General features: G+C 38.6%; 2 protein-coding genes, 1 long non-coding RNA gene and 3 pseudogenes across 3 annotated transcripts; 1 reads left to right on the top strand and 5 right to left on the bottom strand.

The window, feature by feature from the left end:
* Positions 1-12,947: 12,947 nt before the first annotated feature.
* Positions 12,948-13,877, bottom strand: LOC149097912 (pinopsin-like; annotated as a pseudogene).
* Positions 13,878-25,904: 12,027 nt separating this feature from the next.
* Positions 25,905-27,491, top strand: LOC149097911 (uncharacterized). Its single transcript, XM_089277433.1, has one exon. The coding sequence runs from the start codon at positions 25,986-25,988 to the stop codon at positions 27,129-27,131; it is 1,146 nt and encodes a 381-aa protein (XP_089133559.1). The 5' UTR covers positions 25,905-25,985; the 3' UTR covers positions 27,132-27,491.
* A 2,871-nt stretch (positions 27,492-30,362) lies between these two features.
* On the bottom strand, positions 30,363-31,118 carry LOC149097910 (uncharacterized; annotated as a pseudogene).
* Positions 31,119-36,781: 5,663 nt separating this feature from the next.
* Positions 36,782-38,413, bottom strand: LOC149097909 (uncharacterized; annotated as a pseudogene).
* A 2,377-nt stretch (positions 38,414-40,790) lies between these two features.
* On the bottom strand, positions 40,791-44,340 carry LOC149097908 (uncharacterized). Its single transcript, XR_016203628.1, has 3 exons — positions 44,207-44,340; positions 42,746-42,805; positions 40,791-40,849 (listed from the first exon to the last, which is right to left on the bottom strand). It is a non-coding gene; the product is annotated as an uncharacterized LOC149097908 (long non-coding RNA).
* A 6,586-nt stretch (positions 44,341-50,926) lies between these two features.
* LOC149097907 (uncharacterized) lies at positions 50,927-51,925 on the bottom strand. Its single transcript, XM_089277991.1, has one exon. It carries the CDS (start codon positions 51,923-51,925, stop codon positions 50,927-50,929), a length of 999 nt encoding a protein of 332 aa, XP_089134117.1.
* Positions 51,926-72,089: the final 20,164 nt, after the last annotated feature.

The raw sequence follows: 72,089 nt of genomic DNA, 5'->3' as shown, positions 1-72,089 counted from the left end.
TCGATTCAATCTGTGAACTATTTCACATCATATTCTCATCGCGTTTTTAACACAAAGCAGAATTTCTGCATCATCAGGTTGGGATGCAAAATTTCTGAATCATTAGATTGGGATGCAGAATTTCTGCATCATCAGGTTGGGATGCAGAATTTTTGCATGTTCTTTACTGCAGTGCAAAATTTATCTATCCTTCTTATTAATACAGTGAACTATTTTACATCGGATTTTCACCGAGTCTTAGGACATTGCAGAATTTCTGCATTATGAGAAGCCAGTTGAAATGCAGAATTTCTGCATCATTCTCTTGCTGTACGTACAGCAGTGGATAAAGCGGAACGAACTTGCAGAATTTCTGCATCCGACAAATTTGTAGAACTTCACTTTAAAATTTACGTAGGGATCAGGATGCAGAATTTGTGCATCTCAAACTGGTTGTTGTATGTCTTAGGTACTAAATTTTATTTGAGGCTAAGTTGCAGAAATTCTGCATTATCTGGTTCTTGGTAACTGAGATGCAGACTTTTCGCGTAGTAGCCGCCATGTTCTATTATGTTGGAAATTCAACACCAAAGTTGTTCTGCATCTTTCAGGCCTTTGCATAATAATAGCCTTCCTTAACTGCAGATTTTCAGGCCAACCTTCGCCTCCGTGTGTTACTCGTAATCTTAACAAAAGATTTTTGGTGTGGAATTCTGTTAAGTTGAAGTTGTGTTTTCATTGTGTTAACCGGGAATGACTCTGTAAATCGTGCGCCTGCAGTCGAGAATCCTCATGTTGTAACGAAAATTGCGTTTTATCTTGAACAAAATTGACCTTTTTGACGGAATTTCGCATTTCGGAAAACCCCAGTTTAGTTTGGAACGCGTTTGACATGAGAAAGATAGAACATACGAAGTTGTTGCTGAAGTTATTTTACTATTAGTTTGATTTTCCATTCACTATAGATTACTTTTTGTCGAAGAGTCCCCAGAAAAAATACGGGCACCTTCGGACTTAAGGGGGTGGGGGGGAAGGGGGGTGACCCTCTTGCCCGAAAAAATTAAGCAATGCCCGAAAGCGTGAATGTTGAAATCGCAATGCTAGCGCACTCAAATTGCGTGAAAAACGAAAACGTTCACAAAGATAATTATATTGAAAGCTGGCATACTCAATGACTTCTATCAACAGTCTCAATCTAGTAAAATCTAAAACTTATTAAAAGAAAAAGCTCCTCTTTTCGTGGCGTTGCGTTTGTTCAGCGATCGGCTGATCAGCAACAGAGACATTTGTGTTTCAAGATGCACCGTTTGGACGACCCTTGCAATCCTATATTCGAGACGAGCGTCTCGTCATACTCAAGACCTTCAAAGAACAACATGAGGCATTGGTAGACGTTTGTCGAGATAGTCTTGTTTTGGCCACAGCAGACTTGCAGCGTACACTGCAACCCTTCCATCAATTCAGAAGTCACGTAAATTAGATGGTAAACAACATGAACGTGCTAGAGAAACACCTCCAAAGAAAAATTCAAGAAAGAAATTAAAACACCCCATTGTTAAGACATTCCAAACGGCTCTTTTCAGAGCTTCCACAAAACAAAAATCTCGATATTCGTTCGCTTTGATTCGTGTCGTTGTTTTGTTGCTGAAAAACTGGGAAAGGAAATAACATCCTTATCGTGGATTTCCACGATATACATTAAAGCGACTTGCAGCTAACGGAAAAGAAACCAAGCTTTCGGAAATGAGAGTATTAGGGTAAGACCACCTTTTACACCTACTATTGGTAGTTGTACTGAATATATTAGTTGGCTATTCAGAATGTCAGCGAAGTGCGTGCGTAACCTCGGGCGGACAATCGGCCGTGTATCTGCAAAGCGCCAAATATTGCAACAGTTTTTCACTCCGTAAAGGCTGCGAGGCTTGGTGTGATTCTGCCTCTTCTGATTCGGACTCTTGTGATTCCGTCTCTCGGAGACCCTCGTTTCGCTTTCCTTTAAGTTTCAAACGGCTGGCACTGAAAGCGGGAACCGCTTCGTCTTGTTCTTTGTCGAGACCGTCCAGTTCTAGCAATTTATCTTGCTCAAAGTATGAGCCTTTATCACTAGTGGCGAGCGCTTAGGTCCATTCCTTATGAAATACTTTTGAGGTTTTCCGTTTCGGTGCCTTAGTTGCACTTGAAAAAGGACACGATCTTTTGCGTTTCATACAATCGTTTTTTCTTTATGAATTTGTCTAGGAGAAACCTTTTTTCGCAGAACTTTTTGCAATTAAAAGAACTCAATGAGATGTACTTGGGAATATCAATAGCTAAACTCTGACAAAATTGTCGATTTTGGGGTACACTGATACCTTAAACCGTAGATTTCTAATTTCTTGAGAGGAAGATCGTGATTAATAATGTCGAAGGCCTTGCTTACGTCCAGCATTAGAAGGCCATTTATATCGCCCCTGTCCATATTAGTAAGTAGCGTGTCAGTTATGTCAATAAGAGCAGTGACGCAGGAATGATTCTTCATGTACGCAGATTGGGTTTCTATAAGGAGTCTAAATTTTTGGAGCCACGAGACAAAGGTAACATGGACGTGTCGTTCAAAAATCTCTGAAATAAAAGGCAAGACCGAGATCGGTCGGTACTTTAGTTTCGCTGATTTATCACCTGATTTGAAGATCGGAGTTACGCGAGCAATCTTCTAGATGTCCGGAAACGTGTCAGTTTCAAAACTCAGATTGATAATGCTGGTCAGAGTATCGGTGACTTTGTCGAGACCCGTGGATTTAGTCGTAGACATCGAAATTTCCTTGCGCTTTGCGTTTTAAAGGTGGACATCCCTTACAAATGACTTTTTTTTTTTCAAACGAGAGCAAAACTGAAAATATCCAAGAAATGGGACCGTGGAGATATGTAAATTTCAGTGCGCGAAATCAGGCGAGACTACCTGCGTTTACGTGTGCCCAGAATTTATCATGTGCGCCTTTATTTCCGAATGTGAGACCACACAATCGATGAACGAGGAACGAGAAAAGGGCAACGAGTATTACTCTTCCCATTAGACTGCGACACCCACGAATTTTTTGCCGCCTTCAGAGTAATGTACGGGTTCGCAAATAATCCCAGGACCGCAAATGATCCCGGACCGCAAATGATCCCCAAATTGGACCGCAAATGATCCCGGACAGGAAATGATCCCCATTTTGGACCGCAAATGATCCCGATCAAAAAATAAGGAATGGCATGGATGGTGGGATGGCGTGGATAGGGAATTGGCGTACGTGAATACCGATGTTTTTATTTAAGCCATCTTATAATTATAATGGCTTACAACTTGATTTTTTTTTTTATACTTTCGACTAAACTTTGTTGTTAACTACGATGTTATGAATATCACCACTCAATCATCAAAACACGACTTGGCTTACATTTCTTTGCAATTCTCAGTAAAATTATGATCAGCGCAACATACGCTACATATCCTCCTTTGTTACACATTGATATTTCGGTGTTATAGTTAAATCACATTTTATCAGCCATTAACGCCACTCGTCTAAAGTTTTAAACTAAAATCTAACCATGAAGCAACTATTACAGAAGACGCTGTCACCTGAGTAGACCCACAAGCCTACAACACCTCATCACTCTGTAAAACACCTAGTGTGTAGCACTGGAAATTTGAACAAATTTATTTGGCTTTAATTCCTCGGAAATGACTACTTGAGTATTCTAAGAAGGCAAAATTCCAAACTATAGTTATGAAGCTTAGCTTCATGACCACGCAAGGCCAAGGCTTGCACTTCGTTTTGACAATTAGCTGTTTGATAGATGTTTGATACTATCGCCACCGGGATTTCGAGAATGTTTACAAGTATGTGTTTTTCTAAGACTTCTAATTCAATAGATCGTCTTCACGTGACGTGTTTTTATGCTCATCAGGCATAACAGGCGGTATATGTATATTTGTTTACAATTAGCGTGCTTCGTTTGGAAACCAGAGCATTTTGAATTTCAGAGTTATGGAGCTGGCGTGACACAAGGTTACGATCGAGTTTTTTGAAAAATATATACTTATCTCATGATTTTGAACCTTTTTAGAAGTTAGAGCATTAGGAAAAGTGCTTATGTAAATGCTTGTTTGTTTAGTATTGATAGTCAGTCGCCTAGAAAGCCAAAGTAAGTTCCAGATGTTTACACTATATTCCGGCCGCCATACTGGTGTACCACGGATGTACACCAACATGGCGTTTTCTCACTGGACTCTGTAAATTTCTGGGAAACATTTACGACGTACATCTGACGTTTGGGGAAACGCACAGGCCTAAAACTTGGAGAAGTGTCTTATTTAGTCATCTTCTATAGCGTACATCACAACTTCTTAGCTTTTTCCATTGGTTGGTTTTCGATTTATTATTTCTGTTATTGCGTGACAGTGAAAACGATCTGTACCCTTCGAAGAACAAAACAGCAACTGTGGAAAGTTTTTTTGCGAAATGATAAAATATGTTTTTTAGTTCATTATTTTTGTACGTGTTCTCACCTTCCTCTGGTATAAATCCATACCATTCCTTATTTTTTGATCGGGATCATTTCCGGTCCGGGATCATTTGCGGTTCAATTTGGGGATCATTTGCTGTCCGGGATCATTTACGGTCCTGGGATCATTTGCAGACCCGTACAGTCGGTGACGTTTTTGATGCCGCGAGTTTGTTTCAAACCAATCACGTGGTACATCGATATGCACTACGTGAGGACATATTTTCTGTGTGGCGTCATGACTTTTTCGTATTACGTGATGTTCATTCACAACGTGTTTATCTTCAAGAGGAAAGCTTATCGTTAATGCATCTAAAAACCGCTCCGAATTTGTCCTAATCATATTTTAGCTTCAGCTGATAAACAGCGGCCATGTTGACAGTTCTATGGCATACAGAACGTGCGGTAAGCATAAACACGTTGTGAATGAACATCACGTAATACGAAAAACATTTCAACCTTGTTCCTAGTTTCCCAGGGTATGAGATTGCTCAACGTTTAATTTTCTTTGAGATGCTTTTATTCGGTTATTCGGTTTTTCGGTTTCGTTTTTTTTATGTTGGCTTTCTCCACCATTACCATTGTAAAACAACCCCATTACAAGAGGATATCATTACACTTACATCCGGTGTTACATCCCATTACATTTTGTTACATCTGGTCAGCAGTCGTGCTTCTCGGACTTCCGGCCTACGCTTTTAGTTTATTCACCATTGTTGGCTTATCGACTATCGCAATATCTGAATCGATTTTAGCTAAAGACGTTACTTCGGATTGTTCAAAGGCATGCATTTGTTTTGTACATTGATCTCGACACATTTACATTACTTCCTGGTTGGATAATATTGATGAATTTAGATGCTCGACGGCAGAAATCGCAAGTATTACTGTTGTGTATTAGGATCCAGATCCGCTCTCGGTGTAATGTGTTAGAACCCAGATCCTCTCGGTTGTAGTGTCGTGCACGAGCTGTCATGGCGGAATAAAGTTATCGTTGTTGTTTGGCTCAATCCGGTTGAATCCTTTCTTAGCACCGACTAGTTCGGGACACAACACTAGCGACAAGGATGGGATGACGATGAAAGAAACCATATCAAAACGTTCGACTGCCACGGCGACCAAAACACACTTGGTTTACGATGGAAACGCTGGTTTACTGCGTTCGAACTGTTTCCAGACGGCAAAGGCCTGATCTTGAATGAAGACAATACAAACAACAGGCAGAGAAGACGCGCATTGTTGCTCCATCTGGCCGTAACTGACGTTCAAGACATCTTTTACACACTTCCGAACACAGGAGATGCGAAAGATTATAGGAAAGCTGTGGATGCATTGAAGGCATACTTCGTTCCAAAGGTCGACACAACGTACGCTAGGCACTGCTTCAGACAACTAGCACAAGCACCTGGTGAAACAATTCGACAGTTTGCAACCAGACTAAGGCGGGCAGCAAAAGATTGTGACTACGGAGCAGACACGGACAATCAAATCCGCGATGAAATCCTTTGCAAGTGCACAAGTACGTACATAAAGAGAAAACTTCTGGAAGAAGGCCAAGGTCTCACCTTAGAGAAAGCACTCGAAATAGCTGAAAACTGTGAAAAAGTGGACACACAACTTGCTGCAATGGCTACAGAAGGACCAGAAGTGAAAAAAAAAAAGAAGAGGACTCATCAAGTGTAAACCGCATAGAGGAAAAAAAGAGGGGTCCTGGGAAGAATTCACAACTCAACTGCTACCGATGTGGTAGAGCCGGGCATCTTAGTAAAGACCCTAACTGCCCAGCAAGAGGTCAGTTTTGTCGCAAATGTGGGTTGGAAGAACACTTCCAAGAGTATTGCAAGACGAAACACAAACGTCATGGAGGAAAAAGGAACACCAAGCGCCACGGGAACCCCAAGGGAGGCTCTGCAAATATGGTAGATACTCGAGATGATGAAGGTGACCCAGAATATGCCTTTGCAGTAGGCAATAAAAAGCAAGAGAAAATTGAAGTCACCATTGGAGGATGTAAGCTAAGTGTGGTAATAAATTCTGGAGCAAGCACCAACATCATTGACAAACAAACATGGGAGTGGCTGAAGAGAAACAAAGTTAAGTGTAAATCAGCTCGTTCAGACAAGAAGCTCTATGTGTATGCATCTCAGACCCCCTTGGATGTAATAGGAACATTCTCCTGTGAAGTCTCTGCAGGAAGCAACACCGTTAGTACCGAGTTCTGCGTGATCAGTGGCAAGGGAGACCAAATATGGAGGGAAACTGCAACAAGCCTTGGTGTGTTGAAGATTGGGATAGACATTGCGGCAGTAAACACAAGCTCGTAAACCATTGGTGAAGTCCTACAAGAGAAATACCCGAAAGTCTTCAGTGGCGTCGGAAAACTGAAAGACCGAGCGGTACAACTTCACATAGACCCAAATGTGAAGCCGGTAGTGCAGCCGATACGGAGGACTCCTTTCAGTCTGAGATCAGAGGTAGAAGAGAAGATCCAAAAACTAATTAACTTGGACATAATAGAGCCAGCGACTGGGCCCACCCCGTGGTTTAACCCCGTAGTCGTCGTTCCTAAGTCAGCAGGAGACATTCGTCTCTGTATCGACATGCGCAGGGCGAACGAGGCAATGCTGAGAGAGCGACACCCTATTCCAACAGTTGACGAAAGCTTGCAGAGTTTGAATGGTAGCAAAATATTTAGCAAGCTTGATTTGAGGTGGGGCTACCACCAATTGGAACTGACACCCAACTCGAGAGAAATCACAACGTTTGTGACACATTGTGGACTGTTCAGATACAAGAGACTGTTGTTCGGAGTTAATTCAGCCTCTGAACAATATCAACATGAGATCCAAACAGCACTCGCCGGGATAGATGGGCAGGAGAACATCTCGGACGACATAATAGTACATGGCAAAGACTAAGCCAAACACGACGGACGCCTGGAGTCAGTGATCAAGAGGCTCGGAGAGCGTTGATTGACCCTCAATGCAGCGAAGTGCCAGTTCAGCATGGATAAGTGAACATTCGTCGGGATGGTTCTGTCGGCGAATGGAATCAGCTGTGCTGCAGACAAGGTCGAGGCCGTCACCAAAACGAGAGAACCTCAAAATGCGTCGGAGACACGCAGCTTCTTGGGGCTGGTAAACTATTGTGGTCGATTCATACCAGACCTAGCAACTATCTCAGACCCCTGAGACGTCTGACAAAGGCGGGACTGCCATTCGTGTTTGGAAAAGAGCAGAAAGAAGCATTCGAGGAATTGAAGAAGCGTCTGTCAAGCGCAGAGACTTTGGGGTATTTCAAAGATGCCCTAACGCAAATAGTCGCTGATGCGAGCCCTGTTGGACTGGGGGCTGTTTTGACACAAGTGCACAAGGATGGACCAAGAATCATTAGCTATGCAAGCCGAAGTCTGACAAGTACCGAAACAAGATATTCACAAACAGAGAAAGAGACGCTCGTACTCATATGGGCTTGCGAAAAGTTCCACCCTTACATCTATGGCATCCCATTCGAGCTCATAACAGACCACAAGCCACTCGAAGTGATTTATGGCCCGAGGTCTAAACCGTGCGCACGCATTGAGAGATGGGTACTCAGGATGCAGCCATACAAGTTCAAGGTCAAGTAACAACCAGGCCGAAAGAACATTGCTGAGTCACTCTCGAGACCAGTGAGCAGCATGGAAAGTGGGGGCAAACGCTCATCACAGGCTGAAGAATATGTACGATTCGTAGTAGTATCAGCAACGTCCAGTGCAATGACGACTCGTGAAGTAGAGGAGGCATCTACAGATGATGAAGAACTCTCAGCGGTCAGGCAGTGTATCAATGGAAAGCCATGGGACCAGCTAGTTTACAAGCTATGCACCATTGGAAAGCTGATAGTCAGAGGAACAAGAATTGCATCCCAAAGAGGCTTAGGCCTAGAGTGTTATCTATTGCCCACGAAGGTCACTTGGGCATCGATGGAACTAAACAAAAGCTTCGTAGCAAAGTGTGGTGGCCTGGCATGGAGAAAAACGCAGAGAAACATTGGAAAACCTGCTATGGGTGTCAGTTGGTGAGTCGTCTCACTTCCCCACAACCTATTAGGACCACACCCTTACCCACTGGACCAAGGAGAGATTTGGTTGTTGATTTACTTGGACCACTCCCCACTGGTGAATCCATTCTAGTTGTCGTGGATTATTACAGCAGGTACTATGAGGTAGACATCCTGAAATCCTCCGTTGCCTCTAAGGTCATCTCAAGCCTAGAAGAGATGTTTGCACGACATGGCCTACCAGAGAGCCTGACGTCCGACAATGGACCGCAGTTCGTATCAGCAGAGTTCGTAGAGTATGTGGCACAGCAAGGCATCAGACACCACAAGGTCACGGCTAAATGGCCTCAGGCGAACGGCGAAGTAGAGCGCCAAAACAACTCACCTCTGAAACGACTCCAGATTGCGCATGCTGAGAAGAAGAACTGGAAAGAGAACTTAACATCTATCTTGCAGCTTACAGAGCCTTACCTCACCCAACAACTGGCGTGAGTCCAGCCGAGCTACTATTTGGCCGAACGATACGCACCAAACTCCCAGAGCTGAGTGATGTACATGTAGAGCAAGGAGTGCGTGACAGGGACAGCGAACAGAAGAGTAAGAGCAAGTCTTATGCTGACTCAAGAAGGGGTGCAAGACACTCTGAAGTATTACCCGCAGACCAGGTACTAGTGCAACAGGAGAAGAAAGACAAACTATCAACTCGGTTCAACGCAAACCCATACACAGTTGTAAGCAAGCATGGGAACAGTTTGATTGTGCAATCCCAAGAAGGGGCCCAATACTCCCGCAACACTGCGCATGTTAAGAAGTTGCTGCAAAACAATGAGACTCCAAGCAAGCAGGAGGAAATAGTGACCGAAGCAAGTCAGAAGCAAGAGGAACCAACCCAACAGCAGAACGGGCTGCAGGAACCAAATGTGGCTGAGACCAAAGTTCCACCTGAAGGACATGCTGCTGCCAAACCCGAAGTTCCACTCAGGAGGTCGCAGAGGCAAAGCTTGACACCAAGTTATCTCAAGGATTATTACACCTGACTCTGAAAGACACTGACAGTAGTGACTGATAATGTCAGGGACACTGTTGAACACTAAGTCTTACTGAATGAGACCGTTTATTTGCTTTAATGTTTTCCTGACACTATGTTTACAATCGTGCTATTTGTTCTTTTTATCTAAAAGGGAAGGGATGTTGTGTATTAGGATCCAGATCCCCTCCCGGTGTAATGTATCTGAACCCAGATCGTCTCGGTTGTAGTGTCGTGCACGAGCTGTCATGGCGGAATAAAGTTATCGTTGTTGTTTGGTTCAATCCGGTTGAATCCTTTCTTAGCACCGACTAGTTCGGGACACAACAATTACGACCATGTTCTGACCTTGTCAACTATTCTTTGTCAAGTGCATGCGCGCTACTTGTATCATCATCTCCGGTCTGAAAGACGGTAAACTAGATATTCGATGGGAGTTACCGTTAGATTAGAGTCTGCGCTAGTTTTGGTCAAGAAAACGGAGCGAGCGAAGGAGAGACACAGGAGAGAACCACGCGACGAAAGCATCCTGTAGAAATTCCTAAAACCTTCAAGGTAGGTTTTGTATCAATTTATATTTCATCAAATTGGTCGGCTAAAACCTTATTAACTAAATGTAGGTGATAGACAAGATGATAAAAGATACTTTTGAAGCTGATTCTCTCTCTCTAAAGCCTGTTTGAGCCGAATGCTAGCGCCCTCAAAATTACCAATTTTGCAATTTTTTGCAATTTGCCCCAGGTGTCGTCAGCACCCATGGACAGAATATATTTTTACCCAAATTGATTTTATGATATTTAGAAACGTCCATATCTGTGTAATCTCTACTGCTAATTTGGTTTATGTAGAAAGAGTACTTTCAGAGAAATTACGAATATGGTTGTGCTTGTTTATCCTGCTTGTCTAAATGCCTGACAGGGAACATAGTAAGACGCGCATTTTTTCCTTGTTTATAAAACCCAAAATATTTTAACGGCAAATGTTGTAAACTGGGAGAATGGCCTTACTATCTTTATGAATTTCATTTGAACTGGTTCACATACACCCGAGAACCAGACTCGTTTACTTTTACTTTTTGAGAGTGGAACTTTTGCTCAAAACATGGTTCTGGGGCCGACGTCATCCAGTGCGGTTACCATGGCAACGATACATCTGCCGATCCAAATATGGTTCTTTTTGTTTATCCCCCAAGGTAACCTACCTCCACACAAAAATTGAAGGGGGGCTAAAATTTTTCATTTCCAACTCTGCTTCACTTTCCTGGAGAATTGCTCTTAATTTTAAACCTTTGTAAATGGCGCAATAAAACAAAAATTTTCCAAGTGAGAAAAGTGGATGAAATCCAGCACTTGGGCTTTTAATGTTCATCATCGACTTTAGGAAGTTCGGAGAGCAGTCAAGAACCTAGAGGTGCTCTCGAATGGGCCTCGATCAATTTCTTACACTTCTACCATGCTCTCAAAACTTCCAGCGTGCATGATAACTTGATGATATCCGCTAAAGCATCAATCGATTCACCAAATAGAAGATGATGTTCCAAGGTCTCCCAGAAAAATTAAAAAAACTGCTGATGGACGCACGAGAGGAACGCGAGTGCCTTCAACAGTTTTTCTAGCCCCCAAAGTGTATTTCTGATTTTCTTGCAAAACATGGGAAGACCATCTCTGTTTGGTTTAATTAGAATATTGCATGAAAAAGCAAAAACTATATATTTACATCTGAGAAGGGGCGATGACTGTGCTCGCAAAACCAAATCTGGAACATTCCTGCTCCATAATTTCCGGCCGTGCATTTGTTAAAAAAAAAAAAAAAAAAAAAAAAAAAATATATGCACACTCAGCTCCAATAGCGGCTATCCAGCAGCGATACTCTTATGTCAAGTATCTCAGTCACTTTGTGTTCAACTTCTCGTTTGCTTGACATGATGATATTTATTTGGTTTTAAAATGATTAAAGGACACTAAAGGGAGTTATCCTTCGATGCATTTTATCCTTACTTTTCACCCTCGTCCAAAAATTGTCAAATGTCTGTAGGGTTAAGATGCACGTCTGAAATGTGACTTTAACTTACAGTAAAAGAACTCTAAAAATATTGTATGCTAATGTTGTTAGAACCAAGCCAAGAAAATTCAATTTCTAACATCACTGATACTTTATTTATCTTTATTATTTTCAGCCAAAAACATAATCAAAGAAGTAATACAGCACTGAACTCGAGTATGCTCTTCAATATCTATTAAGTTTTCACAATAATGTACATTAAATATTAAATATAACATCATTCAACCTAGGGCGCTCTTCCCTCCGAAGGTGGTAAGGACTGACAAAGGCCCTTTTCTACTCCAGGGCGCCTTACCCTCTGAAAACAGGAAGAAAAAAAAAGGCCTGGAGGTCTTCCATTTCATTGGTCCCTTGTTTTGATAATGTACACCGAATAAAGTAATTCATGCAGATTAGACTTCGATGGCGGAGAAAATGTCGGCAAAGCCGGTCAACCTCGAAAAAATTTTCTTCGCGAATTCAAGTTTTTCGGCTGCGTGGTATTTGTTTTGCTTCATTTTGTTTGTTTGTTTGTATTTTACCTTTTTCCATCGTTTTTCCCGCCCTCCCGAAACTTTAAAGGGAAAGGCGCCCTCGGAACGGGTTGGTAGTGTTCTATTTCCGAACGCGAAACTCCGGCCCTACCAATAGCAGATTTGCACGTTGTCGTCATTTCACTACAAACACCAGAATTCATTTCTTTTTTTCTTCATTATTTACAGTTCGAAGTCCCAGTGGGGTTTAACTAACAATTGTCCTAATAATTAAGCATAAGAAACAGAAAAAAAAAAAAAAAAAAAAAAAAAAAAAATGAAGGATTGTAATAGTTGTAATCAAAGTCAATAAAGTCTTAAGATTCTAATATTTTTAAGCTTAATATTGACAATTGTACACGATTTATCGCCTGGTGAATCATGAATGTACCAGCTAATTGAACCAAATTGTTCTCTGCCGAGTCATGTAGAAACTTTCTGCACTACTATTAACTAACTGACATGTTGAGTGCTAGAAAATCGCAATACCATAGTAGCACTCAAGATGGTATTACATGACTATAAATTAAATTGTGAATTAACTTAACATTAATTTTTGCACCTCCTCTTACTTTCAAGATAAAGACAAACACCCGTTATATGCTTTTGTTCTTACAGTACGGTACCTTCCTCATTTGCCTTTAAACTATGTTCATCTGCTGTAGGTCAGATTTTCTCCCGAAGATATTAATTCTTTCGTTTGCTCGTCGTGCTCATTCGGCTAAAATGTGGATTAATGTTATGTTTACAAACAACAAAGCCGGGCAGAGAAACTGGAATAGCTTTTTATAGTATCTGCGTTACATGTCACGAAGACGAAAAACTGCAACTTTGTTGCTGAGGTCGTTTGCGGAAGAGAGCAAGCAAAGCTGACCTGTATTCTGGCATGCGCACAGCATATAATATAGGATTTACAAGAGAGTTTGCAAACAATAAAACCAACAATGCAGAATCTAAATGAAAACGCACTGAAGGGGACAGTGACAGCCGTATTTTAGATTTACTGATAGAAAGGGCAAACCATGATACAGTATATGGCAAGTACAACAGAAGAGATACAACAGTCACAATCAACAATGTCACGGTCAGTTTTCTTTCTCTACTGGCTGCACCATAGTGTTGAGGCTGCGCTCCACAGCGGACTTTGATAGCAATGGACGTGTAAGAAGCACAAATGATCAAAAGACAAGTAGAAGAAAATATAGCAGGTATGTAAGAACCGTCATAATGTGTTTTTTCAAACTGTGGAAGAAGTTCAGAAGCTATTGCCACCATCCCGGATGTAACCCAAACAGCGGCAATTAGTAATCGATATACCCATTTTTTTTAGCAAACGATGTCTGAATGGACGGACCGTCGCGTACATCCGTTCTAAAGCAATGATGGCGATGTTTGTTAATGAACCAAAGAGAAACAAAACTATGATAACAAATATGAAATAAAATGTCCCATCTCCAATTGAAAGTCCCATCCACAAATTACACATTATTCCAGGCAGATAGAAGAGATCATACACAGAAATTCCTCCAACCAACATATCTATAACTGCCAAATTTATCACCAGGTACATGCTACGCTTGCGGAGATTACGGTTTCTTATGAAAACAATTATCGTACAGAGGTTGAATGTTACTATAGCAACAGACTCAGCTAAGCCTACAGTCATCCAGGGTATGCACACAGATAAAGACAACATCTCAAAGCTCTGTCCTTTTCGTATTGTTGTCAAAAGTAATTACTCGTCTACCTGTGGAAAGATCAAAGTGAATTATTATTATTGTCAGGTTCTTTTACTGCCTGTAGTAAAGCATGCGATTAACTGCAGGGATGCAAAGCTTACATCAATATGCAGATTTAATTTTCGAAAGTACGCCCTGACATTTATCGGCTTTCGATGAGTTGAAAACCAGTTTTTAATATGTTGCTTTCAATAATTAGGTCTGTTGTAGTTTTTAATACGTCTGTAAATATGTTTTCAATAATTTGATGTAAGCCCTAAATACCGAAAGTTTATGCTTAAATTTCAGAGTCTTAAAGGAAGGAAATTTGGTTCTTAAAAATCTTCAGTTGCGTGAAAGAAGACAAGAGCCCTTTTGGAAATTGCGCTATCGTTCTGTCCAAATGTTCGCTTTCAAACCTGTGCCTAAATGAGCATGTCTGTTTTCGATAATTCTCCACCTCGCCGAATTTCTTTTTTTGTTTTTTCAACTGACATCTACACTAAGCCTGCCTAGGCTTCTTGATGCTTTGCGTCCTTAAAATATTGTTACCCTTCCTTCTGCAACTCTCACACCTGTTAAGACAACGTTTCTCAATAATGAAGCATACTTTTAATATTTGACCACCAGACCTCACTAATTTATTTTCTCTTTCAAAATATTACATTCAAAGTTAGACTGAACTGCACGAACGGACGTTCAAAACACACCTCAATTGTAAACAACATGCTCTCTCTTTAATTGTGTTCTTACAAATTTGCGTTGTAATTAAAGATAAAGACGAGTTAGGATGTTTTAACGAGAATACATTTTCTCCAAAGTATATTCCTCTAAAAACAGATGACATGAGAAAGATAGAACATACGAAGTTGCTGCTGAAGATCTTGCTAGTATAAGTTTGATTTCCATTTACTATAGATTACTTTTGTAGAAGAGTCTTCAGAAAAAATTGTCACCAGACCTAGATCGGTACACTGTACAATGTAGTTTACACAAATCTTTATTTGCCATTGTAAACCAAATAAAGCGGTTATTACACAGCTTAGAAAAGAAAAGCACGCTATTCTGTCTTTTCTATTCTCCGTAACGTCATTTAATTTCTCGCCTTCGGGGCCATCAAAGTGCTATTTTTTCGTTTAGTTTTTTTTATTAAATAGCCTCTTAAATCGAAGCAGAATCTGAATTAAAAATAACGATGCCGTTGTTTATCTTTTTCAAGCTGAAATACGCTTGAGTTGTCACCCGCGATAAATTTATAACATTGAGAATATAATGCTAGCTGTATAACTTGACCTGAGAATTTAAACAAATTGCACCTCAAAACGTCTAGATACATTTAATCGCCCATAAAGAACAAAGTAACGCTTATCTTGGTACTAGAATGTTCAAATGAACTAATTACTAACAAGAGATTACCTTGATAATCTCTTGTTACACTAAATAGTCTCGAAGAGAGAACATGATAACCTTGGGAAAGATCAACGGCAAAGCAACAATGTTTTTTAGGCTAAGCATATCATGAAAAAGTGACTAGATCCTAGTTGGCTTGATAGCTCAGTTGGTAGAGCACTGCACCGGTATCGCAGAGGTCTTGGGTTCGCATCCCATTTAGCGCTTGTGTTGTGTGTATAACTGCGATGATCAATCATGCCTTCATATCTTTCTCCGCAGTTCAAATATATGATCTTCCATATATTCATTTGCATCAAAAGAACAGTTGAATCAACTCTCAAACTTACCTTACTAGAGGCGCTGCCCTTGAATTTCTCGTTGTAGAATAAATACACACTGTAAAGAAAATAATATAATAAGATAATTGATATAAAAGAGGAAGCAAATACGCAATTAGTGATCTGCATGTTTTCATTGCAAATTTGATTAACCTTCGATGCGCATCAAAAGACCTAAGTTGGCGTAGACTCGATAAAATAATGTGCATAACGTATCCACTAGATATTTAGAACATTTCTAAATATTTCAAACACTGAGTTGTTTTTAACAGCGTCTTTCGTTATTTAAACGGTCTTGCTGTGATCCCAGACAAACTTGGAAAAGTATAGAACATGTTATAACTGTTAAGACCTCAGCATCTTTCAATAATTGAACAATGATGAACAAGAAAATGTGTCGCATCGCGAAACTTGTTCAAAATGTGCACCAACACAACGTCTATTTTCACTTCCCCGCACACAAAGAACTAAGTAACACTTTCCATGGTAATGAAATGTTTGAATTGACATTACATTTATTTTCAAGCTTTCTCAGAGTGATTGTTATAGCATTGTAAAAACAAAGATCATAAAGCTCAGCAGTAAACATTTAAAGTTCTTTCCAAACTTGTACGAAAACAGTTACCAGAACAAATATTGGGAAGATAAGTGAAAAAAAAAAAGTTGAAACGTCTTCAACTTACCAAGTTGTAAACAAGATGCTCTCTCTGGTGAATCTTTTTGTTAAAAGATCTGTTAGTTTTTTTTTTTTTTCTGTAAAGAGATAGACAGCTTTAACAGTTTAAGCACAAATATATCCTAAAAAAGTAATGCACCTCTATAAGAGATAAACTGATATAGATGGAAGTAAATACGCAGTTATTGATGAGCAAGTTTTTTTGTCTAAAGTTTAATTTTCCATTCAATACAAATTGCTTTTGTCGGGATATCTCGCAATCCATTTATGAACAGCACAAGACAGGTAACGAACCTAAATAAAGCGATTTTTTTTTCTCGAAGGAAAACGTTCCTTTCTTCGCTATTCTTGCATGTAAGCGCTTAAATATTTTACAACAATTTTAGTGCAAGGCGGTGGAAAAACGTGCCCTATGGCGTTCAAATGTAACACATCACCATAACGTCTATATATGCAATTAGCTGTGCACAAAAAAATATATTAACTCTCCATGCTATAAAACTGTTTTAACTGACAGTGGACATTATCATCTATTTTGGCATAGACTTCAACCCACCTTGATAGAAAACTGTAGATCCTGATAAGTAGACTCAGTGTAAATGAAAGGCAGTCACACTTCAAAGAGAGATATAATATTTGCCTAATGGAAAAATGACAAATGTAGGTGAAAACAAAATGTTAAATTTATATGATGCTAAATAACTATTGACTTAAATAATGCTGTCGTATTTCCACCTTGGACTGTCTAGAAAACTTGCATTGCACCAAAACGTCACGAGAAAACAATATAATGGCGTCTAGATAAGTTTAATACAATTCTTACTTTGCTTGCTGATCTGAAAACAAAAGAATTTCTATTTTTTTCTGCAGGGTATTATTTGATGTCAACTAGAAACTCCATAAAAAGGTTAGAAGAAAAAACATTGAAACAGCAAATGTAACATTTACGGCGTGAAGACGTTTCCCGCACAGAACGTTTTTCTGTTGGTGTTAAAACAGTACTTAAACTTAACGTTCTCTAAATATCTACTGAGAAACCTCTTGGCAAGGCATTTGCTATTTCTCTTCAAGAATGATATCATTTGTTTCGGCGATGACCGTCTAATGTTCGCATTCATTTGTGTCAAAGAAGGCAACAGCCCTTTCTTAGAAACTGCCCTAAGATTAGGTCTAAATATTCGCTGTTAAGGTAGCACATGTCTCTTCTCTATAATTCTCAACCTCACCGAATTCCCTTTTTTACTGACATCTGAAAATATCACGCCTGAAGTTATGACTTATTAATTAAGCTACACCCACCAACATTCGTCGCTGCTTGATCTTCTTAATGCTTTTCGCCTTCAAAAAACTATGAACCGTTCGTTTCGGAACTCTCAAATCAATTGTGAAAATAATATTAGCCACGAATGAGGCACGATTTTACTCTTTGAGTACTCCTCACTAAGTTAAATTCTTCTTTATTATTAACATTATTTTCTTTATTTATCACTGAACTGTACGAACATTTGCTGATTGAGATCCGTGAAGGTTTGGCCAAATGTAGACCGGTTTACTTTGTTCGTGTAAAACGGATTTCGGTGCGTAACTATCTTGCCGATGGATGATTTTATTAAATAAAAAAACGCAAGTTATTCAAAATTTCTTTTCCTTTAAGACTTCATTTCAGCTGCCTTAGAAATTTAAAGTTATTCAGGGATATCAAAGCCTCTAATTTTACTTAGGCGAATTACTAACTCTCTGTTCAGTATCGACTATTATATTGTGGTGGCCTTGAATAATAGTTGTTTTGACTGTTATCCGGTAACTGTCTACCTTTCGGTAAACCTTGAGTCCACTGCCTCGAAGACTGTCATTTGGACCCAAAATAAAACTAATGGCTAGTTAAAACTAAATTTGCTTTAAAACATAGAAGTGACTGTATTCACCAACAACTGTTTATGATATTCACTTGGCTTACTTTGCACTTAAATATAGTGATTTTGAAGAGCTCTCATCATATTATTAGGCATTTTTATTTTTTCTTGATGTTTTTTATTCACTGAACAGGATGTACCTACAATAACAATTATCAGTAAAAATTCAGTGTGTCTCAGTTTAACCTACCTTGTCAATAGGAAACTTCAGTTCTTGGTGAGTGGGTCTGACAAGCAGCTCAGCAATGGTAAACAGTCACCCTGCAAAGAGATCATTTGGTCGAGCATAGAAATTGACAATTTTGCCTCCACTTATGTGATATTGAATAGTGGGAAGTTAAATAATTGTTGACTAAAAATTGATGCATTTTAATTTTAAGCAGGTGAGGACAATGCAACTCTGCTCTAAAATACTGCTACCCGATGGCACAACCTCAGTATTTTTCTTGTTCTAACCTGAGAATATTGAAATGTAGAAACCTTCCGTTCTTTTAAATAATTCGAATGAATAATTTTGTTTTAGACATTGCGCTATGTACAAAAAACGAAACGTTCAAAACTCTTGCAACAGTTGAAAGATTAAAGGTTAAAGAGAATTCATTTTGTCTTAGGTCTTTGAGCTAAACGCTGGGCTTAATGTTTCATTTTGAATTGATGCGTATTCGCGACTGTACTTTATGGTTCAACATTAGACCTCGACGACGAATCTCGCATAATCCGTATTAAGAAAAAAAAATACAGGCAGGTCTTTTTACGTAACTAACTGTGGATCATTGAATGTAGCTTACTTTATTTCCAATAATACTCGACTCGTTAAATTTTCTCATTTCGCCAGCCTCAGACTATATGACGCTTGATTTTAACATCGAACTTTACCCAGGTTTTTTCTCTGCTTAATCTTTCTGAATGTTTGTCTTCGTTTAAAAGGCCCTTTCAACTGAAAGTTACAGACCTCGATAATTGTCTAAATGCTGCAACCCGGAATTTATACAATAGTGTAAGCCCACCTTTGTCGTCTTGTTTTTTTTGGCCTATAATTGTTCTCATCATTTGCGGGGTAGCTATAACTTTCTTGTTTTCGGCGGTAAGGGAAAATGTTGCGAAAGATGCCTTTATAATATTTAGGGCTATAGCCTAGGCGAATTTGATGCAGACCTGTATTTGAAACTTTAAAGTTTTGAATTTCTTATTACTGGAACGCCTGCAATACCAGGCTCAATTTTGTAGCAGCTTGAAAGAGTTCTATTAATCGAGAGGTTCAGCTGTTTCTCTATTTTTGTAAAGAACTGCATAAAATATTTGCCCTCACCAACAGATCACAGGAGACTTGCCATTCGAATTCTGTTGTGTTTTCAGATATTGGACAGTTAAGCGAAACGTAAACTCAAAGTTTTCTCCAAAACAGTAAAATAACTGTAACGCAGAGGTACGCGTTCCACTAAGTGTGATGTTTTTAATATGGGCCGCTTTTAATTCATCAGGCTCTTTCTTCACTGGTGTAATTGTTCAGTATCAATGAATTCCTCCCAGACCTCTCAGAAGTCAACGCTTCAACTTAGCCTTATCACAAATCGCTTTTTTTCTTTAATTATGTAACCTTGATAACGGCGCAAGATGCACCGAAACGTCGGTTTCTATCACTTATATTTCTTGTTTTATATATTGCCACTGTCTGCTTTAGTAGTATTGAAAGAAAAAAGAAATATTGGAAACGAATTAACTCAAAAGTGAGTGCAAAACTTTCTCTCGGTTTCTACTTTGAATTTAATACGATGTTTTTAACAGCAACCATGCTAAGTGACGGGGCCAAATGGTTTGACTATCACAATGTGATAAAAAGAATCAGCCGAAAAGTTTATAATGTCATGAAGCCTACCTTGTAAAGAAGAAAGTTCGTAGTGATTGGTCTCAGTGCCAATGAAGAACAGTTACTGCAAACTATAAGATAAAACTCATATTGCGTAATTAAGTAGCAGAATTAAATGTAAACAATATGTCAAAATGCTCTGGCATTAAATAGTAATTAGTTGAATATTTTTCCGTTTCGCTTTTCAGCTGTCTGTGACAAAAAGACAAAACATCACGCTTCAAACTGAATTTTCCGCATAAGAACTTTGCACTAAACATGCGAGAGGCGATATCTATGGAAAAAGTATCAGGAAATATGTCATGAAATATGTCTAAAGACTCTCTAAACTGCGTTGCTAATAAAAAAAAAATACAAACAACATTGTCGGGAAGTTGACTCCAAAACGGGAAAACAGTAAAATTGCATTAATTCTGAACTAAATATCTTCGTGTAAACAATATGTCGATATGCTATGCCGTTCAATAACAATTGACGGAACTGTCTGAACTCAAGAAACAAACATCAAACTACTGACGTAACTCAAACATGCTGGCAGAGCACGAAATATAACAACAAAATAATAAAGTTCAGTCCTGTAACATTGGTGTATGTTTTATCAGACCTATTCTACTTAATTTTTTTTCATGATTTTGTGATTATATATATATATTGTATTTAACGTTCTAAAAATTCGTTTTTTTGTTCAGTATCAATGAATTCCTTCCAGACCTCTCAGTAGTCAACGCAGACAGACAACGCATCCAACTTCAAGTTGGAAGACGCCAATTTTGTTTCGACTTCCTTTCAGCTGTTTCTCAAGAAGTTAATACTTTGAAATTCTCATTTCGACTTATGAGCGAAGAACGATGTTAGATTTGTATAAATATTCTTGCTGCATCAAAAATTTGCACAAAAAATTCAGAGTTCTTGTACATTTATATTTTCACGATTTTCCAAGCAATAATGCTGGGTCATAATCTATGACTCGATATACACACAGCTTAAAGCCTGAACCAATTCTTTTATAGCAACGCAACTTGGGAGCTAAATCATGTTTTATTTGTGAAGAGAATAAGATTATTAGTAAGTGAATAACGCTAAGCTCAAACTTTCCTCCAGTTGATATTTAGTTCAGTATTTTGAGCAAAAGTCGGTTTCTACATACCTCATACGTGGTTTGTCAATCAAACAATTCTTTAATGCTTAGCGTGTGTATATAGTGTTATGGATACACCCAGGAAGTTTGAAGAGCACGAAAGAAGCGTAAGAGTTGCATTTACCTGCGCATGGAGCAACTTTAACTTGTTGAGTGTTCTCCAAACCTCCCAAGTACATCCATAAGTCGATATACACACGGTTAAAAGCATGCAACAAGTCTTTTATAACACGTCGACAACAGCTTGGGCGCTAAAACATGTTTTTTGTGATTGACTACAGTACAAAGTTCTCTAAATGCGTGGTGGAGGAAATTAGATTATCCAGTTGGCTGGAGAAAAAGTCGCTACAATCATTTCAACGACAGTGGAACGAAAAAATTTCATCTGGTTTCTAAATTTGTCAATGAAAAACCCGCTTCTTCGAATTAACAAAAATGTAGGAAAACAAGCTCAAAATACTCAAGGAGTTTGTCTTAGCTTGGTAAAAGTCAAAGGACCGAAGTAGTGTTTGGATTGTTCAAAATGATGTTCACATTGCCGAAACTTCAACAAAAGGAACTCGCAACTTAAATGAAACTAAGATTGAGACTAGGAGAAGAGATTTGCTGAAGCCGCTGTAGGGCAGGTGGGTGGAGAAACTTGCTTTAGCCGTTGAGTAGAGAAGACTGGCGAGAGGAGCAAAATTTGCGCGCAACAGGCGTATATAGGGTCTTATAACCCATCAAATATTTTCGCTCGCTCGCGATTGGTCTAAACGCGTCACGTGACCGAATATTCCCCAGTTAAAATTGGGGAATATCCCAGGATATTTCCCAATTTTCAAAATCGCGCGTTTTGAGAAAAATATCTGAAGGATAATGAACACAATAAACTCCATTTAGCGCGAAAATATGCTCGCATATTTGTCCTTGGACGTTATCTGTTCCTCGAAGCTTACGGTTTTCCTCGAGCGTAAAACTGTTTGCTTCTCGGAACAGATATTGTCCGCGGACAAATATCCGTGAATATTTTCGCGCCAAATGGAGACTATTGTTTATTTGTCCTCGGTGAGCGATCGTCTCCTCCGAGAATTTGCGAATTTTCCCCCCATCCCAGACTTCTTAAATTTCGGCTCCAGACCTCGTACTAATAGACTGCGTATTAAAAATCCACAATGGCCGCTACAAAACACAAAACACGCAACGATAAAGGTAGTTTAATCTTTTATTCATATTCTAAACGGATGTGAGGGTTCCCTGTGGGGAACCTAAATAACCAGCTGGGTGTTTTCCGCTTTGATAAATCAGGTCATGAAATGAATTTTACGCGAATGAGAAAAGTAAACTACTTTATTGTAGGAAATTAACGATGCACTTTATTAAGGCGATTTAAAAAATGGTGTTAATTTAATGTGTCTTAATCTGCGTTGATGTTCATTTTTAAAATCACACTACATTTGACATCATTGTTGTTTTACAGCACCTTTAGTTCAATAACAAAACCTCATCTGCTCATAGCTTCGCTATCAATACCTTGGATCACTATCTGACAGATTCTCTTTAAGCATTGAGTTCAAAATGTCTTTCGACTGGTCCTCAAACTGATTCGTTTCTCCGAGGAGATAGCTAACTTCTTCAGTCTTTCTTCTTAGGATTTCCATGGCCCGTTCGTCCTCCCACTGCACGGTCACCTCTATGCCAGCAATGCAGGATCGAAAGGAGTCTTCCCTCTCTAGATCCATTTACGGAGCAACGACATGATAACAACTAGCTAACAATGACTGGAAACGCTGGAAATGTTGAGACGTTTGTATTGCAGGAAGTTCTCGTAGAACAGTTAGGCGCACATTCTTCTCGAAATTTAGCGTTAATTTGATGTATGTGAACCTAACTGTCACGTTCCACAACCGATGGAACTGGATTATTGCAATAAACGGACACAACACACGAATCAAATCTAGAAGTCCGCCATGTTGTTGTAATAGTCAACTTCCCAACTTACATCACGCGCTTAAGGGCCCATTAACCGATTTGTGCTTGCGCTCGCGCGCGTTGCTAAGCAGGTAAAATTTCACTTCCGGTCATTTACGTCAGCCTGAGCACGGAAAATAAAAACAACTCAAAAACTTGCAAATTCGCATCCATTTTAGACTTTTTTCTTTGTGTTTCGCAAAATGCAAAGTATAAAAAGTACAAGCAAAGACAAAATAAGAGAAAAACAGAAAAACAAGAGCAATAGAAAGAGAAAAACTAACTCTGTGTGGCTTTGTTTGATCTTACCGAAGTGCGGTATTAGTGTAAATTGCGCACGCGCTGATAGGGTAACTTCCAATATAAATCGGGCGCACTTCCGGTTTCTTTAAATGCTAAAGGAAACGCGGTTTTTCCTTAAATGCAGCCTTTTTCGACGAATTTCGATTAAAGCCAACGTTGGCAACATAGCTATGCATTGCTTTTTCGAAATCATGCTTTTTTCAGAAAATTACGAATTTTTCAATATTTTGAAATGCTCTCAAAATCTGACCTTTTAGAAATGAAACAAAATCGATGCATAGCGTAATGAGGATTGAAATTAAAAACTAAATCAATGAAAAAAATCCCGAGAAAGTAATTTGCCTGGGAGCCTTGCATTTTTTCTGTATTAGTCACATGATCATGGGCGTGGCCTGATGACGTCATCACTAGTCTTACTGATCATGAAAGAGTTGAAACACATGAAATAACTCTGAACTAACTAGAAATGATGAGGTTATATGAGACTAAATTTTCCCTAGCAACGGCTCGAAAAGATCAGTTAATGGCCCTTAAGTATATTATGTATGATACAGCGAAATGTACTTTACAAACACTACATCCCTTTCTTTTCCAGTATAACCACTATGATCTTATTTTGACAGGATACAAAACAGACCACTCAATGATCGATATCAGTATAGCTGTTCATTCGAATCCAAGAGGACCAGGCTTTTGGAAACTTAATACTTCTTTCTTGAACGAAATTGAATACGTTAACCAAATAAAATCAACAATCCAAGCTGTTAAAGAAGAATATCAAAATGATGACACTGTGAACCACGCATTATTGTGGGAGATGATAAAAATGAAAATCCGAGAACAATCATTAAAATATGCAGCTGCCAAAAAAGCTAAAAATTTTAAAACGGGAAGAAGAGCTAGAAAAAGCAATTAATAACTTGCAAATATATATGGAAACAACAAGCGACGAGGAAAATGCAAAACAAGTTGGGGCTCAGTAATTAGAAAGAAAAAAGGCAGAATTGGAGAATATAATTGAGTACCGCACCAAAGGTGCAATCTTAAGATCGAAATGTAGATGGTATAATGAGGGAGAAAGAAATACAAAATACTTTTTAAACATGGAAAAAAGGCACTACAAACAGGAAGTAATAAGTCAGCTAAAAATTAATGATGATGAAACAGTAAACACTGACAAAGAAATTCTAAATCAGTGTGAATCCTTTTACAGAAATCTATATAGCTCTCATATGAATATCAACGACACTTATGTTAATGACATGTTTTTCGACGAGAATAATACTAAGGTGCTGAACCCAGACGAGCAAATGTCATGCGAAGGCCTGCTGACCAAAGAGGAATGTTTACAAGCCTTAAAAAATACAGAAACAAATAAAACACCAGGCTCAGACGGAATACCTGCCGAATTTTATAAAGTTTTCTGGAACGATTTGTCAGACTTACTTGTTAATTCGATTAATTTTGCATATCAAACAGGTCAATTTTCGGTAACCCAGAGACGCGGAATCATTAAATTAATCTCCAAAAAAGATGCAGAACCATACTTTATTAAGAACTGGAGACCAATAACTCTTTTGAACTGCGACTACAAAATCGCGACCAAAGCTATTGCAAACAGACTAAAAAAAGTTCTACCGAACCTTGTAGATAATGATCAAACTGGATTTCTTAAAGATAGGTTTATCGGGGAGAATATTAGACTCATTGACAGTATAATTCATTACGCAACGGCTAACAAAGCCCCTGGTCTTTTACTTTTTCTTGACTTCGAAAAAGCATTTGGTACAGTAGAGTGGCCTTTCATTCAAAAAACATTTAAATATTACAACTTTGGACAATCACTAATCAACTGGATTAAACTATGCTACCATAACACAGAAAGCTGCATTCTCAATAACGGATGGGCCAGCGACTTTTTTAAGCTCGAAAGAGGAGTAAGGCAGGGTTGCCCCCTTTCTCCGTATCTTTTTATTCTCTGTGTTGAGGTTCTAGCGGATGCAATTAGGAAAAACCAAAATGTCAAAGGCATCTTTGTGAATGGAAATGAAATAAAAATTAGTCAGTATGCAGATGACACCACTTTAATACTCGATGGCTCCAAGGAATCTCTTACATCTTCTCTGCATATATTGGATAATTTTGAACGGATATCTGGCCTTAAATTAAATAACAAAAAGACGGAAGCCCTTTGGATCGGTGCTAATGCTGAAAAAGAAGACAAATTATGCCCAGAAAGAGACCTAAAATGGGTTAAAGGAAAGACCAAAGCTCTTAGAGTATGGTTCTCGACTAATCCTGACCTAACAGTAGAGCTGAACTACAACGAAAAATTGATAAAAATAAAAAATAGCCTAAGCTGTTGGGAGTGTCGTCGACTTACCCTTTTTGGCAAAATTACTGTTCTAAAAAGTTTAATTGCGTCCCAACTTGTATACATTTTGTCTCCCCTCACGACTAATCGCCGTGTCTTAAGGGAAATCAATAGGCTCTTCTATGATTTCTTATGGAACGGCAAAGGCGACAAAATTAAGAGGGAAGTAATGATTAATGACTATGAAAAAGGCGGCTTAAAAATGATTGATATTGAATCCTTCAATAAAGGATTGAAAACTACCTGGGTCAAAAAATATACTGATGTAAACAATCACGGAAAATGGAAACTTTTTTTTGACTTAGAACTCCGGAACTACGGTGGCAGAGCCTTGTTCAGCGGCAACCTTAGCAAAAAAGACCTGTCAAAGTATGTCAATTTATCCTATCCATTTATTGTGGAAATCTTAAATATCTCGACTGAAATCACTTACGAGAATAATACAGACCATTTTCGCTCTCAGAGCCTTTGGCACAACTCCCTTATAAGAATCGATAACAGACCAATCTTCTACAAAAAATGGCAGCAAAAAGGGATTAACAGGGTTTCGCATTTGATGAAAGATTCAGACACCTTCCTATCCTTTTCTGAATTCAAAGATCGGTATGGTATCACTGAAACAAATTATCTTGCTTTTTATGGGCTGTTATCCGCTTTAAAAAAAATCAAAGTACCTTTACACAATAATACAAATATACAATACGAAAGCTTTTATACGAAATTTATGAAAGCAAGTAAACCAAGCAGACAGGCCTATAAAAAAATAATTGGTCTTAAACAAAGGTGTCCAACCAAGAGTCAAGAAAAATGGGCTACGGATTGTGCCTTTGAAGCCCATGAACCAATAGACTGGAGTGCGGCGTACCAGCTATCTTTTCAGTGTACAAAATCTATAAAACTAATTGTATTTCAATTCAAATTGCTGCATAGACGACTGGCGACTAATGATTTTCTTAAAAAAGTAGGAATAAAAGATAACGATCTCTGCAGTTTCTGCAAAACTGAGAAGGAAAGCCTAATTCAACTTTTCTGGTCCGGTAGAGTTGTCTCTACCTTCTGGCAAAACTTTAAGGAGCTTCTTGTAAGCCAAAATCTTGCGTTGAGAACATACAACCTTTCTTTAAATATAGTCTTAGGCCTAAGGCCAGACAAATCAAAGAATAAACAGAAACTTAATTTTAATTTTCTTGTGGCGAGATATTATATATGGTCGTGTAGGACACGCAACTTGCCCCCTGAAATGAAACATTTCTCTGTCTTTCTGGCATGTTACAACAGCCTCAAAACTGGAGCAGCGTCAAATGATAATCTTTAGAAATCTAAGTGGGTGATAATAATAATTAAACGTATTTACCAACAAGCAACTGTATAAAAAAAAAAAAAAAAAATGAAGAAAACCCTAAGGCTAACACTGTGCACGGATATTATTGTACTGTAGGTCAACCTTAACAAGTGTTGCACTTGTCAGTATTGTAAGTAACGTGTATTGTATGTAAGTAGTAAGTAGTCATTTTAATTAATTAATTAATTAATTGATTAATACAATGTAACGTATTGTAGTGTAAGTAATGTAAGTAATTGTATTGTTAGTAATTATCCAGTAAGTGATGTAGGTAATTGTCCCATAAGTAATGTAAGTAGTTGAACTGTAAGTTGTTTTTTTCCCCTGTGTTTTGCAATTAAAAAAAAAAAAAAAAAAATGATCTTAGGGAAATGTCAACACAATGGAAAGTCAACTAAAAAATTAGCACAACATGTTTGGTGTGAAAGATCCTATCCCTCGTGGGCTCCGTGCAGGTGTGGTATACAAGTTTTTGTGTGCGGGCTGTAATGCCTGCTAAGTCGGCGAAACCACCCAACATTTTTCCACGCGCGTACGTGAGCACATGTTCAGTGATAGGGTCTCTCACATTTTCAGACACTTACAAAATTCTCAGCAATGCCGCACTTCATGCTCCAATGACTGTTTCAGATCACGCTTCCACCACCTTCCAGCTTAAGATAAAAGAAGCTATTCATATTCAATGGGAAAAACCTACACTAAATCATCAACTTTATCATGTTAATAATATACATGAAAAAATTACTCGATTCCGATTGGCTGAGAGCAGTGCAGTTCAAGTGTAACACCAGTGCAAATTACACATCGTAAGTCTGGATTAGGATTAGCTGAAAGAAAATAGGAAATTTTCTAAGCCAATGGTATCACGGGAAATGATACGAAAATTTTGTCCGGAAACTTTGAAAAACGTTTTCGCGAATGAGAAAAAATGGCTCCAAGAAAGATCTTCCGGCACTTCCTCCACGCAATTTTTTCAATTTTAACAAGTAATCATACCGTTTTTCTCGCCGAAGTGGTTCGTGCAATTTCAGGGTTTTGAAAACTCACTCATGCAAATTAATTCCAAATTGAACTCACAACCATATGATTACCTATACTAATAATATACATGGAAAAATTACTCGATTCCGATTGCCTGAGAGCAGTGCAGATCAAGTGTAACACCAGTGCAAAAAGTGTAACACTAGTGCAAAAAGTGTAACACCAGTGCAAATTCCACATCGTAATTCTGGGTTATGATTGACTGAAAGACAATAGAAAATTTTCTAAGCAAATGATATCACATAAAATAATGACGAATATTTTGTGCGGAAACTTGGAAAAAGATTTTCTCGAATGAGAAAAAATGCCTTTCAGAAAGATCTTCCGTCACTTCCTCCACGCGAATGTTTTCTCTGTTTTTCTCGTTCAGTTTGGAATTGATTTGCACTTGTGGGTTTTTCAAAAGCTGAAATTGCACTCGCCGAAGCGGCTCTTGTAATTTCAGTTTTTTGAAAAACTCACTCGTGCAAATTAATTCCAAATTGAACTCGAAACCGTATGATTACCTATACTAATTTAAAACTTTCTCTGTAATATTTTACATTGTCATGCTTCCTTTTGTTCTTATATTCAATTAGCATTTTGCGCACACTATGTATGCAATTCTTTACTTTTTAATTTAAACTGAAGATGACAGAAGATTCTGTTGAAACATGTATTTAAAAAACGTTTTGTTGTTTCTTAAAATTTTAACATGTCTGCTACTATCCAGACCTTTTGGCAAAAACTTAGTACGACTTATACTCACAAAACGGCTGGCCACAAAAATTATTAATTCTCGCCTTTTGAACCGTAACAGTCAAGAATGACATTAAGTCATAACAAAGTTTCTAACAATGGCACTCAAATCAAAACAGAGTCCTTAACAATGACGCTCAGGTCATAACAAAGTCTTTAAACCTTTCCAGCAGTTTCCTGACCCTTGTTGGTCTCGTCGTAACCGGGCTGCTCAGTTTTTCTCGTTCTGCTTCCGGTTTGACAGGATCAGTAACAGCAAGCAATGGAGTTGTTTCCTCAGGATTCCGTGATGTCTCCTCGTACTTTTTTACATGGGTCGTGTTTCTCATAAGTTGAACCCTTCTGGTGATTCAACGACAACATTGTTTCCAGTTTTGGTTACAACATCATAAGGCTCAGGAGCGCTCTTCAGTTCACTAACACTTTGTCACCTGGAGCTAGGTCTGACTCCTTGGAACTCCTCTTCTTGTCTGCATACTGTTTAGCTTTGGCTTTCATTTCGCCAACTCTGTCTCGCATCTCACTCTCTATGCTCTCCTGTCTCAGTTCAGGTAGTTCAATACGCATCTTTCTGCTGGACTCACACCTGTGGTAGTATGAGGGGTTGATCTATATGCTACCAAATACTTGCGAACTTCCTTCTTCCATTCTTTTCCCTCAGCTTGAGCTATTTTCATGCTCTTGAGGAGGCACTTGTTTTGTCTTTTCACCTCGCCGTTCGCTTGTGTCCACAATGGTGTGGTCTTCCTGTGCTCTATATCGTTATCCTCCAAATACCGCTCAAACACTTCTGATCTGAACTGTGGACCATTGTCGCTTCGAAGTGATTGAGGAAGACCATGTGTGGTGAAGATTTTCTCCAAACACTCTATGACTTTCTCTGACGTAGTCGAACGCATGATCAGTTCCACTTCATAGTATCTGCTGAAGTAATCAACGATGACTAAGACAGATTCTCCTGATGGTAATGGGCCTAACAGGTCGATGGCCAAATCTTGCCATGGGCTACTTGGCAATGGGGTTGACTTGATTGGCTCTGGGTTTGCTGGACTGTTTACAAGCTGACAGCCATGACAGGTTTTGCAAAACTTCTCGGCTTCCTTGTCGATCTCAAGCCAGCATACCTTTGATCGCAATCTCTGCTTCATACTGACAATTCCTGGGTGTCCTTCATGGGCAAGGCTCAGTACTCGAGGTCTCAACTTGCTCGGTATGACAATCCTGGTACCTCGAAGAATTAATTTGCTAATAACACACAGTTCGCCGCATGCTGGTATGTACTGCTTGTGCTGATCGCCTTTTCAGTTTCTGTCTTCAATGTGCCGATGCAATTCCACGAACTCTCTGTTCTCTGATGAGGCTTCTTCAATTTCACGTGTTGTCATCGCTTGAGGAGTGGCAGTTACTGGGACAAACCTGAGTAATTCATCTGACACCTTGGCGCTGATGAAGATTCTGCTTGCTCTTTCGCATGCAGTAAGCGTGACAACGGATCAGCAATATTATGCTCTCCAGGTAGGTACTTGACTTGGAACTTGTATGGCTGTAATCGCAAGATCCATCTTTCGATTCGATTTCGTGCGAATCAATCAATATCGCAACTACAACTCCGCCGACATTCATATCTATTTTCTCAGGTGATGTAGCAGAATTCACAGTAAATGCATACTCATCTTCATCTCTTTCACTTCTCACGTACCTAACTTTCTTTCCTTTTGTCTTCTCTTTCCGTCTAGGTTTGGGAGGTTTGGTTGTTTTCGTTCTTCTCTGCGAGCCAAAATGGTCAGCTCCTCCACACTTATGGCAAGTTTTTCCTTTCGCAGGGCATTCAGAGTCTCGTCCAAAATGTCCTACTTTTCCACATCTGTAGCATGCTCGCTTTACAGGCTCTTTCCCTTTGTCTTCCTGCTTGTCGCGGACCGAATTCACATCCTTTCTGCCTTCCATATTCTCCAGCTGTGATTGAACTCGCTCGTGATTTGCTGCCGTCGAAAGTAACAGCTCTAAGGTTAATTTCTCACCTTTTGTCAGTAGTTTCTTCCTTAATTCATGTGATTTACATCGCGGCACGACTTGATCACGAATCTGGTTCTCGGCTTATTCGCCGTAGTCACAGTCCTTGACCACTTGCCTCAATCGCGTCACGAACTGAGCCACAGTTTCGCCGTCCTGTTGTTCCATGCTGCGAAACAGGTGATTTTGGTATGTCGAATTTACCTTTGGAATGAAATAATCGTTCAAAGCCTTCACTGCTTTTTCGTAATCTTTCGCCTCGCCTGTGTCAGCCGACGTTTCGAAAATTTCTTCAACAGTCTCGCCGGCTGAATGAAGGAGTAAAGCTGTCCTCTGGATTTTATTATCCGCCTTGTCCGCTTGGATGAGGAAGCCCTTTCTGTTAGCAGACACAGAGAAACTTTTCAACCAACGCTGCCATGGCCTTCCCACGCCTGAAGGTTCACCATGTGGATCAAAGGGTTTTATACTCGTTAACTCCTCTATCTTTATTGACGCCATGGTCTGAGCAGTTGCAACTTCAGTCCTCGTCGCTAGATGTGTCGTTCCACAACCGATGGAACTCGATTATTACAATTAACGGACACAATACACGAATCAAATCTAGAAATCCGCCATGCTGCTGTAATAATCAACTTCCAAGCTTTCATCGCGCGCTTAAGTATATTATGTATGATACACCGAAACGTACCTTACAAACACTAACTTTTGGAAAATTCGCCTTAATTTTGTGTAACGTAAATGTTCTTCGCGTTGTCAACGTGCATCGTTAATTTCCTATAATAAGGTAATTAAAATGCTGATATATGATTGGCTGAGCTATCGTACACTTTCAGTCTTTAGTGTGCAGTGACTGTAGCTCGTCTTCAAAATGATGATGTTTTCAGGCGTTTGGACGAACCTTTAGCAACAGTTCCACTTAAGACTAAAAGAAAATCATTCACGGTCTCTTCACTTTAAAAACTCGAAATTACTGAAAAAACGGATGAGCGCACGTTCACAACTGCAAATTTTAAATGACTTTCAGTCAACGGCGTGAAATTGGAAAGCGATATTTGAAGAAAATCAGTTGGAATTCTTATAAAACAATGAGACTATTCACTCTCGATCTCAGCTCGCGTTCCCACGCGTGTTTTATAACTCTTTGAGAACACATGAAATGTCTTCTATTCATGATTTTTTAAAAAAACATAGCTAGTAAAGTCACGCTTTCAATTTAAGTACAAGTAAAACTGCATCATAATCTATTGATAGCCGTTCGTGCTCATGGAGTGAGAAAATTCGCCGGAACTTTATGAGCAATTCTCCAGGAAAGTGAAGCAAAGTTGGAAATGAAAATTTTTAACCCCTCTTCATTTTTTGTGTGGAGGTAGGTTACCTGGGGGGGATGAACAAAATCAGCCATATTTGGATCGGCAGGTGTGTCATTGCCATGGTAACCGCACTTGATCACGTTGGCCTGAGGTCTCTGTTTTGACCAAAAAATTCACTCTCAAGAAGTAAAAATAAACGAGTCTGGTTCTCGGGTGCATGTGAACCAATTTAAATGAAATTCTTACAGATAGTAGGGCAATTCTCCCAGTTTATAAAATTCGTCGTTAAAGTATTTTGGGTTTATAATCAAGAAGACAATGCTCCTCCTACTATGTTGCCTGTCAGCCATTTAGACAAGCAGGAAAAACAAGCACAACCATATTCGTAATTTCTCCGAAAGTACTCTTTCCCAAAAAACCAAATTAGCAGCAGAGCTTATATAGATATTGGAGTTTCTAAATATCATAAAACCTATATGGGGAAAATTATATTCTGGCCATGGGTGTTGAAGACATCCGAGGGAAGTTGCAAAGAATTGCAAAATTGGAAATTTTTAGAGCTCTAGTATTTGGCTCAAACAGGCTTTAGATAGAAAATATCAGCTTCAGAAGTATTTTCTATCATCTTATCTGTTATCTACATTTGATTGATTCGGTTTTGGCCAACGAATTTGATGAAATATAGATTGAAACAAAGCCTACCTTGCAACTTTTGGGAATTTCTTCAGGATGCTTTTGTCGTATAGTATGGGTCTCTCCTCGGTTCGCTCGCTCCATTTTCTTAACCAAATCTTGCATAGACTCTAGCGGAAAGGTCAGATCTAACTGGCTAGCCTCACCGAACATCTACTTTTAGACCACAGAGATGATGCATTAACCCGAATAAAGAACAGTCGAACGGGCCAAACACAGTCGTGTGTCGAGTATCGAAATAATAATCCATCCGAAATCCATCCAGGAAGTTAAATAGACGCATCAAGATCACAGCTAAGCAACTGCATGTCTGCTACGATTTTGAATTAAGTCTTTGGCTAAATCGAGCCGTACATTCCGTGGTGCATGGTTGAGATCGAGTAGCGAAGAAATCGTTGTTTACGACCAAACCTATGTAGACCGGAAATGCGCGGAGCAAAACTGCTAACCGGATGTACTTTTAAAATGCGATATAAGCGTTTTTTGTTTGTTTGTTTTTGTAGCTTATCTTCTTTAGATATTTTTTGTTACAATATATCATTGATAGAGGGATAAAAGGACGACTTTTGATCCGCTTTTATGACTGTTTTACAGTGGTGAATAAACAGGACAAAAGAAAAGCGCTTCACTGATCGTTTTACGCAACCTGATTGCCTCCATTGGCTTTACTACACTAGATCAAGTCTATATAAGAGAGGATACCATTTATCATCTCTTGGTTTAGCTAAGGTAAACCCAGGAGTACTGACAGGTGCTAAAATATGTTCAGGTTTTCGTTAACAACAAATGATGTCCAGGCTTGAATGAGAGCGAGGAAGTTAGTTTTTCTAACAACTCTTGGACGTTCGAAGTCTCTCTGTCTATACAGGTATGCCAAAAAAAAAAAAAAAAAACAGGAAATTCATGCTGTGCGTGTTAAAAATGCAGATTGCACTTGTACCCATTCAACTAAAACTAAAATTCAACATGGGGCCCCGTGGTACGTATGAATCCGAGTTAGACTTTGCATCTAAACATTTCAACCTTGTTCCTAGCTTCCCAGAGTATGAGATTGCTCAACGTTTAATTTTTCTTTGATGCTTTTATTCGGTTTTTCGGTTTCGTTTTTTTTTATGTTGGCTTTCTTAGCCATTGCCATTGTAAAACAACCCCATTACAAGAGGATATCATTACACTTACATCCGGTGTTACATCCCATTACATTGTGTTACATCTGGTCAGCAGTCGTGCTTCTCGGACTTGCGGTCTACGCTTTTAGTTTATTCACCATTGTTGGCTTATCGACTATCGCAATATCTGAATCGATTTTAGCCAAAGACGTAACTTCGGATTGTTCAAAGGCATGCATTTGTTTTGTACATTGATCTCGACACATTTACATTACTTCCTGGTTGGATAATATTGATGAATTTAGGTGCTCGACGGCAGAAATCGCAAGTATTACGACCATGTTTTGACCTTGTCAACTATTCTTTGTCAAGTGTATGCGCGTTACTTGTATCATCATCTTCGGTCTGAAACACGGTAAACTAGATATTCGATGGGAGTTACCGTTAGATTAGAGTCTGCGCTAGTTTTGGTCAAGAAAATGGAGCTAGCGAAGGAGAGACACAGGAGAGAACCACGCGACGAAAGCATCCTGTAGAAATTCCTAAAACCTTCAAGGTAGGTTTTGTATCAATTTATATTTCATCAAATTGGTTGGCCAAAACCTTATTAACCAAATGTAGGTAACAGACACGATGATAAAAGATACTTTTGAAGCTGATTTTCTCTCTCTAAAGCCTGTTTGAGCCAAATACCAGCGGCCTCAAAATTACCAATTTTGCAATTTTTTGCAATTTGCCCCAGGTGTCTTCAGCACCCATGGACAGAATATATTCAGTTTTACCCAAATTGATTTTATGATATTTAGAAACGTCAATATCTGTTTAATCTCTGCTGCTAATTTGGTTTATGTAGAAAGAGTACTTTCAGAGAAATTACGAATATGGTTGTGCTTGTTTTTCCTGCTTGTCTAAATGGCTGACAGGGAACATAGTAAGACGAGCATTTTCTCCTTGTTTATACAGCCCAAAATATTTTAACGGCAAATGTTATAAACTGGAAGAATGGCCCAACCATCTGTATGAATTTCATTTGAACTGGTTCACATGCATTTGAGAAACTGACTCGTTTACTTTTACTTTTTAAGAGTGGAACTTTTGCTCAAAACATGGTCCTGGGGCCGACATCATCCAGTGCGGTTACCATGGCAACGATACATCTGCCGATCCAAATATGGCTGTTTTGTTCATCCCCCCAGGTAACCTACCTCCACACAAAAATTGAAGGGGGTTAAAATTTTTCATGTCCAACTTTGCTTCACTTTCCTGGAGAATTGCTCTTAATTTTAAACCTTTGTAACTGGCGCAATAAAACAACAATTTTGCCAGTGAGAAAAAGGGATGAAATCCAGCACTTGGGCTTAATGTTCATCATCGAGTTAAGGAAGTTCGGAGAGCAGTCAAGAACCTAGAGGTTCTCTCGAATGGGCCTCGATCAATTTCTTATTCTTCTACCATGCTCTCAAAACTTCCAGCGTGCATGATAACTTGATGATATCCGCTAAAGCATCAATCGATTCACCAAATGGAAGATGATGTTCCAAGGTCTCTCAGAAAAATTAAAAAAAAACTGCTGATGGACGCACGAGAGGAACGCGAGTGCATTCAACAGTTTTTCTAGCCCCCAAAGTGTATTTCTGATTTTCTTACAAAACATGGGAAGACCATCTCTGTTTGGTTTAATTAGAATATTGCATGAAAAAGCAAAAACTATATATTTACATCTGAGAAGGGGCGATGACTGTGCTCGCAAAACCAAATCTGGAACATTTCTGCTCTATAATTTCCGGCCGTGCATTTGTTAAAAAAAAAAAAAAAATTATGCACACTCAGCTCCAATAGCGGCTATTCAGCAGCGATACTCTTATGTCAAGTATCTCAGTCACTTTGTGTTCAACTTCTCGTTTGCTTGACATGATGATATTTGTTTGGTGTTTAAATGATTAAAGGACACTAAAGGGAGTTATCCTTCGATGCATTTTATCCTTCCTTTTCACCCTCGTCCAAAAAATTGTTAAATGTCTGTAGGGTTAAGATGCGCGTCTGAAATGTGACTTTAACTTACAGTAAAAGAACTCTAAAAATATTGTATGCTAATATTGTTAGAACCAAACCAAGAAAATTCAATTTCTAACATCACTGGTACTTTATTCATCTTATTATTTTCAGCCAAAAACATAATCAAAGAAGTAATACAGCACTGAAATCGAGTATGCTTTTCACAATAATGTACATTAAATATTAAATATAACATCATTCAACCTTGGGCGCTCTTCCCTCCGAAGGTGGTAAGGACTGACAAAGGCCCTTTTCTACTCCAGCGCGCCTTACCCTCTGAAAACAGGAAGAAGAAAAAGGCCTGGAGTTCTTCCATTTCATTGGTCCCTTGTTTTGATAATGTACACCGAATAAAGTAATTCATGCAGATTAGACTTCGATGGCGGAGAAAATGTCGGCAAAGCCGGTCAACCTCGAAAAAAAATATTTCGCGAATTCAAGTTTTCCGGCTGCGTCGTATGTTTTTGCTTTATTTTGTTTGTTTGTTTGTTTGTTTGTATTTTACCTTTTTTTTCATGGTTTTTCCCGCCCTCCCGAGACTTTAAAGGGAGAGGCGCCCTCGGAACGGGTTGGTAGTGTTCTATTTCCGAACGCGAAACTCCGGCCCTACCAATAGCAGATTTGCGCGTTGTCGTCATTTCACTACAAACACCAGAATTCATTTCGTTTTTTCTTCATTATTTACAGTTTGAATTCCCAGTGGGGTTTAAATAACAATTACCCTAATAAGCATAAGAAACAGAAAAAAAAAAAAAAAAAAAAATGAAGGATTGTAATAGTTGTAATCAAAGTCAATAAAGTCTTGAGATTCTAATATTTTTAAGCTTGTTATTATAATTATACACGATTTATTACCTGGTGAATCATGAATGTACCAACTAATTGAACCAAATTGTTCTCTGCCGAGTCATGTACAAACTTTCTGCACTACTATTAACTGACTGATATGCTGAGTGCTAGAAAATCGCAATACCATAATCGCACTCAAGATGGTATAACATGACTATAAATTAAATTGTGAATTAACTTAGCATTAATTTTTGCACCTCCTCTGACTTTCAAGATATAGACAAACACCCGTTGTATGCTTTTGTTCTTACAGTACGGTACCTTGCTCATTTGCCTTTAAACTATGTTCATCTGCTATAGGTCAGATTTTCTCACGAAGATATTAATTCTTTCGTTTCCTCGTCGTGCTCATTCAGCTAAAATGTGGATTAATGTAATGTTTAAAAACAACAAAGCTGGACAGAGAAACTGGAACAGCTTTTTACAGTATCTGCGTTACATGTCACGAAGAGGAAAAACTGCAACTTGTCTTTGTTGCTGAGGTCGTTTGCGAAAGAGAGCAAGTAAAGCTGATCTGTATTCTGGCATGCGGATAGTGTATAATATAGGATTTACAAGAGAGTTTGCAAACAATAAAACCAAAAATGCAGAATCTAAATGAAAACGCACTGAAAGGGACAGTGACAGCCATATTTTATATTTACTGATATACATGAAATAAAGCAATATAACGTGTGGCAGGTACAACAGAAGAGATACAACAGTCACAGTCAACAATGTCATGGTCAGTTTTCTTTCTCTACTGGCTGCAACATGGTGTTGAGGCTGCGCTCCACAACGGACTTTAATAACAATGGACGTGTAAGAAGCACAAATGATCAAAAGACAAGTAGAAGAAAATATAGTAGGTAAGTAAAAACCGTAATAATGTGTTTCTTCAAACTGTGGAAGAAGTTCAGAAACTATTGCCACCATCCCGGATGTAACCCAAACAGCGGCAATTATTAATCGATATACCCATTTTTTAGTACACGATGTCTGAATGGACGGACCGTCGCGTACATCCGTTCTAAAGCAATGATGACGATGTTTGTTAATGAGCCAAAGAGAAACAAAACTTTGATAACAAATATGAAATAAAATGTCCCATCTCCAATTGAAAGCCACATCCACAAATTACACATTATTCCAGGCAGATAGAACAGATCATACACAGAAATTCCTCCAACAAACATATCTATAACTGCCAAATTTATCACCAGGTACATACTACGCTTGCGGAGATTACGGTTTCTTATAAAAATAATTATCGTACAGAGGTTGAATGTTACTACAGCAACAGACTCAGCTAAGCCTACAGTCATCCAGGGTATGCACTCAGATAAAGACAACATCTCAAAGCTCTGTCCTTTTCGTATTGTTGTCAAAAGTAATTACTCGTCTACCTGTGGAAAGATCAAAATGAATTATTATTATTGTCAGGTTCTTTTAGTAAAACATGCAATTGACTGCAGGGATGCAAAGCTTACATCAATATGGAGATTTAATTTTCGAAAGTACGCCCTGACATTTATCGGCTTTCGATGAGTTGAAAACCAGTTTTTAATATGTTGCTTTCAATAATCAGGTCTGTTGTAGTTTTTAATACGTCTGTAAATATGTTTTCAATAATCTGCTGTAAGCCCTAAATACCGAAAGTTTATGCCTAAATTTCGGAGTCTTAAAGGAAGGAAATTTGGTTCTTAAAAATCTTCAGTTGCGTGAAAGAAGACAAGAGCCCTTTTGGAAATTGCGCTATGGTTCTGTCCAAATATTCGCTTTCAACCCTGTGCCTAAAATGACCATGTCTGTTCTCAATAATTCCCCACCTCGCCGAATTTCTTATTTGGTTTTTTTTTGTTAAACTGACATCTACACTAAGCCTGCTTGGGCTTCTTGATGTTTTACGTCCTTAAAATATTGTTACCCTTCCTTCTGGAACTCTCACACCCGTTAAGACAACGTTTCTCAATAATGAAGCATACTGTTAATATTTGAACACCAGACCTCACTAAGTTATTTTCTCTTTTGTTATTGACATGTCAAAATATTACATTCAAATTTAGACTAAAATGCACGAACGGACGTTCAAAACCCACCTCAATTGTAAACAACATGCTCTCTCTTTAATTGTTTTCTTACAAATTTACGTTGTAATTAAAGATAAAGACGATTGAGGATGTTTAAACGAGAATACATTTTCTCCAAAGTATATTCCTCTAAAAACAGATGACATGAGAAAGATAGAACATACGAAGTTGCTGCTGAAGATCTTGCTAGTATAAGTTTGATTTTCCATTCACTATAGATTACTTTTGTAGACGAGTCTTCAGAAAAAATTGTCACCAGACCTAGATCGGTACACTGTACAATGCAGGTGACAGAAATCTTTGCCATTGTAAACCAAATGAAGCGATTATTACACAGCTTAGAAAAGAGAAGCACGCTATTCTGTCTTTTCTTTTCTCCGCAACGTCATTTAATTTCTCGCCTTCGGCGCCATTTTTGTTTTTTGTTTTTGGCAAGATTAGCGTTGACGTTATCAATAGTGCTATTTTTTCGTTTATTTTTTTCATTAAATAGCCTCTTAAATCGAAGCAGAATCCGAATTAAACATAACGATGCCGTTGCTTATTTTTTTCAATCTAAAATGCGCTTGAGTTGTCATCCCCCGATAAATTTATAACATTGAGAATATAATGCTAGCTGTATAACTTGACCCGAGAATTTAAACAAATTGCACCTCAAAACGTCTAGATGCATTTAATCGCCCATAAAGAACAAAGTAACGCTTATCTTGATATTAGAATGTTCAAATGAACTAATTACTAACAAGAGATTATCTTGATAATCTCTTGTTACACTAAATATTCTCGGAGAGAGAACATAATAACCGTGGGAAAGATCAACGGCAAAGCAGTAATATTCTTTAGGCTAAGCATATCATCAAAAAGTAACCAGATGCTAGTTGGCTTGATAGCTCAGTTGGTAGAGCACTGCACCGTTATCGCAGAGGTCTTGGGTTCGCATCCCATTTAGCGCTTGTGTTGTGTATATAACTGCGATGATCAATCATGCCTTCATATCTTTCTCGGCAGTTCAAATATATGATCTTCCATATATTCATTTGCATCAAAAGAACAGTTGAATCAACTCTCAAACTTACCTTACTAGAGGCCCTCCCCTTGAATTTCACGATGTAGAATAAATACAGACTGTAAAGAAAATAATATAATAAGGTAATTGATATAAAAGACTAAGTAAATACGCAATTAGTGATCTGGTTTTTGGTGTTGCAAATTTTGATTAACCTTCGATGCGCACCAAAAGGCCTAAGTTGGCGTAGACTCGATAAAATAATGTGGATAACGTATCCACTAGATATTTAGAACAATTCTGAATATTTCACACACTGAGATGCTTTTTAACAGCGTCTTTCGTTATTTAAACGGTCTTGCTGTGATCCAAGACAAACTTGGAAAAGTATAGAACATGTTATAACTGTTAAAACCTCAGCATCTTTCAATAATTGAACAATGATGAACAAGAAAATGTGTCGCATCGCGAAACTTGTTCAAAATGTGCACCAACACAACGTCTATTTTCACCTCGCCGCACACAAAGAACTAACACTGTCTATGGTAATGAAATGTTTAAATTGACATTACATTTATTTTCAAGCTTTCTCAAGGAGTGATTATTATAGCATTGTAAAAACAAATAAAGCACACAGCATTAAACAATTAAAGGTTTTTCCAAACTTCTACGAAAACAGTTACCGGAACAAATATTGGGAAGGTAAGTGAAAAAAAAAAGTTGAAACGTCTTTAACTTACCCAGTCGCAAACAAGATGTTCTCTCTGGTGAATCTTTTTGTTAAAAGATCTGATAATTTTTCTTTCTGTAAAGAGAAAGACAGGTTTGACATTTTGAGCACAAATATATCCTAAAAGAGTGATACACCGCTATAAGAGATAGACTGATATAGATAGAAGCAAATATGCAGTTATTGATGAGCAAGTTTTTGTGTTAAGTTTAATTTTCCATTAAATACAAATTGCTTTTGTCAGGATGTCTTATCATCCATTTGTGAACAGCACCAGACAGGTAAGGAACCTAAATAACGCAATTAACTTGGAAATAATTAAAAACAAAAAAACACTTCCTTTTCTCGGAGGAAAACGTTCCTTTCTTCCGATCCGAGATAAATTTATAATGTTGAGAACACGTCATATAGTTGAATGCAAGGGCCTAAATATTTTAAGACAATTTAAGTACAATGACAGGTGAGATAAAACGAGTTGCGTGGCGTTCAAATTTACCACATCATCATAACGTCTATATATGCAATGCGCGGCGTACACACAAAAAAAGAAATTCACTTTCCACTGTATTATTAAACTGTTTTAGCTGACAGTGGAAATTATCATCCATTTAACAAATAGATTCCATGTTGCCGTGCGTCTGTTCAGTAATAGATCACAGATGACGTCAAAATGTGGTAAAAACAAATAAGTGGCACACGAGGCGATAGCCGACTGTGTCACTGATGTTCTTACCACATTTTGACGTGTTCTGTGATCTATTACTGAACTGACGCACGGCAACATGGAATCTATTTGTTTTATATAATAACGAAACAAACTGCTACAGATAAAGCTTTTTTCATTTCAAAATCTTTTAACATAACTCGAAAGCCGGCCTTTGCCCACTTTGGCGAACACGAAAAAAGCCATTTGACGTAATCTATTGTCTATACAAATTGAAGCAATTTCATTGGTTGCTAAGCGTAGCAAAGAATTTTGATTAGTCCAGGAAAATGACGCCACTGTCAAACTTGACTCGAGCGTCGCTTCTCGTGGAATGAAAACTTACAGCGAAAGCAAAATTGAGCTGCGAAATCTACAGATCTTAAAGAAAATGCTGGATAAATCAAGTCAGGTTTTTTCATCAGAGCAGCCCTGTGAGCCGAAAAGCTTGGATGTTGCTTCGAATATTGCAGGAGTTGAAAACCTACGCTCGAAAAACTTGCGGTTGCGGTCAACCTGGAGGCCATTCGATTCGAGTTTTGAATGAAAGGAACGTTAGTGATGGTGGAAATTTGTGTCCTCTGCGGTTGGTGATTCTCAAATCAGTGTGAAATAGTGTCGGAGACACCTTTTAGCTACGATACAGTTGGCCGTGAGCTGTAGTGAGCTATACTTTGCTCGCCGCTGTGCCCTGAAACGGACTGGAACATTCGCATCGGAAAGCAAGGTTATGTGTTTATTTTAACTGATTTTAAGAAGTGGTTTTGATGTTTCATTCCAGACAATCACTGTGTCAACAATTATTTTGAGACTGAGAAAAGTTCAATGTTTTAAATAAATTTTATCTCATAAGCATTTTGTTTATTGGGTTTGTTATATTCGAGATAAAGCAATGATTCTCGGCTTGCCAAGACCAATTTTGTGTTTGGTTTAGTCTCGCTCGACTGCTGACTGAGACTGCTCAAGTATTTTTTTCCGAGTCATTTTCTGAAACAGAAACGGCTTAATTTTTCTTCTTCCTGCTAGACTATGCTTCTGGTACCTGTTCAATGCCTGGACAAGACTTTCTTGTACCTTATCTTTTGCCCAGTCATGTAAAATATTATCTAAATTCTCAAAACTTTCCGCCATTTTAAAACACAGAGGAAAAAACTTTAAAATGATGACGTCAATCGTGCGTCTGTCCTCTAATAGATCATAGGCGAGAACCAATCAAAATGCGAGAATAACTTGGTTTATTATATAATTTGGCATAGACTTCAACCCACCTTGATAGGAAACTGTAGATCCTGGTAAGTAGTCTCCGTGTAAATGAAAAACCAGTCACACTTCAAAGAGAGATATAATATTGGTCCACCGGAAAAATGACAAAAATAATTGAAAACAAAGTGTTAAAATTCTATGATCCTAAATAACTACTGACTTAATGTTGGTGTATTTCCATCTTGAACTGTCTAGAAAAGGGGCATTGGACCAAAACGTGTGCGAGAACATAATATAATGGGGCCTAGATAAGCTTAATACCATTTTTGAGTTGCTTCTTGATCTGAAACAAAAGAATTTCTATCTTTTCTGCAGAGTATTATTTGATGTCAACTAGAAACTCCATAAAAACGTTCGAAGAAACAACGTAAATGTAGCAAATGTAACATTCACAGGGTGAAAACGTTTCCCGTGCAAAGCGATTTTCTGTTGGTGTTAAAACAGTACTTAAACTTAACGTTCTATAGATTTTTAATGAGAAACTTCTTGGCAAGGTATTTGCTGTTTTTCTTCAAAAATGATATCATTTGTTTCGGCGATGACCGTCTAATGTTCGCATTCATTTGTGTCAAAGAAGGCAACAGCCTTTTTTTGGAAACTGCGCTAAGATTAGGTTTAAATATTCGCTGTTAAACGGTAGCACACGTCTCTTCTCAATAATTCTCAACCTCACCGAATTCCTCTTTTTACTGATCGAAAATATCACGCCTGAAGTTAAGACTTATTAAGCTACGCCCACCAACATTCGTCGCTGCTTGATCTTCTTGATGCTTTTCGTCTTCAAAAAACTATGAACCCTTCGACCTCGACCTCACTAAATTAAATTCGTCTTTATTATTAACATTATTTTCTTTATTTATGACTGAACTATAAGAACGTTTGCTGATTGAGAGCCGTGAAGCTTTGGCCAAATGTAGACAGCCTTACTTCGCTCGTACAAAACGGATTTCGGTGCGTAACTATTCTGCCGATGGATTATTTTATTGAAAAAAGCCCAAATTATTCAAAATTTCTTTTCCTTTAAGAGTTCCTCTCAGCTGCCTTAGAAATTTAAAGTTATTCAGGGATGTCAAAGGCTCTAATTTCACTTTAGCGAATTACTGACTCTCTGTTCAGTGTCGACTATTATATTGTGGTGGCCCTGAATAATAGCTTTTCACTGTTATCCGGTAACTGTCTACCTTTCGGAAAACCTTGAGTCTACTGCCTCGAAGACTGCCTTTTGAAGCCAAAATAAAACTGATGGCTAGTTTAAACTAAATTTGCTTTAAAACATAGAAGTGACTGCATTCACCGAGAATTGTTTACAATATTTCCTTGGCTGACTTTGGTCTTAAATAACGATTTTGAAGAGCTCTCATTATAGCATTGGGCATTTTTATTTTTTCTTGATGTTTTTTTTCGCCACTAAACAGGATAAACCTGCAATAACAATTATCGGTAAAAATTCAGTGTCTTTAACCTACCTTGCCAATAGGAAACTTCAGTTCCTGGTGAGTGGGTTTTACAAGCAACTCAGCAATGGAAAACAATCACCCTGCAAAGAGATCATTTGGTTGCCTATAAAAAATTGATAATTTTGCCTCGACTTATGTGATATTGAGTCGTGGGAAATCGACGCATTTTAATTTTAAGCAGGTGAGGACAATGCAACTCTGCTCTAAAATATTGCTACCCGATTGCACAACCTCAACACGTAACCCGGCTATTATGCGTTCAGTTCAGTATTTTTCTTGTTCTAACCTGAGAATATTGAAATGTAGAAACCTTCCGTTCTCTTTGGTAAAATATTCAGATTTGAAGCGAATGAATAATTCTGTTTTAGATTTCGCGCTATGCGCAAAAACCGAAACGTTCAAGACTCTTGCAACAGTTGAAAGATTAAAGGTTAAAGGGACTTCATTTTATCTTCGGTTTTAACGCAGCACTCTGAGCTAAACGCCGGGCTTAATGTTTCATAATGAATTGATGCGTATTGGCGACTGTACTTTATGGTTCAACGTTGGAGCTCATCAACGAATCTCTTTTAATCTGTGTCAAGAGCAAAAATACAGTTCTTTTTACGTACAACTAACTGTGGATCATTGAATGTAGCTTACTTTTCTTCCAATAATACTCGAATCGTTAAATTTCCTCATTTCACCAGCCTCAGACTACATCACACTTGATTTTAACATCGAACTTTACCTGGGTTCTTTTTCTGCTTATAATCTTCCTGAATGTTTGTCTTCGTTTAAAAGGCCCTTTCAGCTGGAAGTTACAGACCTCGACATTTTTCTAAATGCTGCAACCCGGAATTTATACAATAGTTTAAGCTTACCTTTGTCGTCGTTTCTTTGGCCTATAATTGTTCTTGGCGGGATAGCTACAACTTTCTTGTTTTCGGCGGTAAAGCAAAATGTTGTGAAAGATGCCATTATAATATTTAGGGCTACAGCCTAGGCGAATTTGATGTAGACCTGTATTTGAAACTTTAAAGTTTTGAATTTCTTAATATTGGAACGCCCGCAATACCATGCTCAAGTTTGTAGCAGCTTGAAAGAGTTCTATTAATCGACAGGTTCAGCTGTTTCTCTATTTTTGTAAAGAACTGCATAAAATATTTGCCCTTACCAACAGATCACAAGAGACTTGCCATTCGAATTCTCGGTTATGTTTTCAGATATTGGACAGTTAAGCGAGACGTTCACTTAAGGAGTTCTCCAAGACGGTAAAATAACTGTAATGCAGAGGATACGTGTTTAGCGATTGGTTTCAGTGCTAATGAAGAACAGTCACTGCAAACTATAAGATAAAACTCATATTGCGTAATTAAGTAGAAGAATTAAATGTAAACAATCTGTCAAAATGCTCTGGCTTTAAATAGTAATTAGTTGAATGTTTTTCCGTTTCGCTTTTCATCTGTCTGTGACAAAAAGACAAACATCACGCTTCAAACTGAATTTTCCGCATACGGGAGCCATAATCGGGGACGGAGACCGTAAGCGCGCACCATTTCTAGTATTGGGCTGTCCCCATGATATGGGACAATTTTTCTATTTTTAAAACAAATTGCGCCATCATGTGCGGCATACGCGCGTACATGCTGCGTGTATTTTTGTGGATGCAGCGCGAGGAAATGGCGTCTGAAATTCCCGAAATGTTTGATGCTTTTGGCTCACAAATCAATACGTTCATGTCCGTTGGAATTTTGCTATAGTATTTTCGTCGTAAGCTACTCCAGTTTGAGTCAAGTAAGACGGTGCCGAATTTAGTTATCTCCCGCTTTATATCGCTGACCAAGTTGTGTTCCGCTGCTTCTTTTGCAAGAGCTCCACATTACTCCACTCTAAGTTTCACATATTCTGACATATGTTGAACGAAGATTAACAGCTTTTCCATAACACAACAAAAAGCCAGTTGGATATATTTGGATATAGCACCGTTTCAGGACTTCAAAGTTTCCCTCCTCTTGCCACAGGCTTGCGAGGATTTCGCCAGTCTCTCTCGACCGAAAAGTACAACAAGGTAATTGCAAGTTTGAGTTTTGCCTAAATTGTAAGCAACGCTTGATGCTTTATCAAGGCCCAATAAGTGACAATAAAGTTTATGTCTGTAGATGCTACTCAGTTTTGTTTGTCTAAAAATCCAATAAATTTTTGTCGATGAATAAGAGCGCCCGCCGATGCGTGTTTTGTACAATCAGTAAAACATGACGAATTGGACTTCCCCACTTTCGTGTGAAAACGTACATCGAACTCATATAACATCTCTAGTTTTTAAATATGTTTAAGGTTGATAAATGTTTGAGAACATATTGAAAGCTTAGCTGAAAATATGTGAATACAGCAGAAATAATCAGCTTTCTTTGATCAACTCGAATAGCAACGGTACTCGAATAAAGATTTCGATTTTGTTGGTTGAGTTATCAAAACTCCTTGTTTATTTTATTTTCGCAGTGTAAAATTTCACTATGTTAAAGAAATACACATGATGTTAGTAGCCTTTTGGCGTTGGTGAAAATTGCTGCAGCATCTCAGCGCAAAAGACAACGAAAGAAATCTTTGTCAAGATTTGTTGACAATTGAAAACACCGACTCGGATTTGAAGGTGCACGCGCTGTACTATGCAAATGAGCTACTTATGTACGCGTCAGACTTTCCCTCAAAAAACTTTTGCAAACTCGTCAAACAAACAGAAACAATAAGAAACTATCAAAAACAGGGTTTGGTTATGATTAAGCATTGTTTGGGAAACTCTCAAATTAATTCGATACCAGAGTAAAGAGTTTTCTTTCATAACTTTTCTTTACAGAACAAACGCAAGAGCTTACGCGTTCAACTAACGCGAGCACATATTATTATTCATTGACATCGCGAAATTGTCTTGTTTTCGACCCTGAAAAACTCACCTTTTCCATTTGTTTAGCGCATAAAGCTACATATAAGAGCCCTGGATCTAATTTCCTGACTTATTCCCTGCCATCACTGTGAAAAATCTGCAAGACAATCTTGCCACTCTCACCATTTGATCACGCAACGTGACAACATCCACGCGAGAGCCCCCGACATGTGCGTGGATCCGCGCGTATAAATGACGTCAGGATGGCGCAATTTGTTCTAAAAATAGAAAAATTGTCCCATATCATAGGTGCGCGCGGATCCCAAGACTTACGGTCTCCGTCCCCGATTATGGCTCCTGCCGCATAGGAACTTTGCACTAAACATGCAACAGGTGATATCTATGGTAAAAAAGAAAAGTATCAGGAAACATACCATGAAATATGTCTAAAGACTCTCTAAACTGCGTTGCTAATAAAAAAAAATCAAAACAAAACAAAACAAACAGCGTTGTCGGGAAGTTGATTCAACCTCCAAAACGGGAGAACAGTAAAATTGCATTAATTCTGTACCAAATATCTTCGTGTAAACAAACTGTCAATATGCTATGCGTTGGCTTAACTGTCGGGAATCAAGAAATAAACATCAAGCTACTAACTGTAATATTCTAGAGCCAATAAACCAGCCAAAACTCGAGAACGCAACTCTATTTTAATTCAAGCGACTGACAACGTGTTTCATCGGACCGAACTACTGGAAAACTACTGGAGGAGAGGTTACACAGCTCACAATATTCTACACTCCCCCACTAAGCCATGAAAACTAGTACAATAAAACAACGACAAAACTTAGCTTGCAGTTCTTAAGTGTCTCTGTCCCAATAACCTAAAAAGTCACTTAATGACAAAATCAGCCAAGTATTGAGGGGCGTGTCTGTTCCTAGTAGGGTAACGCTTCTCTGGAATGCCTTGGGTAGTTGATTGCACAGGAACAGCTGGCTCCCTTGGGGTTTCTTCCCACTGCAATTCTGGCTGTTCAGCTGCCGGCGATGCTGGAATTGGGTCTGCTGGACCCTCTTGATCAGCAATAGGCGCTTGGGGAATGCAGGATCGCTGTATAAGGTGGTCGTGGTGACGTCTCAAGAGTCGGCCATCTTCTAGCTGAACTGCGAAGGAAGTTGGACCCGTTGGCTCTTTCAACATGCCAGGTAACCACCTTGGTCCTCTTCGGAAGGTTGTTTGCGTAAACTGCTTCCCCTTCCTGCATGGTGCGTTCCTTAGCGTGCCAGTCATGTGCCTGTTTCTGAGAAGCTTGGCTTTGTCGCACTTTCCTTCCGATTTCCGGGTAGACTAGGTCTAGTCTTGATCTGGGTTTCCTTCCTAGAAGTAATTCTGCAGGGGACACTCCTGTTCAAGTCTGCGGGGTGATTCTGTAACGAGCTAGAAATTCTGAAACTCGTGCCTCCACACTTACTCCACTCATCTTCTTCATTCCCTCCTTGAATGTTTGTACCGCTCTCTCAGCCAGTCCGTTAGACGCTGGGTGGTTGGGTGCTGTTCTGATGTGACGGATCCCGTTCTGTTTGAGGAAATCTCCAAACTCTTTGCTCGCGAAGTTGCTGCCATTGTCTGTGACGACAATTTCCGGTAGGCCGTGTGTCGCGAAAGCGATTCTCAATTTCTCATTGGTAGCACTTGAAGTTGATGTATTCATTGGAAACGCCTCCATCCACTTGGAGTGGGCATCCATCACAATGAGAAACATTTTTCCAAGGAACGGACCCGCATAGTCTAGGTGGAGTCGAACCCAGGGTTTATGAGGCCATTCCCAGGGATGTAGAGGGGCTTCTGGTGGTGACTTCCTGTTTTCCTGGCAGGGACTGCACTGGTGAACCTTCTGCTCTAAGTCTGCATTCATTTTTCGCCACCACACATAACTTCTCGCCAACGCCTTCATACGGCAAATTCCAGGGTGTGTCTCGTGTAACTCTTCTACCACTCTTGCTCTTTCCTTAGGGGGGACCACTACTCGATTGCCCCACATCAAACATCCATCTTGAACACTTAATTCATCTTTCCTAGTGAAGTAGGCCTTCAATGCTTCATCTGAGTTGTGATTAGGCCAACCATGCTGAACGAACTTGATTACTTGTGACAGTATTGGATCACATCTGGTTCCGGTTCTGATCTCATTCACACTCACTGGTGTTGAATTGAGGAGTTCCATTGCAAACACAGTTTCTGCAGGCAAAGGTGTAGTTGAAGGACTAACCGGCAAGGGTAGTCGGTTGAGGGCATAAGCATTGGCATGTTCTGGTCCTGGTTTGTACTTAATGGAGTAGTTGTATGCAGCTAGAGTCAAGGCCCAACGCTGAATTCTAGCTGCTACCATAGGCGGTGTGACCTTCTTCTCCTTGAACAATGATTCCAATGGTTTGTGATCAGTCACTAGACTAAAATGTCTGCCGTAAATGTACTGGTGAAATTTCTTCACACCAAATACCAGGGAAAGTGCTTCTCTCTCAAGATTGGAATAATTTCTTTCTGCATTGGACAGTGTCCTGGAAGCATATGCGATTGGATGTTCTGAGCCATCATCCATTCGATGCGAGAGAACAGCTCCCAAGCCATATTGTGTTGCATCGCATGCCAAGGTTAACTTCTTCTGACTATCATAATGGACAAGGAGTCTAGAGGACTTCAGGAAATCCTTAGACTTCTGGAAAGCCTGCATCTGCTCTTTACCCCAATGCCAGCGGGTCTCTTTACGTAGTAAATCATGCAATGGAGCCAACACGCTTGACAGGTTAGGCAGGAATTTCTGATAGTAGTTAATCATGCCTAGGTACGATTTGAGTTCCGACACATTCTTGGGCGCTGGTGCATTGGTGATCGCTTCGACCTTGTCATCCAATGGTTGAATACCTTCTTTGCTGACCTTGGTACCCAGGTAGGTTACTTGAGGTTCCATGAACACACACTTGTTTTTCCGAAGTCGCAAGCCAGCACTTGCTAGTCGTTTCAAGACTTCTTCCAGGTTGTTTAAGTGATCTTCATCGCAGGCTCCGGACACCAGGATATCATCCACTCGGACAATTACATAAGGAATGTTATGCAGTAGATTCTCCATGTTCCGCTGAAATATTCCTGGTGCTGACGATATCCCGTAGGGTAGGCGGTTGTACTGGAACAACCCCTTGTGTGTGTTAATGGTGGTGTACTGTTTAGATTCATCATCCAGAAGAAGCTGCTGGTAGGCTTGGCTCATGTCCAACTTCGTGAATTTTTCACCTCCTCCTAGTGTCACCAGGAGGTCTTCAACCCTCGGGATAGGATAACTGTCCAGTTTTGAAACTTGATTGACAGTTGTTTTGTAGTCTCCGCAGATGCGAATTGAGTCGTCTGGTTTCAGAATAGGTACAATGGGAGCAGCCCATTCCGAGAACTGAACCGGTTCAATCGTTCCCTCATCTTGTAGCCTCTTGAGTTCAGCCTCAATCTTCCCTGTCATCGCATATGGCACTGGTCTCGCCTTCAAGAATTTTGGTTGTGCCTCTGATTCCACATGAATTTTCGCCTTTGGGCCCTTGAAGGTCCCAAGTCCTTCTCTAAACACTTCTGAGTACCGGTCAACCAATTTTTCAAGTGAAGACTCTTGGTTGTTTTTGACAACTTGCATTTTGAACAACTCCTTCCAGTTGAGTGTCAGAACTCTCAACCAGTCTCTTCCCAGTAAGTTAGGCCCGGATCCTTCCATCACGAATGTTTGCAGATCCACTTCTTGTTTCTCATACTTCACAATAACATTCAAAGTTCCTATGACCTTGACTAACTCACCTGTGTACGTTCGGAGCTTCACTTTAGCAGTTTACAATTGCTTTCGGTTCGTCACCAGATTCCCTGCAATAATTCTCTTGTAGGTTTCTTCGTTGATGATCGTAGCAGCGGCGCCAGTGTCCACTTCCATGCTCGTCTGAACTCCGTTTAGCTGTAGCTCGACTCGAAACGGTTCTCTCTCCGCGGCGTTTATGTGAAACATCGTGTATTCTTCGCATTCTTCCTCACCCGACTCGTCTGTTGCCTCCAGGTGATGTGTATTTCCAAATTTGCCGCTCTTTCGAAACACCGGTTTACGCCTACCGAGACATTGGCTTGCCTTGTGACCCTTCCTACGGCATTTGTAGCACTCTTCGTCTTTATACCTGCACTTATCAGGATCGTGGAATTGTCCTCCACAACTATAACATTCTTTTGTCGGCCTTTTCGGATCCCTTGGTGGCTGCTTCAGTGGGTCTTGGGTCACGCGGTGAACTTGCGATTCTTCGGGTTTCTCGCTCAGATTTCCAGCAATCAGATCACGTGTATTCCTGTCGGCAATTTCCATCGCGGTGGCTAATTCCATCGCCTTCTTGAACTCTAGTTGACTTTCAGCAAGTAATCTCCGCTGTATCCGTTCGTCGTTCAATCCGCAAACCAGTCGATCACGCAGCATTTTCTCCAGTTGGTCGCCAAAGTCGCAGTGCTCCGATAAATTCCTCAGTTCGGCGACATACTGTTGTATTGTTTCTCCCTGCTGACGAAAGCGGCTGTTAAACTTGAAGCGATACACGATAGATGATGGTCTAGGATTCAAATGATTCTTTACCAAATTAACCAGCTCTACGAACGACTTGTCGGCAGGCTTCCTTGGATTAACCAAATTCCTGATGAGTTTGTAAGTTTTCGCTTCACACACACTGAGCAGAACCGCCCGTTTCTTGTTGTTATCCGTAATCTCATTCGCCGCGAAATACTGCTCGAGCCGTTCGGTGTACTCAATCCAGCTGTCGTTCTCGTTGTATTCCTCGATTTTCCCGATCAATGCCATGGTTTTGTCCGTACCTCGTCGCCAGTGTAATATTCTAGAGCCAATAAACCAGCCAAAACTCGAGAACGCAACTCTATTTTAATTCAAGCGACTGACAACGTGTTTCATCCGACCGAACTACTGGAAAACTACTGGAGGAGCGGTTACACAGCACGTAACTAAAACTTGCTGGAAGAGCACGAAATATACAAATCAAGTTCAGTCCTATAACATTGATGTATATTTTGGCAGACCTATTCTACTTTGTTTATGAAAGGTCGGCCCCTTCTTATTTCCATGATTTTGTGATTTTTAAGGTTCTAAGAATTTGGTTTTTTGTTCACTATCAATGACGTCTGCCCAGATCCTCTCAATAGTCCAGGTGAATTGTCTTGTCGATTTTTTTGTTTTCTTTTTATTTTATACACGACCAAAGAACTCCGTGCTTTAAATGTTTACCGTGTATTAATAAAGGTCATTATTTTAACGATAAAATTCTTTTTAAGTAAGGTTAAAATAGTTCTTGTTTTGCATTAATGCTTAACATTAATTCAAAGCAACTTTAAAAACATTCGCAAAACAATTATTTTTGGCTAAGCCGCAGAGAGATGGCTTATTGTAATTGATTGGCAAATCACTCTCAGTTATAACATTTCTGAGGAAAATTTAAAAATACCCGCCTTGATAATACCTCAAAATACCGCAATGGTCACTTCAGGAGTTAACTAGTCAACACGGATTTCTTGCCCAATATTTGCTAATTTCTGACGTTTTTCTCTCAAAAACCCCGCTCATGTTGACAGTCACTTCACCAGTTTTAATCATCTTGCCATTCTATTGATTATTTGACAGACAACGCATCCAACTTGCGAGACGCTAATTTCGTTTTGACTTCCTTTCAGCTGCTTCTAAAAAAGTTAATACTTTGAAATTCTTAATTTTGCCTTCACTACACAACCGAACACGCTCAAAGGTTGAGGCATGGGCGCGTTGGTCAGCCAGGCCTAAGATATCTTTTATTTGCAACAATAACCTTACAACAACGTGGATAAGAGACACATCAAGTAACGTCCTACATGCGCCAAAGCCGGACAGGTAAACCCAAGCACCTCTTGTTAGGAAAAATAGGGACCGTGTACCCCCGACCAAATGCAGTAGCGCCACCTTTGGGGTTTTAAGGTTGATTTAAAGACAACAGAATGAAAAAACAAATCACATGACGCTAATTAAACAATAAAAATAAGCCTTATGGGAAAGTGTTAGTGGCAAGGCTGACCGTAGAATGTCACAAGTTTCTCGACCGTCTCTGTTTACAAAGGTACTACCCATGAGCCTCGCGTATTACTCTCCCACCCAGTTCTCCGTTCCGGTCGGCAAAATATTAATTTATGTCAATACCGATTATCACAAATTACATTTTCGACTTCTGTTCGAAGTCATTATCATGCATAGCTGTCTTCACCTTTTTCATGTCGGTTTTTCGTAATAATAATAATAATAATAATAATAATAATAATAATATAAATTTTACTGTGAAGGAGGGAAGCGTAAGGGAAGTATTACCGAGTCTGCGATGTAGAACTGCAAGAGATTATCAAGGTAAGAGAGTGAATCCCCCATACAGGTCCTCTAACTAAGGTAATCCCTGTTAGGCCCGGTTCATACGTCGCATTTTTGCCGTGTCGAATTCAATTCAACAAATTGAATTCGACGTCTGAATTGGCTGCCGCATTTCTGCCGCACGTTCGACTGGTCTTGTCGCATTATCCGACAGAAATGCGACACCGTTTCAGACCTCGAATTTCTGCTGTGTCGAATCTAATGCATGCATTATGTTAATGTATTGAGCATGCGTAAATGTTTTCCCGCAAAAGAAAAAGGAGAAACTTGGCCATTCTCGGCCCAATGCAACCTGAACACAAACTGCTCTGTTGTCAGCATTATCCTTCTCGTTCCACTGGCGGACAATTTTTCGCAAAATTAAAGTCCTTCGTCGCTCCATATTTTCGTCCGCCATATTGAATACTCTACGTTTAAACATTGGCCGACATACCCGATGCAATTCTGAATCAAGTGCGACACAAGTGCGACGTATGAATCCACAGTCGCATTTCTGCCGCACTTAATTGAATTGAATTCGACACGGCAGAAATGCGACGTATGAACTGGGCCTTAAGTTATTTTAAGACATTGTACCGAGTTCTTCCGCGGATATTACCTCGCGCGCTGCGTTGGTGTTTTCGTGGAGGATCTGCTTATGTTTCGTTTCGTTTCGTTTCAAAGCAAAGGAAAACCTCCAACGCTGTGGGGATGTCTTCTTTGACATTTTCATTACAAGCAAAGGAGCTTCGGCTCTCGGTGTGTTTTCATACATTTCGAAACTTTAATAGGAGTTTACATAAGAGACGGATGTCCCCTACACAAACAATAACAACTGAATGAACGGCGGAGAAATGAGTAGACAAACGAGTGCAAAGCAAACAAACGCCCAAACACAAGCTTGGCAACCAAACAAACAGATGGTCGAAAGTGCATGTCTCAAGAAGTTCCAACGACTCCAACTAAAATAACTTGAGACGGTTTATTCCTTGACAGTTTACAAACCATTTGCTTGAAAAATATGAATACGAAATCTTTTATAACAAACAAAATTAAAATAATCGCTAAGGCGCCCGTGCCCTACTGCTACAGTTCATTCGCATGGGCGAATCGGCGAAATTAATTCACAACGGTGCAGGAAGACGCTCGCTGCCCAAGTAGCAAAAGCAGTTTTAGCAGCAACGGCAACAACGCCAAAGGCAAAACCGATTAAAAAACGATTTAATATTCCACCTACGAATCTCGCGAGAATTTAGATTCATTCAGCTTGTCTATACTGTCAGTACAAATATCTCAAACAGAATATGTAGGACAGCGTCAAAATTCGATATTCGACACAATGGACCTATATTATGGAATGAAAGTGATGAGAGATTTAAGATTCTAACTCCCTATTCATTCAAAGGAGAATTATCCTCGCATTTCATTAATTTCTATTAAGCTTTACTACTAATTGCTATATTTTGGTGTTTCTGTTATTATTATTTTTTATTTACTTTTTATTGTATACATGTTTGAGAATTACTTGTTCTGTAATTTATTTCCTTAATTAAGTGTGTAAAATGCAAAATGTAAAATGCCTCTTTTCTGATCTTATATTTATTTTCAATTAATAAATGGTGGTCACCCAACTAGTTTAGCTCTTTAGTTATTTTGGGTGACCAGCAATTGTATGTATTGTTAATTTATTCATTGTTTAGTTAGTAATTAAGTTAAATTTATAGTTCAAATAAACCTTGTTGTTGTTATTGTTGTTAAAAATTGGCCGTCGTATAGTTCACGTTCTCTCGAATATGCAGAATGTCGCTGTTTCACGTTGCTGTTTTGTGACCTTTTGTAGACGACGGCAAAGAAAAGAACAAAGAATTGTAACGCAAGCTTACACAGCCATTGTTTTAATTGCCATTTCCGCTAAAGTTTGCATAATTAAACTCCCTAAAACCGAATAAACGGCAAAATAATGAACAGCCAAACGAGCACAGAACAAACGAAAGCCCGGCCGAACAAAAAGACGGCTGAGAGTGCAAAAAACATCTGCTATAAAACGAAATCAAAACTTATAAAATGGCGTTCCCGCCATTTCCGGCGTCTCAGGTTGTTTCGAGAAAGTCGCTTCGGCTGTCCAGGCATCGCGCGAGTAGCATCCTCAGAAGAACTGGGTACAATGTCTAAAAATAACTTTAGAGGGATTACCTTAGTTAGAGGACCCATATGGGGGATTCACTCTCTAACCTTGATAATCTCCTGGTGATGTTCATTCACAACGTGTTTATCTTCAAGAGGAAAGCTTATCGTGTCGAATGCGTCTAAAAAACCGCTCCGAATTTGTCTTAATTATATTTTAGCTTCAGCTGATAAACAGCGGCCATGCTGACAGTTCTATGGCATACACAAAGTACGGTAAGCTTTCCTCTTGAAGATAAACACGTTGTGAATGAACATCACGTAATACGAAAAAGTCATGACCCCACACACAGAAAATATCCTCACGTGGTGCATTTCGATGTACCACGTGATTGGTTTGAAACAAACTCGCAGCATCAAAAACGTTACTCTGAGGGCGGCAAAAAAATCGAGTAGTAACGGGCAACGGGCAACTGGCAACGAAGAAAGAGTACGTAAAATCGCCAAAATAGGGAATCTCTTAGCCTGTGAATCCCAATTGGGGAGCTAACGTAGGAGCTAACGTAAAATTCCGTTTAAAAGCCTTAGGCTCGTACAACAAGTGGTTTTGGGTGCGCTTGCAAACGGAGAGCTTACATCCGGAGTGGGCTTACACCATTATGAAAAAATTGCTTCTAAATGAGCTGATGAAAGATAACTGATAATCAAGATAATCATTCCATCAGGCTTATATTTTGTGCAAGAACTTTTGGTGACCAGACTGAAAGTGCACTCCTCTTGCTGAACTTATTAGATGTTCTCACAGTAAATAATGTTTATAGACTACAAGCTCTGAAATCCACGCATTCTTGGCACAAAGGCTTACTACCAAGCTTGCTTCATGATCATTTCTTTCAACACGCCAGTGAGGGGCATGGATACTACACCAGATATGCATCTAGACAAAATCTATACATATCTAAAGCGCGTACCAATTCTGTTAAACAAACAATTGTTTATACAGCGACTATTCTCTGGGACAATATCCCTACTCATCCAAAAGATCTCAATGCCTTCAACTTCTCGAAACATTTGAAACTTTATTTCTGTCTGAACAACATTCTGAAAACTAGTAATATTTCTATATGCTCCTTTTTCTAATCTCATGTATATATCTCATTCTCTTAATAGCTTTTTTTTCTCTTAACTCTCCAAAGAAACATAATACCTGGAGGCTGACTTACTCATATAGTACACTTTTTACTTTATCTTTAGATTTCATTGACATAAAACTGTAAATGTACGATTAAATAATGTTGTTGTTGTCAGAATTTCCAACTGGAGATGTTTTCCATTTAGCGGTTTTAACCTCTCATTATACACGTACAGGTAAGGAAAAAAATACGCGAAGTACAGTGCTCATTACATGAAGTCTCCTTGAAAGTCTCTTTAAGAGTTACTTTGCACGTCGAATGCTGTTCACGTTGAATGCACGTCGAATAAGGCTGTTAAACAATTAAAACACTAAAAAGTAATTATTTGAAGTGTATTGTTCCAAACTTTACCTGCTCCTTGACACGTACAAGAAAAGTAGAGGAAGGCTTATATCTAAGGGGGAGGGGATGGCCGTGAGCACCCCAAGGTCCAGCCAATTGCCGTTTTGACAGAAAAAAACGCCCCTTTCGCATACCTTTCATTGAAAAAAATGTTCCCCTTTCACGTACATACTTAAGAACACTGCATCGCTTTTCTAAACCCTTGAAATGAAGTTAATGAACAATACTACAGGAGAACATCAAGCATTACCAGGAGAAATGTTAACCAAAAAACAGGTTTTATTTATTCAGTTCGATTCCTGTTCATGTTATATCTAAATGACAGATTTCCTTTCCGTTTCATATACCTCAACTTGAGAAATCCCTGACCTGTCATAACCCTGAAGACCTACAAAGGTACCCCTTTCGGGCGGAAATTCCTTATGCTTGTTTCTTGCTCTCCCAACTTCACGCGTACATCGATTATTCACAATAGAACATAAATCCTTTGTTGAGTACTTCGTTTCATCATGCGTTTTCAACTTCTAGTGGATTTGAAATGCCATCAGTAATAGTGTAAAGAGGTTTGAGTCAGGAGATGACTGTGGGGTTAAGGCGCGCTTCTAAATTGTAGTTGTTGTCGAAAACAAAAATCGATTTGCTAATAAGTTTTAAATAACAAATCCAAACAAAGAGAAAGTCAATTCGTAGCATCACTGATACTTTTATTTATCTTTATCATAATCTAATATGTTATATAGTACTGAGTATATCAAGTTTTCATATTGTGCATTTAAAATGTATTATAACGTCATTAAACCTAGGACGCTTTTCCCTTCGAAAATGGAAGGACAGACAAAGACCCTGTGTTGGCCGGTACGTTCTGCTATATCATTGGTCCCTTGATAATATAAACCAAACAAACTAATTCATTTGACAATAAAAATAAACGGTAAAAGTTTGCGACGTTTCGACCGCTCTTCGGTCATTATCAAGCAAGATGTAAGAAGTAAAATTTGCATAGATATATATAGCTACAAAGAGGAAAGAATGTGTGAAAATTACTAATGAAGTGAAAATATGTAAAAAGTATGTAAAAGAATTAACAAGGTAGTGCTTAAAACAATAAAAAACATGTAAGATTATTTAAAGACTTTCGCACGAATAGAGTCAGACTGTACATTGAGACTCAGTTCGTGAATAAAAAACATTTCGAAAATAAGACTGTCAAACTTGGTTGTACATTTTCTTTCTCTACTGGTTGCACCATGGTGTTGAGGCTGCGCTCCACAACGGACTTTAATAACAAAGGACGTGTAAGAAACACAAATGATTAAAAGGCAAATTGAAATGACTCTTCCACAGATTACAGTCTACCCCAGACCAATAGAGCAGATAATACAGAACAACTCCTCCAACAAACATATCTATAACTGCCAAATTTATCACCAGGTACATGCTACGCTTGCGGAGATTACGGTTTCTTATAAACACAATTATCGTACAGAGGTTGAGTGTTACTATAGCAACACTCTCGGCTAAGCCTACAGTCATCCAGGGTATGCAGTCAGATAAAGACAGCATCTCAAAGCTCTGTCCTTTTCGTATTACTGTTTGAAGTAATTACTCGTCTACCTGTGGAAAGAAATGAATTATTAGTGCCAGGTTCTTTTTCTGCTTGTGAAAGACATGCAATTACCAGGGAAGAAAAGCTTGCATAAATGTGCAGATTTTATTTTCGAGAGCATGTGCTGTAATTCCTAGGCTTTCGAGGTGTTTAAAAGCAGTTTTTAATATGTTGCTTTCAATAATTAGGTCTGTTCTAGTTTTTAATATGTCTGTTGATATGTTTGTTTTCAATAATTTGATGTAAGCTCTAAATACCGAAAGCGTATGCTTAAATTTCGGGGTCTTAAAGGAAGGAAATTTGGTTCTTATATATTTACAAGATTTCACTCCACAAAAATGTAGAAGTTGTGTAAAGATTAAATCAAGTTTGCTATTTCTTTGAATCAAAAAGAAAGCTTACTTTAACTTTAACAGGTTACAAAATTTACTGACAATAGGAGATTGTCAGGTGTACTTGAAAGAAATCTTTGCTATTGTAAACCAAATAAAGCGGTTATTACACAGCTCAGAGACGAGTACAGCACTCTATTCTGTCTTTCCTTTTCTCCGCAAACGTCGTTTAACTTCTCGCCTTCAGAGTTATCTTTTCGCCCGATCAGCGTTGATGCCATCACTAGTGCTATTTTTTCTTTTAAATGTTTTATTGGATAGCCTCTTAAATCGAATCAGAATCTGAATTAAAAATAACGATGCTGTTGTTTATCTTTTTCAGGCTAAAATGCTCCTGTTGTGACCGAAGATAAATTTGTAACATTGATGATATAATGTTGTTTAACTTGAACTAAGAATTTAAACCATTCACACCCGACAACGTGTAGATACGTCTAATCGCGCACAAAGAACTAAGTAACGCTTTTCTTGGTATTAGAATGTTCAAATGGACTTAATTATGAAACATTCTGGAAGAGAGAACATCCGTAACATTGGAAAAACTCAACGGCAAAGCATAACAACAATATATTTTAGGTTAAGTATCAAAAAGGGAACAGCTTCCAGTTGACTTGATCGTTCATTTGGTAGAGCACTGCACCGGTATCACAGAGGCCACGGGTTGGAACCCCGTTCAAGGCTGAATCTGAATTTTTTCTAGGCTATGATTTCACAACTGCTTAAGTTGTGTGTTTAACTGTGATGGTGAATCATGTCTTTCTCCGCATTTGTATCAAAAGAACAATTGAAACAACTCTCAAACTTACCTTAGTCGAGGCTCTCCCCTTGAATTTCTCGTTGGAGAATAAATACACACTGTAAAGAAAATGATATAATAAGATAATTGATATAAAAGAGAAAGCAAATACGCAAGAAGTGACCGTCCTAAATGGCGTAGAATCGGGAAAATAATGTTGATAACGTATCCACGAGATATATTGTATTTATTTATTTTCAAGCTTTCTCAAAGAGTGATTGTTATAGCATTGTAAAAACAAACGTTATAAAGCCCTGCTGAAAACAATTCAAGTTCTTTTCAAACTTCTACGAAAACAGTTACCAGAACAAATATTGGGAAGATAAGTGAAAAGAAGATGAAACGCCTTCAACTTACCCAGTTGAAAACAAGATGCTCTCTCTGCTGAGTCTTTGTGTTAAAAGATCTGATAAATTTTTGCTGTAAAGAGAAAGACGAGTTTAATAGTTAGAGGGAAAATCTATCTTACAAAAGCAATGCACCTCTATAAAAAGATAGACTGATATGGATAGAAGTAAATACTAGCGGCTAATAATGAGCAAGTTTTTTAGTGTTACGTTAAGTATAATTTTCTATTCAATACAAATTGCTTTTTTCGGGATGTCTTGTCATCTATTTGTGAATAGCACAAGACGGGTAAAGAACCTAAATAAGTTAAGTTAGAAATAATTTAAAAATGGAAATATTTTCCTTTTTTCGAAGGAAAACGTTCCTTTCTGCTGATCCGACATAAATTTATAACATTGTTGAGAACACGTCACTATTGTTGCATGTAAGCGCCTCAATATTTTACAACAATTTTAGTGCAAGAGGTAGGTAAAACGCAATGTATGGCGTTCAGATCTACTACATCACCATAACGTCTCTATATTCAATTAGCTGCACACAAAAACGAAATTCACTTTCCATGATATTAATCTGTTTTAAGTGACAGTGGACATTATCGTCCATTTGGCATAGACTTCAACCCATCTTGATAGGAAACTTTAGATCCTGGTAAATAGACTCAGTGTAAATGAAAACCAGTCAAACTTCAAAGAGAGATATAATATTGGCCTAATTGAAAACAAAATGTTAAAATTCTATGACGCTAAATAACTATTGACTTAAATAATGTTGGTGAATTTCCATCTTGGACTGTCTAGAAAGCGTGCATTGCACCAAAAAGTAACGAGGAAATAATATGATGGCATCTAGATAAGTTAAATACCATTTTTATTTTGCTTCTTGGCCTGAAAACAAAAGAATTTCTATAGAAACTCCTTAAAAACCTTCAAAGAAAAAACATACAATGAGCGAATGTAACAATCACAGACTTAAAACATTTCTCGCACAAAACGTTTCTCTGCATGTTGATGTTAAAACAGTACTTAAACTTAACGCTCTACAGATCTGTAATGAGAAACTTCTTGACAAAGCATTTGTTGTGTTGCTTCGCGAATGATATCATTTGTTATGGTGATGACCATCTGAAGTTCTCATTCATTTGTGTTAAAGAAGGCAACAGCCTTTTTCGGAAATTGCGCTAAGGCTCGGTGTAAACATCCCCTGTTAAGGTAGCACACGTCTCTTGTCAATAATTCTCCACCTCACCGAATTCCCTTTTTTACTGACATCTAAAATACCACGCCTGAAGTTAAGACTTATTAAGCTACGCCCACTAACATTCGTCGCTGCTTGATCTTCTTGATGCTTTTCGTCTTCAAAAAATCGTTCGTTTCGGTTGTTAAAACAATATTGGCCAAGAATGAAGCATACTTTTACTCTTTGAATACTCCTCCTCATTAAATTGAATTCGTCTTTATTATTAACATTATTTTCTTTACTTAGGACTGAACTGTAAGAACGTTTGCTGACGGACCGCCGTGAAGCTTTTGCCAAATGTAGAGCGGTTTACTTTTGCTCGTACAAAACTGATTCCGGGGCGTAACTATTCTGCCGATGGATTATTTTATTAAACAAAAAAAGCAAAATATTCAAAATTTCTTTTCCTTTAAGACTTCCTTTCAGCTGCCTTAGAAATTTAAAGTTATTCAGGGATATCAAAGGCTCTAATTTTACTTAGGCGAATTACTAACTCTCTGTTCAATGTCGACTATTATATTGTGGTGGCCTTGAATAATAGCTTTTCACTGTTATCCGGTAACTGTCTCCCTTTCGGAAAACCTTGAGTCTACTGCCTCGAAGACTGTCTTTTGGACCCAAAATAAAACTGTGGTCTAGTTAAAACTAAATTTGCTTTAAAATATAGAACTGACATGTATTCACCGAGAATTGTTTACAATATTTCCTTGACTGACTTTGCACTTAAATATAATGATTTTGAAAAGCTCTCATTATAGTACTGGACATTTCTATTTTTTCTTGATGTTTTTTTCGCTACTAAACAGGATATACCTACAATAACAATTATCAGTAAAAATTCAGTGTGTGTCTTTAACCTACCTTGCCAATTGGAAACTTCAGTTCCTGGTGAGTGGGTTTTACAAGCAGCTCAGCAATGGAAAACAGTCACCCTGCAAAGACATCATTTGGTTGAGCATAAAAAATTGACAATTTTGCCTCTACTTATGTGATATTGAATAGTGGAAAGTTAAATAATTGTTGACTAAAAATTGATGCATCGTAAGTTTAAGCAGGTGAGGACAATGCAACTCTGCTATAAAATACTGCTACCCGATTGTACAACCTCAAGAAGTAACCCGACTATTACGAGTTCAGTTCAGTATTTTTCTTGATCTAACCTGAGAATATTGAAATGTAGAAACCTTCCGTTCTTTTAAATAATTCGAATGAATAATTTATTTTAGATTTCGCGCTATGTGCAAAAACCGAAACGTTCAAAACTCTTGCAACAGTTGAGATATTAAAGGTTGAAGGGAGTTAATTTTGTCTTAGGTCTCTGAGCTAAGCGCTGGGCTTAATGTTTCATTTTGAATTGATGCGTGTTCGTGACTGTACTTTATGGTTCAACATTAGAACTCGAAGACGAATCTCGTATAATCTGTGTCAAGAAAAAAAAAATACAGGCAGGTCTTTTTACCTAACTAACTGTGGACCATTGAATGTAGCTTACTTTATTTCCAATAATACTCGACTCGTTAAATTTTCTTATTTAGCCTTAGACTATATGATGCTTGATTTTAAAATCGAACTTTACCCAGGTTTTTTCTCCGCTCTTCCTGAATGTTTGTCTTCGTTTAAAAGGCCCTTTCAACTGAAAGTTACAGACCTCGATAATTTTCTAAATGCTGCAACCTGGAAGTTATACAACAGTTTAAGCCCACCTTTGTCGTCGTTTCTTTGGCCTATAATTGTTCTCATCATTTACGGGATAGCTATAACTTTCTTGTTTTCGGCGGTAAAGGAAAATGTTGCGAAAGATTCCTTTATAATATTTAGGGCTACAGCCTAGGCGAATTTGATGTAAACCTGTATTTGAAACTTTAAAGTTTTGAATTTTTAATTACTGGAACGCCCGCAATACCATGCTCAGTTTTGTAGCAGCTTGGAAGAGTTCAGTTAATCGAGAGGTTCAGCTGTTTCTCTATTTTTGTAAAGAACTTCATAAAATATTTGCCCTTACCAGCAGATCACAGAAGACGTTCGAATTCTGTTGTGTTTTCAGATATTGGACAGTTAAGCGAGACGTAAACTTACAGCTTTCTCCAAAACAGTAAATTAAAATAACTGTAACGCAGAAGAGACCCGTCCCACTAACTGTAATGTTTTTAACATGCACGTAGGGGCCAAACCACCCCCCAAATGTTTCGTCAGTTCTTGGGTATTTCACATTATTTCGCATTACTTAAAAAGTATTGACTCTTTCTACACCAAACTTGGCAGATGAGCAGGAGACCTAATGCCAATTATACTTACGAGAAAAATGTCAGTAAATGTCAAAGTTGTGACGTCACAGTGATGACGTCTTGTTTTTTGCCACTTTTGAAGTTTTCAATATGCATATTTTTTACAATGTGTTCGAAAGAGCACATCAAGGGGAACTGAAACCTGAAAAAATTTTGTCCATATCACAAAAATTAAATGAAATATGGCATTTTTAAATATGAAAAATAACTCTGCAAAATATGGGGTCCCCCCTTGAGAAAAATCCCCAAATTGGAGCTGTAATTTTGTCCCAGCAAATGGAGCTATGTTGCACATGTGATGTGCCAGATTACTAAAACAAAAATAAAGAAGAAAATCGGGATAAAAAATTATCCCTTTAGTGTTGCTGCGTTAAAATTAGTTTTGTTACGTCATAACCTGTGACGTCACCCGTTTTTTTACTGTTAATACCATCCTAACAAAGCCGAAAATCAAATTTCTAAAACCATACGATTTTTGACAACATCAAGCTTTCTATTTTGCTAGATTATTAGCCTTCCTAGAAAAAACCTGAAAAAAATAAACCAGAGAGACTGACTTAAGAAGGACAGTATGGTTAAGCAAATTCCGGGGGGTCAGCAAAAAAATATTTAATTTACCATATCTCAAAAAATAATCATCATAGCAAAAAACGGTTTTCGGCATTTTACTCCTCAAGTCAACGCCTTTCTAATGACATAATCTTTACATCAGATTTTACAAAAAATTATAGCACGTTTTGGTGACGTCATCAATTATGAGGTCATAATCCGACATTTTGTCGCAACTTCTAAATTAAAATAAACTGGGGAACAAAGAAAGCCCATCTGCCAAACTTGGTTCAGAAATATATAAACCAAGCAAATATAGCCTTCATGAAACATTAGGGGGGTGGTTTGGCCCCTACGTGATGGGCCGCTTTTAATTCATAAGACTTCATTTTCACTGGTATATTGCCACTGTACATGTCTGCTTTAACAGTATTCAAAGAAAAAAGAAATAGTGGAAACGAATTTACTCAAAAGTGAATGCAAAACTTTCTCTCGGTTTCTACTTTGAATTTAATACGATATTCTTAACAGCAACCATGGGCCAAATTGTTTGACTATTACTATGTAATATAAAGAACCAGCAAAAAAGTTTAGAAAGTCATTAAGCCTACCTTGTGAAGAAGAAGCTTCTTAGTGATTGGTCTCAGAGCTAAAGAGGAACAGTTACTGCAAACTATAAGATGAAACTCCTTTTACGTAATTAAGTAGGAGAATTAAATGTAAACAATATGTCAAAATGCTCTGGCCTTAAGTAGTAATTAGCTGAATATTTTTCCGTTTCGCTTTTCAGCTGTCTGAGACAAAAAGACAAAGATCACACTTCAAATTGAACTTTCCGCATGAGAACTTTACACTACATATCCAAGAGGCGATATCTGTGGTAAAAAAAGTATCTGACTCTCTAAACTGCGTTGCTAATAAAAACAAAAAAAAAAACAAACAGCAATATCGGGTAGTTGATTGAACGTCCAAGACGGGAGAACAGTAAGATTGCATTAATTCTGAACTTAATATCTTCGTGTAAACAATATGTCGATATGCTATGCCGTTGAATAACAATTGACTGAACTGTCTGAACTCAAGAAACAAACGTCACACTACTGACGTAACTAAAACATGCTGGCAGGGCATGAAATATAAAAACAATAAAGTTCAGTCCTGTAACATTGGTCCATGTTTTACCAGACCTATTTTACTTAATTTTTTTTTATAATTTTGTGGTTATATACATATTGTATTTGACGTTCTAAGAATTTGTTTATTCGTTCAGTATCAATGACTTCCGCCCAGATCCTCTCAATAGTCAACGCGGACAGACAACGCCTCCAACTTGGAAGACGCCAATTTCGTTTCGACTTCCTTTCAGCTGTTTCTAAAGAACTTAAGAGCTTCTGCCTGAGAGACCGGGGCAGACTTGGAAATGAGGGTCGGTCGATTTCGCTTAAAATTGGTACACAAAGTCGTTATGTGGACTTATGTTATATGCCAAAGTTTCAGGTTCAACGACCTTCTTTTAGCCGAGTTCTGGATATCAGCCCCTCAGGGGTCCCCAGAGGCAGATTTTTAGTGTAATTTTGGCCACTTTTCAATCTCTCTTTTAGCAACGTACAATTAATTTCAGACAAAACCAAAGCCATAATTGTAATGCCCTAGCCTTAGGCTTCTATGGGTAAAAACATTAGCTCTCGGGAATTTTTTGTTAGCCTGTGGCTGTGATCACAACTTGGTCCTATTTGAAGCATATGGGAAGCAACCGGAAATGGCCTGTTTTTCAGACCGTATATTTTCCATGCCCATGTTTTATATCGTGAAGTCTTAGTATCCCTGCAAAGTTCAGCCCTTAGTTTAGTAATGCAAAAGAAAAAATACTAAGATTGAGGCTTTTTTACTACGAAAAACTTACGAGAAGATGACTAATTAGGCCACTTCCGGGTGAAGTTTCAACAAAGTGTGTCTGTAAAAATGAGCCATTTGATTTCGATTAATACCTTTCTTTTCTTCTAATTCATGAATTAGACACTCAGATCATAAAGTTAATTTTAACCGTAAAGACTTACCATTAATCAGATATTTTCATGTGACTTTTTTAGGGCCGATCAGATTTTGGTCTGGCAGCGGTTATAAATTTTGTGGAAAAAGTCTTGAAAATTACGGATAATGGAGTCGCTGGACTTCTTTTCTGGAGAAAAACAACTTATCAGTCTTTCTAAATGCAATCACAACGTCTCTCATGACACTACTTGAAAATCGCTTTGAACCTTAAGGAAATTTCAAATATATTGATAGCTAATTGTAAAATTAAATGCAGTCTCACTATTCCAGTCTATATGCAAGGTGTCTGGATAAATTAACTTACTATGAATGCTTCCCTGGCTACAGATTTAGAGGCATGCCCCTTTCTTATAATCCCTTAAAAGTGAAGCAACATTTAAAACCTTAGCCCCAGCGATAAATTGATCGTGAGTGGATCATTGCGAGTAATGAAAATTCAGGTTGATTCACACTGTACGTGACGAGTTCATCACACGCCAACTTATCTGAAGTTTGCTGGCTATGATTGTCTTGAAGTTCAGTTTTTTCTCGTCTAGATTTGTCTCCTTGATACTACAGAGAATGATTAAGTATAGAAATTGCATGAGAACCTGAAGAACGAATGGATATGTTACAGAATATTTATTCATACACAGTCCCCCGGTGCAAACGGCCTAGGTATTATAAATCGAGGAAGTCCAAGATGGTCCGTTTTCCCCGCCAAGTCGCTGAATGTCTGACTAAATTACGAGAAAATTACTCATTACTCATTACTCATTACTTTCCCTTTCTCTATGGAGATTTTCCTTTTGTTGCTTTCTCAGTGCGCACAGATCCAGACTAAGTCGGTGTACTGCATATATCCAAAGATGCGGCAGGGGAGAAGTGGATTTTCCTTCAAAGACTACTGCTTATAGCACCCTAGTTGTAGGATTGCTGGTCCTTAACTCCGATTTCCCTAATAAGAAGCGATAATCCCAAGGATGACCAGTATGCTTGGTGTAGGTAGTGTGGTAAGTCGTCACAAAGTCCAGTGCCTCATGCCTGCTGGAGCTTAAATTGGTTATTGCTCTTCTTCCCTGGACAGGATGATAATCACCGGCTTTCATTTATACATCTAGGTGGAGAGAGACACTGTGAAAGAAAATTGCCTTTTCCAAGACGACATGACAACGCCCTAGTAACCAGGAGCGCTCGATCCGGAGTCCAGCCCGCTAACCATTAGGCCGCTACCGTGCTATGTGCCAGGCAGTTGCCAGTTTTGTATAGAATCTGAACGCGTTACTACGTTACATCTTTACTTCAGTCTGTCGTAAATTGATATAATGCAACCGTGAAATGAATATATGGCCAGCACGTGGACATCTCGCCGGCTGGATTGTCTATTTACAAGAAAAGAAACTATCTGCAACAATTAATTACACTCATTAAATCAATTCAGTCTTAAGGTGAATTTGTTTCATTTGAGTGTGCTTGAAAGGCAGAGGAGCGAACAAGTCTAGCTATTACAATTTGGTCTCCTGGAAAACTGAAAACGTGATTATACAGTGTCCCGTTTGGAAAGAAGATGACATATGCGGGGCATGAGATAACAAGCCGCCAGAACATGCTGTGACTCTCCCATTAGCGACGTTAGATCGAGATGTTACCCACCTGCTGGTCAAATTAAAGTGGGCACTGGTACTGGCCACGTCCTATAGAGTTGACAATTTCCCTGAATGGAAGTTCAAGTGTTCATTAGAGAAGATTGCCAACGTCACCGCCGAAAATTCACCCGTTTGCGTGACCAAAGTGGGCCATGTCAGCACCCTTTCCATCAAGGAGAATAAAATTGAAGAAATCAAAGAAGGTTACTGCTGACGTTTCAGATAGCATATTTCAGGCGTTCGGCATTGTAATACCTATTGCATCCATAAGTATCCAAGGGTAGAGTGACTGCATGCATGTTCATTAGACATAAATTTATTTTGCACGTTCAAAGATTTTTTTACACGCTTTAATGTCTTTAATTCGTTCCATTGGTTCAAAGATCGTTGTTCCATCATTATCTGCATACACATTTGAACAAGATATCTCTAACATAAGTTGTCTACCCACCCACAAATCAATTTCTAACATTTTCGACGCCATATTGGATTTTGTTTCACTTGAAAAGTCGAAAGGGCTTGGAGATAAATTAAGTAGTTTCACATGCCCAATATTAAATCACAGCGGAGAGGCTTCGTGTATCATGCTCAAACAATGTAATCTCCTGGCAAAAATAGGAAGTAATTTGGCCTTCTATTGTATCACGAGCCTTACTTACTTGCAATCTCTATCGTAACGCTGGTATTCTTATTTAGAATCGATACCAAAGAGGAGCTACTTTAGGACGGAAGCTTGAACGAAAGCATCTCTGGGTGCGTCACAATTAAGTCGGAAATTTGAGTACCACTAGTCACACAGGGTATTTGTGATCTTCTGGCAGGGGGAAGGAAAAAAAAACTCACGGCTTAAAATTCTAACCATGGTGAATAGTCAGCTATGAAAGCATGTGACGTTAGAATCTCATAAATTTCAAAACATCTGTAATATTGAATCCACCAGTCTGGATTTCATGACTATTCCATGAAATCAAAATATCGTTTTTGCCAGGTATAACAAAATTAAAAGAGAAGAGATAGGGTACTAAAGGAATTAAAAGGTGCAAAAAAGCTATGTTTTTCCCAAGAAACCTTGAAAACGTCAATAAAAAACAGAGAATTAGGTGAGAAAAGTCAAACTTAGGGTAATTATGCCTGACAAAGCAAGGTTGCCATGGAAACAAGGCAGAGACCCATCAATAAGGCTTTTTTTTTCTGAGCTTTTCCCACCTAACTTATACACTCAGTAAACAACTTGCTTCATTGCATTTTGATTACTTTTCTTGTTATCAACGTATAAAGATTCCCCTCACCTTCCAGTCCCCTGGGTACAGGGTACAAATGGTACATAAAATTTAGTTTCAAATCCGTCAGTAGGAAAATTAATTTCTAGTTTATGGTTTGAAAATATATATTTCCTTTAAATAATTTACTTTGGGATCATTGATTGTTTGTTAATTGTGCAGCTTGTGTCTAAAAATCTCTCCTAAAAAGTAATTAAGAGTTTGACAGGAGGTGCGTAGTAGGTAATTTCTTTAAAAGTGTTTCGTAGTAAAAAAGCCTCAACCTTAGTACTTTTTTCTTGGTATTACTAAACTAAGGGCTGAACTTTGCAGGGATACTAAGACTTCACGATATAAAACATGGGCATGGAAAATATACGGTCTGAAAAACAGGCCATTTCCGGTTGCTTCCCATATGCTTCAAATAGGACCAAGTTGTGATCACAGCCACAGGCTAACAAAAAATTCCCGTGAGCTAATGTTTTTACCCATAAAAGCCTAAGGCTAGGGCATTACAATTATGGCTTTGGTTTTGTCTGAAATTAATTGTACGTTGCTAAAAGAGAGATTGAAAAGTGGCCAAAATTACACTAAAAATCTGCCTCTGGGGACCCCTGAGGGGCTGATATCCAGAACTCGGCTAAAAGAAGGTCGTTGAACCTGAAACTTTGGCATATAACATAAGTCCACATAACGACTTTGTGTATCAATTTTAAGCAAAATCGACCGACCTTCATTTCCAAGTCTGCCCCGGTCTCTCAGGCAGAAGCTCTTAATACTTTAAAATTCTCATTTCGACTGATGTGCGAAGAACGATGTTAGATTTGTACAAATATTTTGATGCACCGAAAATTTGCACCAAAAATTCACCGTTCTTGTATATTTATATTTTCACGATTTTCCAAGCAATAATGCGGCTTTTCGAGTGCATCTTTAACTCGATATATGCACCGCTAAAAGCCTGAACCAATTCTTTTATAGCAAAGCGTCAACAACTTGGGAGCTAAATCGTGTTTTATTTGTGAAGAGGATAAGATTATTAGTAAGTAAATAAGGTTAAGTTCAATTTTCCTCGAGTTGATATTTGGTTCAGTATTTTGAGCAAAACGTCGGTTGTTACATACTTCATACGTGGCCTGTCAATTAAACAATTGTTTAATGCTTAGCGTGTGTATATCGAATTATGAATACACCCGGGAAATTTGAAAAGCACGAGAGAAGCGTAAGAGTTGTATTCACCTGCGCATCGAGCAACTTTAACTTCTTGAGTGCTCTCCAAACTTCCCAAGTACATCCATAACTCCATATACACACAGTTAAAAGAATGCAACAATTCTTTTATAACATATAGACGACAACAGCTTGGGCGCTAAAACGTCTTTTATTTGTGATTGACTACTGTACAAAGTTCTCAAAATGCACGGTGAAGGAAAACATAGGATCCAGTTGGCTGGAGAAAAAATGGCCACAATCATTTCAGCGACAGTGGAACGAAAACTTTCATCTGGTTTCTAAAATTGTCAATGAAAACTCCGCATCTTCGAATTAATAAAAATGTAGGAAAACAAGCTCTAAATACTCGAGTTTGTCTTAGCTTGGTAAAAGTCAAAGGACCAAAGTAGTGTTTAGATTGTTCAGAATGATGTTCACATTGCCGAAATTTCAACAAAAGGAACCGCAGCTTAAATGAAACTACGATTGACATTGGAAGAAGAGATTTGTTAGCGTCGCTATCGCTGAAGGGAAGGTGGGTGGAGCAACTCGCTTTAATTTTACCTTCGAATAGAGAAGACTTGCGAGAGAGCAAAATTTGCATGCAACGGGCGTATATAGAGTCTTGGTAATCTCCCAGGGAACCTAAATAGCCAAATCGGTGTTTGCCGCTTTGATAAATCAGGTCATGAAATGACTTTTACGCGAATGAGAAAAGTAAATTACCTTATTGTAGGAAATTAACGATGCACTTTATTAAGCGATTTTCGCGTTAATTTAATGCATCTTAAGAGGGAATGTCTACTAAGACCAAGCTATTTCGGAACTATGTGGCACATGATGAAAACTCAAAATTTTTCATATTTCGCGCAGAGATGGTCTAGCCTATGGTAAGCCCAGAAACGTGGTGGTTTTTATTTTCTTACATAGTTTTCAAACCCGCCAAAAAAAATCACAAATTAGTTATGGCCCACGTCTGGTCAAAAACACGCAAAATTTAGTGACTCATAAACTGTGTTCCCGAATGGCGACCCTCCTGGGGCGAACAAGCGGTCAAACGCGAAAACGAAGCGTTGTAGGATAAAAATTACACATGACCAGAGAAGTGACTGGGTTGACATGTCTGTTTTGCTTTGTGAGGATGATATTCCTGGCCCATCTCTCGCTGGCAGAAACCCAGGAGGGCTAAAAAGTGAAGAGTTCGTTTTTGGCTGAAATGCAGAAACAATTCAGCGAAAAGACTGCGGACAAAAGCTCAACTTGTTAAAGTCGTACTATGACGAAAATCGCATCTTTCCTATCGCAGCCATTTTAAAACATAAACAGGTAGCTTCTGTGAGAGGAAAAATGTTGTTTACTATATTCAAATATCTCTTTTCGTTCCAGAGATATTCAAGTTTTAAAATATGCAAATTAGCCCAGTGATGACGTCATTCATTCAACCAAACTTTGATCAAATATGATGAAAAAAGATATCTCAGCCAATTTGCGTCAGAAATGTTTGATTCTTTACAATAAGATTCTGCTACATGTGTTCCAAAACATGAGCTTAACAGTTTGGTTACCA

This window comes from Orbicella faveolata, unplaced genomic scaffold (assembly GCF_042242905.1).
Source record: "Orbicella faveolata isolate gen_17 unplaced genomic scaffold, um_ofav_v1 contig_46, whole genome shotgun sequence".
In the NCBI taxonomy this organism is placed as follows: domain Eukaryota; kingdom Metazoa; phylum Cnidaria; class Anthozoa; order Scleractinia; family Merulinidae; genus Orbicella; species Orbicella faveolata.
This window is presented reverse-complemented; position numbering and strand designations above follow the sequence as displayed.

What these genes read in the sequence shown, in the direction of transcription:
- LOC149097911 (XM_089277433.1), top strand. Translation starts at nt 25,986, where the DNA reads ATGATTAATGACTATGAAAAAGGCGGCTTAAAAATGATTGATATTGAA.
- LOC149097907 (XM_089277991.1), bottom strand. Translation starts at nt 51,925, where the DNA reads ATGGCATTGATCGGGAAAATCGAGGAATACAACGAGAACGACAGCTGG.